Source organism: Taudactylus pleione, unplaced genomic scaffold, assembly GCF_031769625.1.
Source record: "Taudactylus pleione unplaced genomic scaffold, aTauple2 ptg000361l, whole genome shotgun sequence".
In the NCBI taxonomy this organism is placed as follows: Eukaryota; Metazoa; Chordata; class Amphibia; order Anura; family Myobatrachidae; genus Taudactylus; species Taudactylus pleione.
The window spans coordinates 1,258,173-1,330,261 of record NW_028284762.1 but is presented as its reverse complement, the minus strand read 5'-3'; the positions used below and the strand labels follow the sequence as shown (position 1 = coordinate 1,330,261).

At 47.7% G+C, this 72,089-nt stretch overlaps 1 protein-coding gene and 1 pseudogene across 1 annotated transcript; one reads left to right on the top strand and one right to left on the bottom strand.

Moving 5' to 3' along the window:
* Window positions 1–12,618: 12,618 nt before the first annotated feature.
* On the bottom strand, window positions 12,619–12,736 carry LOC148508533 (5S ribosomal RNA; annotated as a pseudogene).
* Window positions 12,737–34,327: 21,591 nt separating this feature from the next.
* GPA33 (glycoprotein A33) lies at window positions 34,328–71,226 on the top strand. Its single transcript, XM_088444405.1, has 7 exons — window positions 34,328–34,521; window positions 61,468–61,619; window positions 62,083–62,296; window positions 62,463–62,627; window positions 65,401–65,517; window positions 67,700–67,832; window positions 69,681–71,226. The coding sequence occupies exons 1-7, from the start codon at window positions 34,482–34,484 to the stop codon at window positions 69,853–69,855; spliced, it is 996 nt and encodes a 331-aa protein (XP_088300531.1). The 5' UTR covers window positions 34,328–34,481; the 3' UTR covers window positions 69,856–71,226.
* Window positions 71,227–72,089: the final 863 nt, after the last annotated feature.

The window sequence follows — 72,089 nt, the reverse complement described above, 5'->3', positions numbered from 1 at the left end:
TGTGGACGCTATGGACCTCGAAGAAAGAGTGTTAACAAAGGTAAGTTTTACCATAACTCTAATTTTTTGTGTCACATATCTTGGTCTTGTGCTTTAACTCTAAGGGCAGGATGTACTAAAAGGAAAATGTGTCCGCTTTCCCCGTATGTAACAAGCATCATAATGTGATACTTTCTGGTGCTCAGACCAATGGGCTTCTCTTCGCAATCTTCACTGAGAGTGATCCAATCGGCGCGTGCATCACCTGCCACACGAGCAGATGGGCTCCCAAGCTGTCCTTTTGCAATTCTAAGTGCATACCGGCGTTATTAACGACACTATGCACCCGTTATGTGGCAGGATATACTGTATCCATAATGTGATGCATAGTACATCCCGCCCCAAGTGAGTTGCTGCAGGCCCATGATAATTCTGTCATGTCTGGTCTCATGGTATACTATATAGCAGCCCAACTTCCATGTGAGTTGTGCTTAACTCTACTCAGTTGCCCTCAGAACTTATGCCCAAGTCAGGTGTTTACTGAGATACAGAAGCCCAACCTATTACACCATAGCTAAAAAACACCAGAGTCAAAGACAGAAGGCAAAGGTAGACCAGATATAGCGAGAACCAGACAGGTGGAGCAGCAATCAGCATGCGAGCAGAGGTCGGCCTCAGTATCCAGAACAGTCTGAATTCTAAGCCGCGGTTGGGACAGGCAGCTTTGGTGTTGCACAGATCTCAGTCGCATTTCTGCTTGCGGCTTACTGGGTGTTACTGGGCGGCAATGGGGTGTTCCCAGCACAGAAAGCAGGCCCTGCATGTGCATCCGGTGCACACGGAATACACCAGAGCTGTTACATACAACGGGGCTTATTCTAAGTTGGACGTATCTTTCTTCACGGACGCAAAGGGCAAATTTTTTTTCAAGGTAGCAACCGGGCAGTGACAATGCCAGCGATGTCATGTGGGAGTGTCATGGGTGGGTGTCTACAGTAAAGCTTCTTGCGGTTCTGAGTCTTGTATACGGGGAAGGGAAGACGGATTCTGATGTACAGTATCTCTAGCATCTATCATGGGTCTGGTGCATGCGCCGATACTAATGATGACAGTTAAGGCTTACAGACACAGCCAAAGTACAGGAAGGGCGCAGTGTGGGCGTGTAGTCCCAATTTGCTGCTACAATGACAAACGTAGCCTCCTGGAGAGGTCTGGGCTTCGGGTGCTATAACCCTGGTGTAAGTTACACACTGAGGGGGTGATTCAGAGGTGGGCGCCATTTGGTGCAGCCACTACTGCTTCTTTATGGTAATGCCATGGCCGATGGGTGTCCTATTGAGACACTGTAGCGCAATTCCGCCGATGTGTGTACAAACATACACTATCGGCACACCATTGGCCGGACCATCGGGGATTGCAACTGCCTTTGGCAGGAGCAGAATGTCCTACTGACCATAGCCGCCGGCGGAATTAGACACAGTCACTGACACCGACACGCGCCGCAACTGGTAGCGTAACCCCAGTGACCAGCTATCGAAATTGCATAGAGTGTTCCATCTAACTCTCAGAGCCTCTTGATCACCGTCCTGTGATGTTGCTGCGGCTCATCTTTGCCTTGATTGCCATCGTCTCTCTGCCTTGGTCTGTGACACGTTTTACATGGTCACCCGGGCCGCCATTGCCTTCCTGGTAATGTACATCCCTCTTGGCCTCCTTCCCTGTTGCAGCACTCTTCAGCTTTCAGGCCTGCAGTCCTCTCTCTCTCTCTCCCTCTCTCTCTCTCTCTTTCTCTCTCTGCTGCCACTGTGTGGTGGTTTGCTGAAATTACATCCTTACTACCTGCTTTTGAGAAAGTTATTTATTAACAGTTGTTTATTATTTAATATGATGACATTTTACTTATAGGGCGCCACAAGTGTTCCGCAGCACTGTACAGAGGGCAAAACAATAAGACAGTACAGGGTAAAATAGTACAGTACAAACAGCACTACAAATATCCACACAGCCCCTGATGCAATGTGTGCAATGTAAAAGTACAGTGTCAGCGTGGGCGCAAATGACGAGTCTAGTTCGTCTGAAAAAAACAAAAACTGATGATTGGGGTACAGGGAGCAGAGAGAGCCCAAGGAGGATGTGTGGCAGTTGTGCAAGAGAAGTAGGTGATGAGAACAGGAGGGACGAGGGCCCTGCTCACAGAGCTTACAGTCTAGGGAAGAGGGAGACAAATGGAAGACATAAGGAGTGAGCCAGTGTAAGTGGAGCTAAGGGCAGAAAGCAGGAGTGAGAGAATTGGAGAGTGAGGTAGACTATGTGGTGACATGGGTAAGTGGTGGACGGATAGGCTTTTATGAACAGGTGGGTTGAAGCACCAGGGCTGGAAAGGGATGCGCCAGCCTGCATTGCTTGAATCAGTCTCTGCCCCAATCTATACAATCTATATTCCCTATCACATGAACACACACACAGTAACCTACCAGTCTATTTTCTGGATTGTGGCAGGAAACCCACACAAGCATGGGGAGAATATACAAACACCTCACAGTTAGGATTGTGGTGGGAATCAAACCCAAGACCTCAGTGCTGTAAAGACAGTAATCCTGCTCCACTTCTCAACCACCCTCTCAACGTAAACACAAATCTGCTAAAGACTCCTAAAATTCTCTATAATGAAACTCATATTGTTACATCCTTGTACCACTCCCTGATGAAAACTTTACGGTATTAAGGAGGCTTTGGACTCAGTCCTCACTCAGCTAAACCAAAATTCACCCAGGATTGAGGAGGCGGAACAACGTATCTTGTGAATGACAAGATGAATATCCAGAGAGTGGCTGGCATTCTGAAGTCGGTTAAATGGTGTGAATTATTGGATCTCCTCTATACTTGGATCCCACAACAGCTGGCAATGGACACCGAAGGTGTAGTCATTGAGAGGGCACACAGAATTGGTTCTGCTAGGCAAAGAGACATTAATCATCCTAGTCCTTATCATGAGAATCCTCAACTATGTGGATAACCATTACCATTATAGATGAGCTGCCAGCTTTCACTATCATGAGGAAAGTCTACTTATTCTTCAATACTTTTCTTGTTGCCAGTGAGCGTAAAGAGTTTGCTTCTGTTTGTAAACAATTCTTCAAAAGAAAAATTCAATTCTGGTTACTGTATTCTGCTCATCTGAGAATTATTCTGGACCCAGATGATGACAAAGCCCATCTCCCCAGCTTTGGCACGACCTCATCAACGGGAGATCCTAGCTCTCTATCAGGAAGGGTTGCGGTGTGCGGAGGTCGCAAAGTGGACACGTCAAGGAGTTTTGTAAAATCTTGCATTAATACTACAGCGTGCATGGCGGCTTAATGGCAATGTATAGCACAATAGCACATAAACCATTCTTGAGAAAATCAGGTTTAAAACTGTGCATTAGGCATTATTTAAATTGGATATTGGTGAGGGCTATCCCGTTGGCTTAATGTTCTATGACTTTCTTTTTATTCTTGCTGAAAGTTGCCACACTTGGTAGCTCTCGACTGTCTCGAGTCTAAGGTTTCATGTAACACACAGATTATATTGAGTCACTGTTACCTCAGTTAGGAGATGCCAGTATTATGTATAACGAGTATCGCTTTCTATTTGCACAGGTTTATAGGTTCATACACTGGCCACTAGCAGGATGAGTGGGAAGAGAGAGTCTGAGTCATCGTTACTCACAGCAGAGAGACCATAAACACAACCGCCCCTCCCTCCTATCACCCATGCCTGAGGAGGGGCAATCATCTCTATAATAAGGGACACATATGAATTACACAGGTCCTGTGGCCAAATCAACTTCTGATAAAAATGATGTCATCACGTCGGCATGTAATGACAACTGGTCTGAGCTCTGACACCTCTCACCTGTGAAAGTGGCTGATTAATACCAGGTGAGGTCATGATGGAGACTAGAAGTCAGCTGTCCAGAGAACCTGTGTAATTCATATGTCTCGCTTATTAAAGGGACGATCTGGCAAAGGACCAGATGTGTGACTTATTCCAAACTAAAAATATCTCAAACTCTGGAAGTGAAGTGATAAAAATGTGAATTACTGTACCCCACATTACACTAGGTCACCAGGGGCGTATCTATAATGGGTGCAGGGTGAACAGGGAACACGGGCCTCTGGGTCCAGGGGGGCCCCGCACCGCACACGCTGCACCCATAATATTACTTACCTCTCCATGAGTCCCACGTCGGCGCGGGGGTCCTGCGCTGTAAAAATGACTGGAAAATGTCTGCCGCGGCCATTTCCCCATCGTTTGCGCATGCGCCACGGCCATTTTCCTGGTGACCTGCGCATACTGTATAGACTCTGGGCGCACTCTAGTGCCCAGAGTCTATAACTCCAACGCTGGCCGTGCACAGCTCAGTGCGCTGCCGGCCGCCGGACAGAGAGGAGGGGGCCCGTGTCGGTGACTGCACACGGGCCCCCTCCTCTCTAGAAACGCCCCTGTGGGTCACCATATGTCAGGGATGGATTTCTGACATGAAAGTGAATGAATTATTATCTATGAAACCTGACTTTTAATGGTGTTTACTGATGGAAGGAGTGTGCACCAGCGCTGCTGGGTTGTAGTTGACATCCCAGCAGTCAGAATACCAACCGCTGGCATCCCCACAGTAAGTATTAGGGTTAGGGGGAGGGTAAGGTACTAGGGGAGGGATTAGGGTTAGGCTGCGTGGGGGGGGGGTAGGGTCAGGCTGGGATGAGGGAGATTAGGGTTAGGCTGTGGGGGAGGTTAGGCTGTAGGAAAGGTGGGTGGGGTTAGGGGGTAGGTTAGGGGTTGGGGTACTTACCTTTGGGCTTCAGGATTCTGACTGTGGGAATGCCGATTGCCGGGATCTCGTACCCAACCCGCACTGCCTCCCTTGAGCATCAGGAAGGTAAGACCGAGCCGGCAATCGCTAGGACCTATCAGGGCTCAGGCAGGCAGGCCCGACCTCTAACTTGTGCTACAGCTCATGCACGGAGTCTCTGTGAGTCTTTATTCCCTGATGTTCCATGAGGACGGACCCTGGAGACTCTCACAGAACAGAGCCACATAGCTAGACCAGCACCGTTATAGTACAGGGCATTACCGCTACCATCTGCCGGTGTATTAGTCACTACCACGCCCGGTGCACTACATGGTCCAGCAACACCCCCTAAGCTCTAGGCGGCCTATATATACAATCTTCATACCCAGGGACGTATTTATAATGGTTGCAGTGTGCAGTGCTGCACCCATATGTTTTAATACTTACCCTTCTGTAGTCCTGTGGCCACCGTGGCCATTTTTCTGGCGTTTTGTTCACGCGCACTAGGGAAAGTGCAGTAGACTCTGGGCACAGACTAGTGCCTAGAGTTTACTGCTGCGGCGACGCGGCCTGGCCACTGGGGAGAGAGGACGGGGCCACAGACGGGGAATGCACACGGGCCCCTCTTCTCTTAAGATGCCTCTGTTCATATCACTGCTACATGTGATATCCCTGTGTCATTTGCTATCTGTTGTTCTACCTGATCCAATAACCTATTTACTGGGTAAGCACCGACAACTTAACACCAAATGCATCTTGGCCAAGTACATTATACCCTAGTTTAACTCCTTGGCGTAACTATAAATTTTGCTCCCCCTGCCAAAAAAGTTTCAGGGCCCCCCCCGCCCATAAAACAAACACACCCAAAGACGACGTTTAAGGTGTGTGGTTTCATGAAACAGTAATGTCCATTACACATTTTGATACACTAAATAATGCCCCTTATAACACATTATGCCACACAGCAATGCCCTTATAACAAATTATGTCACACCTTAATGCCCCTATAACACATTATACCACACCGTAATGCCCCGTACAACACATTATGCCTCAGTAATGCCCCTTACACATTATGCCCCTTATAACACATAATGCCACACTAAGTAATACCCCTAATAGCAGATTGTGCCACACAGTAATGCCCCTTACACATTATGCCACACAGTAATGCCCATTACATCCCACAATGAAAGATCTACTTCACCAAACCTTCTCTCCTGCGAATCTGTCACCTCAACTCATGACAGGTTACACAGTTTCTATGTCCGTGTAGAAACAGATTATTGGGAACATTGGGCCTGATTCAGAGACGGTCGCTCTCTGACAGAGTGCTCGCTCAGAATCAGGGAGTCTTTTTTTTTTTATGGAGCGGCCTTCTGGCCGCTCGCATAGCTGGAGGACTACTGCTCCCAGCACAATCTGCTTATCCATTATACTTAAAGTCTACACTGCTATCAGGTGATACCCAACTTGCTGTCACCCCGATACTAATATTTACAGCATTCACGTAAATTGGTAGCATGTGGTGACGGAGAGAAGGTTGTCTCCGTCTCTGAAAAAAATTTGGCCTGTCGGGGGTTTATGGGTACTCGGCAACCCCCCTTGTGTGTGCCACTGCTTAATCTCACAGTGGTGATGCAAATCACATCTTCATGCGATCTAATTAAGTGGAACCAAAAAAAAAAAAAGGGGGAGGGTACCGCACAGAACCACAATAATAAGTACCAACATTGATGCATATGTATATTATAACATATCCGTTGTCGTTGGTGGTGCTCCCAAAGCCCAAGGTAGAAAAACAAAAAGAAGAAAGAAGGGTGTGATGGTGAAAGCACTGCGATGAGATGAAGGGTTAACTTGCAAACAGGCTGTGATGGTAAAAGCTCTGCGATGAGATGAAGGGTTAACCTGCACACAGGCTGTGATGGTGAAAGCACTGTGATGAGATGAAGGGTTAACTTGCAAACAGGCTGTGATGGTAAAAGCTCTGCGATGAGATGAAGGGTTAACCTGCACACAGGCTGTGATGGTAAAAGCACTGTGGTGAGATGGAGGGTTAACTTGCACACAGGCTGTTGATTAGTAAAGGCACTGTGGTGAGATGGAGGTTAAACTTGCACACAGGCTGTTGATTAGTAAAGGCACTGTGGAGAGATGGAGGTTAGCTTTCACACAGGCTGTTGATAGTAAAGGCACTGTGGTGAGATAGCTCAGAAGCTCTGGAAGAAACACACTGGAAGCACGGGAACCTGGAACGAGACTCCTCTAGTTACACTAGCGGCGACAATGATTGTTCAGGCAACTACCTGGAGCACAGGAGCAGGATATATACCCCTGGAAGCCTGCTGATAGGCCCACAGCATCAGCTGACCAGCCGGGCAACTCAGGGAAGGAAATACTGACATAGGGAAAGTGTCATGGCGGCGCCCATGATGGAAACTGCGATCCCCGCTCACCGGGTCGCCTGACACCACAGCTACAGGGTGAATGCTCAGCTCCTCCCACGTCGCTGCGCCAGCCGCCCGACTGCCCGGGAAGTCAGAGGAAGCCGGCGGGACGGTAAGGGACGGCCGATCCCCAGCTGAACTCTGACAGTACCCCCCCTTTCAGGGTGGACACCGGACACCCATCAGGCTTACCAGGAAATTTGATGTGGAAGGCTCGAATTAATTGAGGTGCATGAACATCTGTGGCTCTGATCCAGGCCCTCTCCTCAGGACCATAATCCCTCCAATCAATGAGGTATTGGAGAATGTTGGATCTGAACCAAGAATCCAGAATCTTCCCAACTTCGAATTCTGTACCTTGAGAAGTTTGTACTTGAGGTAGTTTAGGAGAGGTGGTTTGGAACTGATTTAACACCAAAGGTCGCAATAGAGAAATATGAAAGGTATTAGATACCTTCAATTGAGGTGGGAGTTCCAATTTATATGCAACAGGGTTGATCACTCTGTGAATGCGGTACGGACCAATGAAGCGTGGGGCCAGCTTCATACTGGGAACTTTCAGTCAGATGTTCCTAGTAGATACCCAGACTTTTTATCTCCAACTCTCAGCAGAGGAACCGCGACCCGTCGTCTGTCAGTGAATCTTTTATAATTCTTGGATGATTGTTTCAACGAGGCATGTATCTTCTTCCAAATGGTTGAAAAAGATTCTACAACGTCGGTAACTGCAGGGACCTCCACCGAAGGTAAATGTTGGAAATCTGGAATCCGGGGATGTTTACCAAACACAGTATAAAAAGGTGTGGAATTGGAGGAAGTGTGGTACTTGAAGTTATGTGAAAACTCGGCCCAAGGTAGTAAGTCCACCCAATCATCCTGTGAAGAGGACACAAAAAGTCTTATAAAGGTCTCCAGTTCCTGATTAACCCTCTCGGTTTGCCCGTTAGTTTGTGGGTGGTAAGCTGATGAGAATTTTAATTTGGTTCCACAAGCGCTGCATAAGGCCCTCCAAAACTTGGCTACGAATTGGACTCCTCGGTCGGAAACAATCTCTCTAGGAAGACCATGTAACCTAAAAATCTCTTTAACAAAAATTTTTGCCAAATGGGGAGCAGATGGCAGGCCTACTAATGGTATAAAATGCGCCATTTTTGAAAAACGATCCACCACTACCCATATGGTGTTATGGCCCTCATTCAGAGCCGTACGCTCTGAGCAGAGCGCACGCTCTGAATGAGGGCCGGGCTCCATTTTCATGGAGCGTCCTCCTGGACACTCGTATAGCTGTGGGTCACCACCCACAGGCTATACGAGCGTGCATTGTGATGGTCGAGACCATCGCGACCATCGAATTTGCGAGCCGGAGCCTGCGTTTGAGGTTTTCAACCGCAAGCTCCGGAGTGATTTTGGCTCTATCAGAGCCAAAATCACTCCCACTGACATCACTAGTGATGTCAGTGGGCCGGCTTTTGACGGGAGGCGTTCCCGTGGGAACGCCCCCGTCAGGGAGGCACGCCCACCAAAGGGGGCGTGCTGTCAATCAACTGACAGCACGCCCCCTTTGATCGGACACAACGAGCGAAGGACTTTCCTTCGCTCGTCGCGTCTGGCGCATGCGCACGATGGAGCTCCCTCCGTCGTGCGCATGCTCAGTCCATAACATCGACCCACTTGCGAGCGGACAGCCGCTCACGAGTGGGTCTGAATCAGGCCCTATGTCCTTTGGAGCGTGGAAGCTCAGAGATAAAATCCATGGATATATGGGTCCAAGGAATAGTAGGAACGGGTAACGGGCGTAGAAGACCTGCACTTTTTTTGCGAGAAACTTTATGCTGTGAGCATTTTACACATGACAAAATAAATTCTTGAACATCTTTTCTCATCGAGGGCCACCAATAAGAACGCTGAAGAAACTTGTATGTTTTGAAAATACCAGAATGCCCAGCAAATAGAGAACTATGAGCCCAGGTTAACAACTTTTTCCATAATTCGGGAGTCACAAAAATTTTCCCCGGAGGCGGAGACAATATTTGAGTTGAAGCGAAGACCATAGGATCCAGGATTGGGCGAGATCTTAGATGATCTTCTTCCTGTGTGTCGAGTAGAAAAGACCGGGAGAGAGCATCTGCTTTTTTGTTCAAATTACCGGGGCGAAATTGAAGCTTTATGTTAAACCTTGAGAAGAACAAGGACCAGCGGGCCTGCTTGGCGTTTAAGCGATGAGCCGTCTGAAGATAAATTAAGTTTTTATGGTCAGTAATAATGGTAACTGGAAACTTGGCCCCTTCCAGAAGATGACGCCACTCCATTAACGCCAGACGCATAGCTAGGAGTTCTTGATCTCCAATCGCATAGTTTTTCTCTGCAGAGGAAAATTTACGAGAGAAGTATCCACATGGATGATTCTTCCCGTCACTGGAAATTTGGGATAATACCGCCCCTACACCCACCGAAGAGGCATCCACTTCCACAAAAAATGGTTTATCCAGTTGGGGTTGGCAAAGGATAGGGGCAGTAGAGAATGCCTCTTTCAATCTCTGGAAGGCCTGTATGGCTGAGTCCATCCACTGGGCTGGGTTAGCGCCCTTCCGTGTGAGACTAGTAATGGGAGACACCAGAGTGGAAAAATTCGGTATGAATCGCCTATAATAGTTTGAAAATCCCAAAAAACGTTGGGTAGCTTTTAAAGATTTTGGTAATGGCCATTCAGAGATTGCTTTCAGTTTCTCTGGATCTATCTGAATGGTTTCCCCAGAAATTATATGTCCTAGGAATGGAACTGTGGTTTGTTCAAAGAGGCACTTGGATAACTTTCCATAAAGGTGGTGTTTTCGAAGGCGAGCTAGAACTTCTTGAACATGTTGGCGGTGAGTTTGGAGATCCTTATAAAAGATTAGAATATCATCTAAATAGACGATGACAAAGCTGTAGAGAATGTCCCGAAAGATTTCATTTACATAGCCTTGGAATATAGCCGGCGCATTGCAGAGTCCAAAAGGCATCACCAGATATTCAAAATGACCATCTCTGGTATTGAAGGCTTTGAGTGCTTCTTCGTTCCATCTAAGTTCCGATGCAAGGGTCTGATACTACACAACGTACTGTCCCACCGAGCGAGTACCTTGGCGGACACGGAGTAAGTTGGAGGAAGCAGAAACCGATCTGCCGGGCTCATCATAATCCGTTTGAAGGCTGTCACAAAGTCTTCATATCTAGAAACTAACGGATCAGCCCGTTCCCAAAGAGGGGAAACCCAGTCCAATGCAGCCCCAGTCAGTAATGAAATTACATAGGCGACCTTGGACCGGGAGGTAGGGAAATTCTGGGGGAGGCACTCAAACTGGATTTCACATTGGTTTATGAAACCACGACAACATTGTGGAGTACCGTCAAACCTTTCAGGGGTGGCCAAGTGGAGACGAGACTTCTGTGGCGTAGCCCCTTGAGGTAACCCTGGAGAACCAGCAGGAACGACAGGTGGTGAGGCCGTGGACATAGATGCCAGTGTATTTTGTATGGTCATTAACTGTCCGGACAATTCTTGCAGGTACTGAGCCACATGCCGCTGTGCCATCTCTTGGTTATCCATACGGCTTGTTAACTCTTGAAGAGTCCCAGTACCTTGGGCACCTGCGGCTTCCATTTGGCCTGAACAAACTGTCACGCTGGGAGGTGGGTTTTTGAAAGCCGAGGTCTGAGGCTGCGGGAGGAGGCGAAGGCGAGGGGCCTGGACGTATGATCTTCCGTATCCACAAGTCTTGATCGTTGGCTAGACCTAGTCAATGGTGCGGAGTCTAACTCACAAGGAGGTGTTCGCCAGTGACCCCTCCAAGCGGGATATGGGCTTGTGCGGCTCCCTGTAAGCAGGTCACGGTCCTTTGACTGGGTGACCAAGGCCTGCAGGGAAAAGAGGATCAAAACACCCATGGCCCAAGGGTAATGCCCGGAATAGGCACGTGGGAGTGGGATAGAACTCCTGGCTGGAGAAAGGCACTTGAGGTGCTGGCTAGAGAGGTGTGGAGATTTATTGGTAGGCTGAGGTAACAGCTGGATATCCCACGAAGTATATACCGGATTGCCGGCCGGAGATCATGCACTAGGGTGCAATGAGATGAAGGGTTAACCTGCACACAGGCTGTGATGGTGAAAGCACTGCGATGAGATGAAGGGTTAACTTGCAAACAGGCTGTGATGGTAAAAGCTCTGCGATGAGATGAAGTGTTAACATGCACACAGGCTGTGATGGTGAAAGCACTGTGATGAGATGAAGGGTTAACTTGCAAACAAGCTGTGATGGTAAAAGCTCTGCGATGAGATGAAGGGTTAACCTGCACACAGGCAGTGATGGTAAAAGCACTGTGGTGAGATGGAGGGTTAACCTGCACACAGGCTGTGATGGTAAAAGCACTGTGGTGAGATGGAGGGTTAACTTGCACACAGGCTGTTGATTAGTAAAGGCACTGTGGTGAGATGGAGGTTAAACTTGCACACAGGCTGTTGATTAGTAAAGGCACTGTGGAGAGATGGAGGTTAGCTTTCACACAGGCTGTTGATAGTAAAGGCACTGTGGTGAGATAGCTCAGAAGCTCTGGAAGAAACACACTGGAAGCACGGGAACCTGGAACGAGACTCCTCTAGTTACACTAGCGGCGACAATGATTGTTCAGGCAACTACCTGGAGCACAGGAGCCGGATATATACCCCTGGAAGCCTGCTGATAGGCCCACAGCATCAGCTGACCAGCCGGGCCACTCAGGGAAGGAAGTACTGACATAGGGAAAGTGTCATGGCAGCGCCCATGATGGAAACTGCGATCCCCGCTCACCGGGTCGCCTGACACCACAGCTACAGGGTGAATGCTCAGCTCCTCCCACGTCGCCGCGCCAGCCGCCCGACTGCCCGGGAAGTCAGAGGAAGCCGGTGGGACGGTAAGGGACGGCCGATCCCCGGTTGAACTCTGACAAAGGGTTTGTTGCTGGGGCACTCTTATACAGAATATCAAATCAAATCACATGTATAAAATATAACTTTTAATTCATATAATTAAAATAGTATTGGCCCCCTAATAGCATGTAATAAGGTGACATATATTGAGAGCGATAATGAGAGTCCTCGATATATGGTGGTGAAGATATTATATATAAGGTGAGGGATCCCCTATATCATAGTATTGATAAATGGTCATAACGATATGCATATGTAGGGGGATACATACCTTATAAACCCTGATTCAATTTACAGAGAATGCAATATATTGACATATCTTTGCACTATCATTAGACATATTGCAATTATTGTGCAGCATCTAGCCTCTGCTGTGTTACCAAATAGTCCCACTTCACCTCCTGTGTATATAACCTACAGCACCTGGTATTCCCAGGTGGTCTCCCATCCAGGTACTAACCAGGCTCGTACCGTATAGCTTCCAAGATCACACGAGGTTGGGCACATCCGGTAGGGTATGATTGTAGGTGAATCTGCCCGAGATAGGGGAGTGTGAATGCCCAAGTAAACACAGTGGAGAGGTGTTTGTAGGACTGTCTTCATAAAGGAAGTCCACTTTATTAAATGATACACAGTTCAACAAAAAGTAGTGCATAAGCGTACTTTAATGTCAGAAAATATAATTGTTATTTACATACATTCATGTCCAAGGGGCGTATTCATCAACACTAAATTAACATTTTTGAGGACATTTTCCTTAAATAACATTATTTTAGTATTCATGAAGCCACTTAGCACAGGAGATATCACTGATATCTCCTTGCTAAGTCCCCCTGCGTTCATTTCCACACTCCCCATACATTAGTACATTAGTATGGGGATGTGGAAATTATGGTAGTCATCAAATTCCGAAAATTATCAATTTTCGGAATTTGATGGAGGTACTATCCGCCACTGTGAGGTGGCGAATAGCAGGTGACACTTACCTGCTTCCAGCTGGACAGGTCCCCTGGCGTCTCCCTCCGGTGCTCTGGTGTGTCCTCTGGCTCTGGAGGCTGGTCGGACACTGTTCTCCCCGCAGAACACAATAAAGATTAGAAAAAAAAAAAACTTTTTTTTTTCTTTTCTAATCTGTACTGTGATCAGCTGGGAGACCATGTGACAGACCAGCAGGACGGAGCCAGAGGCTGCTGCGCGGACAGGTAAGTGCTGAAGGGGGGGAGGGGTGAGGTGAGCAGGGGGGGAGGGGGGGCAGGTGAGCGGAGGGGGGGACACAAACTTACAGCCGCTGTAGGTAGTGCTGCTCATGCGCTGGGTTTACAGATGTAACAGCGCATGCGCAGCACTGTTTCCAGCTGCGGTAAGGTAGTGTAGACAGGGATAACTATCTATTTCCTGAAAAGCTGTCATCGCAAAAATGACAGCTTTTCGGAATAGATAGTTATGGGGAGGAGGAATGATGAATTCCTCCGGTAATTAGGTAGAACTCCATGCGAGTTCTAAACCTAATTAACCTCCAGGGAAAGTTTAGTAATGATGAATAGGCCCCCAAAATTGATCATATTGTAATAACTTATGACTGTTATAAATATAAATAACAGATTCTCTTATGTAGATGATAAATCTCAACTACTGCAGATCTATATACAGTATGTGGAACATACCACCATGGATCAGCTGACCAGTCAGTATAAAAATTTGTAATGTATTATCTCAATTATACATAAGAATTATATTAAACCAAACAAGCCTGCAAGACAGACATAAGCATGAAAGAAACCAGGGTTAGTGTTCCCTATGATAATTACAATTCAATCCAATTGGCGTAAAATTCAGAGGAAAAAAAGGGGGGGTTCACAGTGTAAAACACTTCTGGTATTCCTAACATGATTGCTAAAGTGATACAAGGAGACTAGAATACTAAAATTCTAAATGGGTATGCCTGCAGCATATCCTCCTATGTAAGCCAACCGACTCAGATGGAAAAAGTTGCAATACAAAAATACCAGCATAAACCTGATTGTAAATTAACACAAATATGTGATTCTGGTTAATACTTTGCATGGGGCAAGTCACCTTACAGCAGAAATGCAGCCAGCTTATTATAAAGAGGAAGCGTGCAAAATATCCCCTAATTCTGACTTCTGACACATTAGTCAGATGTGCTGTGACCTCAGTGCAGGGCAAAACCGCCCTACACCAGAGAAACAACCAGTTTGTTATGAGGAGGAAAGCATGTCATATACCCACTTATAATGGTTGGTCAGGGTGAGCTGATCACTGAAGAAAAGAGTAGTCAGTCAATTATATAAGCAGTAAGGTTATCCACAAATGTGGCAGGCAGCGTCTGCACTGACACAGCAGTCAGTCTGCAGACATACATACGATCTCAGGGTTAAGGTCTCTAGGAGTTCGGTCCGTGCACTGGCCGAACTTCCGGGGTCCGTGGACGCGCGTTTCGCCAGGAGGTGGCTTGAACACCTGTCCATCCACTACTATGATATAGGGGATCCCTCACCTTATATATATCTTCGCCACCATATATCGAGGACTCTCATTATCACTCTCGATATATGTCACCTTATTACATGCTATTAGGGGGCCAATACTATTTTAATGATATGAATTAAAGTTATATTTTATACATGTGATTTGATTGGATATTCTGTATAAGAGTGCCCCAGCAACAAGCCCTTCGATCTAATTGTGTGGGCAGTACATGATAATTTGCGCTGCCAGTAGGTTTTTCTCAGCAGGAATGAAGTTCTGGCAGCTGTCTTTCCTGAACCTGCTGGCCTTGGTGACGGAGGCGGCCAGAAACCTCCGTTATCTGCCGCGGTCCCTCCATGTACGACAACAGGAGCTTGGCCATGGCAGTTGGCGTTAGCCGCTGTAGCCTATAGGCTGCACTTTGCAGAAATTACCGGGAGCCCCTGTCCCCGAGTGCGATTCTTAATACATTTGGGAAGCACATAATTTCTTATTGCGAATAGCGAGTGTAAGACCTGATAACTGATAAATATGTCCCTATTAGAGCAGTAAACATCTCAAATCGACTACTATATAATTTTAGGGGTGTGCAGGGAGACTAGTCACAAAAATATCCACAACAGTCCAGAATTAAGGTGTTCCGGTAAGTTATTATTAGCATTGTGCATTTAGCAGGTTTCGTGCAGTGTTCTAGAACACCTCTAACTCGCTTTTATACTTGCCCGGCTCCTAATACTGACCTGACGAAGCCGCTGCTCATTTACAGCATAGGTGCATATTTATGCAAGTTCAGTTGTGGGAAATGCCCAGAAATAACCATCCTCCAGATGCCGTCATTCTGGCTGTCCCCTCCAGGCACAGCAGGGGGAGTTGGTGGGGGAGTGAGGGGGCAGTGGTGGGGTGTGCCAGCATGATCGCATCATGTACGATGACACGATTCAGCACGGATCACGTCGTAAGCCTTCCCAGACCAATTGGTGCTCGGTAAGTGGCCGGTTCCAGTGGGGTGTGGGTCGCTACGGGGGGTGCGGGGGAGTAGCGGCCGACTCCGGGAGATTTGCTCACTCTTCCGGATGGCCGGGGCGACACCTGATTTCTAGGAGCATCCTGGCTGTTTTACGGCAGAGTAGGCAAATATGCTCTGAATCAGACCCACTGCACAATGACACATGTCAGATAAAAGTGACGGACATAGGGCCTGATTCAGTAAGGATTGCTATTATGAACGTACGCACACAGCAGGCTTGCCTACCCTCCCGATTTGGCCGGGAGCCTCCCGATTTTCGGGTGCCGCTCCCGGCCCCCCGGAAAGGCAGGCAAGCCTCCCGGAAGTCTCACACCCTCCCCACCTCCCCCCTGAAAAAAAGAGAAATCCCGCAGTGGGGGGCCCGGTGACGCGATTCGCGCAGAATCGCGTCATCATGGCCCGCCCCCTGCTTCACAATGCCGAAAATCACGGCATTCTGAAGAGGGGGCGGAGTCACGGTGACGCAAATGTGCGGCTCCGCCCCCAGTGTGCCCGCCCCGCCCCCGGCTCCGCCCCCAATGACCGGCCCCGCCCCCGCTATTAGCCGACAATCAGCTCCCTCCCGGAAGGCTGGAGCTGATTGTCGGCAAGTATGGCACACAGTCTCACTGCGAAGATATGCTAATGATTGCAATCGCTATGCCGTGGCAGCACAACATAAGGACGCCCACTTTACCTTACACACATCCGTCATACTTAGTAAGTTTGCAAACCCATCGGTAACATGGAGTACCATCGCAGCCTCACGCACACTTGCACAAGGTCTGACCTTACTCATAAAATGCTAACCTCAGCGCACACAGTGAAAGCCCAAGTTGCGCATGGCATCGCAATGGCTAATTTATGCACGCGCCTTCAATGGCGTTCAAACGCACTGGCACGCCGGGATTTCGCTGACCACCCCCAACCGGTACTTCCTGTCAGTCACGCTGCAATGGGTCTGTGTAGTCTCTGTAATCGCAGTCCCGATCGCAGTGGAGTCTTCGCGCACGTGAACTGCGATGCATACGGATGCGCAAAACGCAACAATCGCACTATTGTGTGCGGAATCGCAGTTGCGATCGGTAATGAGTCAGGCCCATACAGGATTCTTTTGGGTGATAAATGTAGTAACCACTAATACAAATTAATTCACAAGCTGAAACCTCTACACTGGGAAAATGAAATAAAAGTGACTTAACAAGAAAATACTTTCACTTTGTGTATATGGGACAGGAGTCATAATTACCGGGCTATAAAATATAGGTGGCAGCTTCATGTACAAAAGAAACGGGAACACGACTTCTCCCCACCCTCCTCCTCCAACCTCCCAATGAACCTGTCACCATAAAATAAGATGGGACAATTTGCTGCATATATCCATAAAGACTGGTTTCACCACAGCAACAATACAGATGTGTCCTGAGTGACTGGGCATCTCTATGCCATACGGTGCGAGACGCAGCAGTCAGAAAGGACACATCTGTACTTAAAAGAACACTAAAGGAAGAATTGACAAATACGTGTACAGGACCTGTTATCCAGATAGGTCCAGAAAGGCTGAAAAATGCAACTGTTACTGTTTGGTGATAATATGACTGGCACAGTGGTTAGTATTGCTGCCCAGTAGAGCTGGGTCCATGGGTTAAATTCTAACCAGAACCCTATCTGTGTGGAGTTTGTATGTTCTCTCCGTGTTTGCTACAGGTGTTCCAGTTTGCTCCCAGACTTTAAAGACCTTCTAGTAGGAAACTTGGCGTCAGATAACATGAACCCTAGCATGTGTTTCCTGTAGAAGGGAATATAGATTGTAAGCTCCTATGGGGTAAAGGCTGATGTGAATGATTAAAATATTCTCTGTAGAACGCTGAGTAATGTGTATGCTCTCTATATATCTAAAATGTGCATTTTGACTTGAACAGTCAGTGGCAATGCAGAGCCACAAGTCGGCTGTAATTGCTCCTATAGTGCCTGAATTAAACTAAATGCACCAGGAGAGTCCCGAATTTTGGGAGTTGGCCAGTCTCCTGGTGCTGCCCACGTCTCAAGTGCGTGGCCGGGAGGTTGGATGATGCATTTGCATTGAAATGCGTCACCCACAAGGTTTTGAACACTGGGGGCGCGGCCATAATGACATGAAGCCCTGCCCTGATCGCTATGCCATTGCAGCACTACATAGAGACACCCACCTTAACAGGGGTGTATCTATAATGGGTGCAGGGTGAGTGGGGCACACAGGCCCCTGGGTCCAGGGGGGCCCTGCACACATAGCATTACTTACCTCTCCGGAAGCCCACATCGGGGCGAGGGTCCGACGCTCTATAAACAACTGGAAAATGGCCGCCGGGGCCATTTTCCCGTTGTTTGCTTATGCACAGTACAGGGAAAATGGCCGCCGCGGGCATTTTCCTGATGACCTGTGCATACTCTATAGACTCTGGGCGCTCTCTAGTGCCCAGAGTCTATAACTCCGGCGCTGGGCGCACACAGCTCAGTGTGCTGCCGGCCGTTGGACAGAGAGGAGGGTGCCCATGTCAGAGACGGCACACAGGCTCTCTCCTCTCTAAAATGCCCCTGCACCTTACCTTACACACATTCATAATGTTTAGCAAGACTGAGAAACCATCGGTAACATGGAGTACCATCGCAGCCTCACGCACACTTGCACAAGGTCTGACCTTACTCAGGAATTGCTAACTTCATCGCACACACTGAGCAATCGAGCTGCGTATGGCATCGCAATCGATAATTTATGCACGCCCCTGCAACGGCGTTCAAACTCCCTGGCACGCCTGCGTTTCGCCGACCACCCCCGTCACCTCCCACAAATGGCACTTCCTGTCAATCACTCTGCGATGGATCTGTGTAGTCTCTGTGATCGCAGTGGCTAGTTTGCGCACACTCACTGCAATATCACACGCATGCACAGAACGCAAAAATCTGCACATTGCGATCCTTGCTGAATCAGGCCCTAAGTATGGGGAGAATAAGTGCATATTTGTCTGTGTATACAACGCTGGAGCACATACAGTACAGTACACCCATTTTCTGTTCACAGGTGGAGCCGAAGCAGAACTCAAAGATTATGTCATGTGACCTTCTCACCTGTACGCGGCTATTTGTGCAGTTATTATTTACAGGGAGGAAGTAGGGAGGAAATAAGGAACAGTGCGGAATCTGGGGATGATAGGCTATAACCTTACTTCCCACGAGTCTCAATTTCCTGATGCAGTAACAATTTATGATGTACGGTACATAAGGGGTGAGATTTAGTAATTTATAGGTGTGGAATTAGGGTATTTTATCCGTGTTCAGGTGGATCAGTCGTGTTTGGATGAGTTGGGGGTATGGTCAAATTTTGTACCTAATTTTTGGATTTTCATGAGTTACTTTTGTGCAGAGCCTTATATATGTATATGGTTATAGCTGTGACCAGTTTTAGGGGCCTATTCATCGGTCTCCGATGATTAAGCATTGATCTCGCTGTGAGGGATACTTAAGTATCCAACTCGCAGCGGGGGATAGATTACACCGGAGCAATTCATCAATGCTCTGGTGCGGGGACAGCTGCTCTGAAAAGCATCTGTCCCCTCGGTTAGTATCGCAGCTACAAAAGTAGATGCGTTACTTAACTCCTCCCCGTCGGCCCGGCTACACATGCGTGACCCGTGGTCACACATGCGCAAAGCCGCCGGGGAGGTAGTGAGCAGGCACAAGAGGGATCGTATCCCTCTTCGCATCCCCAGAACTCCTTCCCATAGGGAGGAGCGGGGCTACGAGAGCAAGCGCCATCTGAAAATGGCGCTTGTTCTCGTGAGCAAAGGGCCTGATTCAGACCCACTCGCGAGCGGCTGTCCTCTCGCAAGTGGGTTGATGGTCTGCACTGCGCATGCGCACGACGGAGGGAGCTCCGTCGTGCGCATACGCGAGATGCAACGAGCGAAGGACTTTCCTTCGCTCGTAGTGTCTGATCAAAGGAGGCGTGCTGTCAATGTTGATTGACAGCACGCCCCCTTTGGTGGGCGGGCCGGGGGGGCGTGCCTCCCAGACGGAGGCGTTCCCAAGGGAACGCCTATCGTCAGAAGCCGGCCCCACTGACATCACTAGTGATGTCAGTGGGAGTGATTTTGGCTCTGATAGAGCCAAAATCACTCCGGGCCTTGCGCTTGAGAAACTCAACCGCAGGCTTCTGCTCGCAGTGGCGATGGTCAAGACCATCGCGACCATCATCCTGCACACTCGTATATGCTGTGGGTGGTGACCCACAGCTATACGAGCGTCCAGGAGGACGCTCCATATTTATGGAGGTGGGCCCTGATTCAGAGCGAGCGCTCTGGTCAGAGCGTCCGGCTCTGAATCAGGGCCAAAGTCTAAAAACTTTCAGTTTTCTGAGTTTGCTGAATATCTGGGGGTCCTATCGGGCCCCTGATGATGAATGGCCCGGTAAGCGGGCCATTTATCGATGATAAATAGGCCTCTGGGAAATAGATTTTGGGCCTGATTCAGACCCACTCGCGAGCGGCTGTCCGCTCGCAAGTGGGTCGATGTTATGGACTGAGCATGCGCACGACGGAGGGAGCTCCGTCGTGCGCATGCGCCAGACGCGACGAGCGAAGGAAAGTCCTTCGCTCGTTGTGTCCGATCAAAGGGGGCGTGCTGTCAATGTTGATTGACAGCACGCCCCCTTTGGTGGGCGTGCCTCCCTGACGGGGGCGTTCCCACGGGAACGCCTCCCGTCAGAAGGCGGCCCACTGACATCACTAGTGATGTCAGTGGGAGTGATTTTGGCTCTGATAGAGCCAAAATCACTCCGGAGCTTGCGGTTGAGAAACTCAACCGCAGGCTCCGGCTCGCAAATTCGATGGTCGCGATGGTCTCGACCATCGCGACCATCACAATGCACGCTCGTATAGCCTGTGGGTGGTGACCCACAGCTATACGAGCGTCCAGGAGGACGCTCCATGAAAATGGAGCCCGGCCCTCATTCAGAGCGTGCGCTCTGCTCAGAGCGTACGGCTCTGAATGAGGGCCTTTGTTCCAGTCATTACGGTGTAAACTTCCTCCAGGTATGAAAAGTGATTGGACACCCCCGCTCAAGTGAAACGGTCCCATGCATACCACTGCACGCGAGTTCCAAAGGGCCACTAATGTGTCTTTCGACAAGAACACTTCATAGGGAGGCCCAATGCACTTGCAGTTCTATGGAAAGAACAAATGTTTTTATTCCGGAAGACCATACCTCCTGTCTTGTTTCCAGGCTGGTATACAGAGAATTCGGTAACTCGGATGGACTGGCCAGCTCAGAGTCCAGATCTTAACCCCACTGAACCTCTGGGACAAATTGGAGCAACCGGTGTGTTCTAGGCCAACTCGACCTTCTTCAGTGTCACAGTTGGTCACTGTACATAAGATCACTGCTGTCCAGGAACTTGTGTACAGTTTGCCAAGAAGGGCGTCTGCAGTAGTCACTTCACATGATGGACCTACAAAGTACTGACATCACTAACATCTCACTGATCTATTTGCTGTCAGTGTCCAATCACTTTAGTCTATTTAGTGTATATATTGGCCTGTCAGATAAATGTGGCCATCGGCACAGGGCCTGGTATTGCTGAAGTCTGACTATTCCGCGCAGCGCAGGACTCCCACCCTGATCTCCTGATCCGTGTGATTATACACCGAGGCTGCCAAGAGTCTCATAAAACTGTTTAGAACTATTTTATTGTTCATTAACAAAGCGTTTATTGAGGCAAACATGTTTTACTGCAGATCCCAGGAGCATCTGGGCTGTTTACCTTTTATCCCTCGCGGGTTGTCATGTGACTCGCACCGGCGCTAATTACATCGTTTTCTAGGTACCACATATTTGCAGGAACTTTTTTTCGCAAATCACAGTTTTGATTCCTTTTCATGACACATTCGTATTTTTTTCACATGTAAATAAAGGTTTTCTAATTATTCATTAAATTAAGCTATTTTCTAACCTATAAAATGAAAAAATATTCTGCGCTATGAGAATAGAGCAGCTCAGTATAAAGTAGATTTCTAAGATATTTTTGCAATACGAGCGCTACAAGTGAGGAATATTGTGTATTAAATGACCATTTATGTGTATGAAACTGTATCAAGTAAAAAATATGTTAATAGGTATTAAGTATCAAAGTGTGTATGTCTAAAATGTATCAGTAAAAAGATAATGTAAACGAGTGTTGTGTGGCGAAATGTGTGCAAATAGAGCACTTTTAAAATAAAAATAAAAAATAAAATATAAAATAAAAGGATGTGCTTTTTTTTATAAAACAATATGGTGTTTATCGCTCTTAAATGTCTGTGGGTAGCCGCCGAAGCCTGGTTTACTAATTTATGCTAATGCAGACATCAATTAAAGGAATACGGTGGTTCGTGCCAGCGAAGCCCGTGCCGTCAATTCATATTACGCCAGCCGCCCAACCACCATCTTTAGTATCGGCACATGCACCAGCTCAAAGCTAGGTGCAAGAGATATGTCTGAAATAGGTTTCACTTCCCGGTACGCACTACTCAGAATCGCACAGAGCTTTTGGTACACGCCCCTGACACTCGCAAAAGTCAGGGAGTCCGTACGATCGCTTTGCCACCGCCCAGTTCCCGCCCCAAAACGCCCTATTTCATGGAAAGACAGATCTGACCAAGTTCCGTCTGACTCAGAAGAGGACATACGCAAAGATGTGTAACACTCACATCTGTGTGTACGCCGTAGGGAAAAACGCCGTTTCCGTGTGATTGAGAATCAGCCCCTTGGTATTAAGGTAAGATATAGTGATGCCAACCACAAAATGTGCAGGAAAATCATTCTCCCAGATTTTCTGGATGATGCTGACATTAAGGGGAGAGTTCCGGATCTCCCAAGAGAGGATAACACTCACACAAGGGTACTTACCTGCCTGCACGGTGGGCAAGGTTGTGCCGCAATGACGCATTATGGGGTCTATTTACTAAGCAGTGTTAGGAGACAAAGTGAAAAGTGATAAGATAGTGATAAGGTACCAGCCGATCAGCTCCCAACTGTCATGTCACAGGCTGTGTTTGAAAAATGACAGTTGGGAGCTGATCGGCTGGCACCTTATCACTATCTTATGGCTTTTCACTCTGTCTCCTAACACTGCTTAGTAAATAGACCCCTATGTGTTATAAGGGGTGGGCGTCATGAATGATGTCATCAAGCCACACCAAAGAAAGACTTATTTCCGATACTCTAAATATCAACCACTTAACTGACATTTTTTTTGTTTTAAATGACATAATTGTTTTTTAGATTTAATGAAGTAAAAAATCCCAGCTAGATCGGCATGGCAGGGGGGAGTGAGCGGCACAAGGGGGCGGGACCGGACAGCTTACTGTAATTTGTGGGCGTAGCGGAGGGGGGTACTCGATCGCGCCATTTTGGCCCTTCCCCCGCTTCACAATGACAATATTACTGGCATTGTGAAGCAGGGGGCAGGGCCTAAATGACACAATTCAAATCGCGTCACTGCCCACACCCCCGCTGCGGGGTTTCTGAGGTTACCGCGGAGGGGTCGGCGGCCCCTGAGAGGCTTGCCTGCCTTTTCGGGCCGAATCGGGAGGGTAGGCAAGTATGGTCCTTGTCCTGCATTGTATTGTACTGTAAGTCACTGGCTTCCTGTTCACTCATTTGTTTATGTACTTTGTAAGGCGCTGCGGAACACTTGTGGCCCCATATAAATAAAGGATAATAATAATAATAATAGATCCCTCAGCGCCTTTAACCTCCATCCTAATAGTGATAGATCCCCCAATGGTTTTGCCATCATCACCATAGTGCTGTAGGTCCCTATTGAAGTGTCCCGGAGTGCAGAGATTAGCTAATAGTGCTCAGAGGAACTTTACTTCTCCTCTTTGCACTGGATTTTAACGGTTACATTAGGGCACATGCACTTCGCCCGGCATCCTGGGGTGCACAATTGGCAGTGATGTTGGCAGTCACAGATAGCTCTATCACTGCCGGGGGCAGAGCCAGCAGAAGGAAATCCTGCACAGCTAAATTCCTGTTCTAAACCGCGGGGACACAGCGGGATGCACAGTCGCATGGGATGCGATCATGTCAGAGAAAGTTCTGCTGGCATCCCATTGGATCGCGCCAGTTTAGTGGGTCAGATGCATTCCATGGAGACACCTCTGACTCTGCATAGTTGCCTCATTTGTCATTTACAAATACCGCCTTCATAGACTGCAATGAAGGCCATGAGTGCAAGCAATTTATGGAGCAATGAAAAAGCTCTTCTTGTCTGGCAAACATGACATTATGCCACATTATGCGGTCACATGCAGGATGTCGTACTGCCAGGATATATGTAAGACTATCGTTTTTCGGAATGTTTTAATTTGGAGAGTTGCAGCTGAAAGCACAGGTATAACAGAACATGAGTGGCTTTATCGGCTTGTTCGGTATGAAATGCCGACGGCCAGGAAGCCGTCTGACTAAATCCTGACACCTCAAGGCCGAACGCTAAAAATCCCGACTGGGGCTGGTAAGTCCCCTAACCCTTCCCTCTCCCCCCCCCCTAACCCTTAGTGGTGCCTAACCCTAACCTCCCCCTGATTGTGCCTAACCCCCCTCCCCGCACCCTAAACCTAACCCTCCCAGGGTGGTGCCTAACCCTAAGTCCCCCTGAGGGTCCCTAAACCTAACCCTCACCCCCCGCAGCTAAGCGCTAACACTGCCCGGCTTACCTTCATTCGCATAGTCATCTGTCTAGATTTCGGCGTCAGGATTTAGACGGGCAGGATTTTGACGCCTATCTTTAGTCCCGCGTCGGTATTTAGACGCCGGGATTTAGACAGACGGCCTCAAGGCAATTGGCATTTTGACTGTGGCTCTGATTCAGAGGCACTCACAAAAAGCGAGCGCTCGCTCTGAATCAGGACGGACGCTTGTTTTTTTAGTTGCGGCCTCTTGGCCACTTGCATAGCTTCTATGAAATAGCTTTTGAGTTGATAGTACCATTACTTTTGGCCCCTTAAAAACTGGGAGGCACATATAGAAACTGTTGTAATTCCTACACCGTTCATCTGATTTGGATGTAATTACCCTCAAATTAAATCTGAAAGTCTGCAGTTAAAGCACATCTTGTTTGTTTCATTTCAAAGCCCTTGTGGTGGTGAATAGAGGCCAAAATATGAAAATTCTGTCAATGTCCCAATATTTATGTACCTGACTGTATGTCGGCATGTCTGGCTGTGTGTAAGGTTGAGCCACCATCCGCCCGTACGCTTTCTGTAGGGGGCCACCGACTCCCTGACATCACATCTGGGTGATCGGCAGATTGGTAAGTGTATATTGCCTTACCAGTCGGCCGCTCGGTCTGTGGATTCCTAGGTCGGCGGACAAGTTGCCCAGGTGTGTACCCAGCTTAAGAGTCCAACCATGTCCATGCTTGAGCACAGATGGTTAAATAACTTTGAGGTACTCTTTAATCCACCTGTGCTCAAGCATGGATATCCTTAAAACCTGGACTGTTAGGGTGCCTTGAGGTCTGACTTTGAGAAGCTCTGAGATAAATAACACATTACACCAACATGTTAGCCTTTAGATGGGGCTATATTTTTGTTTTCTTATCTTTCTCCCTCTTGTTAATCTATTCTTATATAATAAGAAGCATAGCGAAGTGAAAGTATTCTATTACAGGAGGTTGCCATACTTTACCGGCCCTGACTGTAATGTACACTGAAGGTGCTTTATTGTGCTGAGAAGTGATGGTTGCAGTAATATGATAAGACAGATACATGGTTGCGTTAGTTGGATTGATGACTCCTGTCCCAATCAATAGCGCTCAGGTTTTTTCCATAATATAGTAAATTGATTTATTTATGGTGTAAAGTGCTCTTAGTGGTCTCTGTGACCCCCTCTCACACCTGCTGTGTCCATCTGCTGACCACATATCCTGTTTCGGAGGTTAAATAATTTACTTGGATCCGACTTGACCCCACCTTAGTTGAAGAGCCAGTCACCAATAATACATTTTCATCCACAGCTGAAGTCTGACATCAACATGTTAAGAAGCCAGAATGATTATACCAGAGGCGGTGCGCAGCCTTATGTCACTAGTGTATGCACCCAGGGTGATATGGCCTCATCTTCCATGATTAATGCCATCATTAACCCCTTATCGTCCTACCTCCCAACATTTATGGCCAAATTCAATTATCCGCGAAAAGTGCCATCTGGCAAAAAGCGGATTGAACTCACCTCATTCGCCTGTTTTGCCGCAATGTTTTCTCCATGCGCGTCCCCGCTTTTCACCCTATTCAATTGTAAAACGTGAAGATGCGGATAGGCGAATGTTCTCTAAAGCGAAACTAGCGAAAAGGACCTCTTATTTGGGGGGGGAAAATTAGTCTGTATCCCATAAAAAGCTTCAATGACCCTGGGAATCAATATAAAATAGTATTAGTAGTCCTAATAAAAGTATTTAGTGAACTTATTATGTTGCAAAGGGCTGTTATATGCATATTTGTGAACAAATGATAAAAAGCAATGATGTTTTTTTCTGAAAAATAAGTACCGTAGTGAAATTTGGGGTACCTGAAAATGGGTACTAGTATATTTTGATGTCTCTAAAATGAAGATTTAAAAAAGTCTAAAAAATACACCTGCTGCAGCCTCGTGCAATCCCAAAAACACCTGTCCCAACCATATAGCCCCCCAAAGTACCGGGCCCCCCACTTTTTTTTTAAATTTCCCACACTTTTGTAATTTTCGCCCCAAAAATTACATGTCTTTTTGTGGGGTGAATTAAGATTTTTTTCCCCCCTATTAGTCATTAGGGGGGGGGGTGTCCAAAGGATTCTGAGCCAAGTCCCCACATCTGTACCCCAAAATATGGATTTTGCACTTCTTTTCTCCTGCCTTTTGCTGGAGAAACTTTTCCGTCTGTTTTTGCCGGGGAATTGAATACGGAGATACTTTGAAAACAGGCGAAAAGCGTAAATCGGAGAAAACTTCTCGTGGCTAATTGAATACGGCCCTTAATGTTGAGGAATCAGGTAAAGTGCTGGTAATGCCGCCGCGACGCAGTTGTGCATGCATGAAAAGGGGCCTGACCACACATCACGCTTCTGATGCACGGGGCTGCCTATTTCCTTCCCCTTTCCTGATAACACATTTACATGCAGCTCACACAGGACCTCATTCAGAGGTGGTCGCAAGAAGCAATCGCTCTCTCTGAATGAGGGCGGGCGCTTCTTGTGTTTTGGTGCGGCCTCCTGGTCGCTAGCTAAGATGTGGGTTACCACCCACAGCTTAGCTAGCGACCAGGGTGATGGTTGCGATGGTGATCACCATCACGACCGTTGGGGCTTGCAACCAGACCCTAAGGTTGGGTCTGGGTACTCGCAAGCCCCAGGGAGCTTCCTGCTCTGATGGAGCAGGAATATCCCCACTGACATCACTGATGATGTCAGTGCGGCCATCCACAAAACGGTAGGCGTTCGTAAAGGAAGGTCACTCCGGGGCTTGCGCACGCGCAGTGCGGCTGCTGCGCGTGCGCAGGACAAACCATCGAGTCGGTTACGCCTCCGTTTTGGAAACCACCCCCCCGGCCCACCTACAAAAAGTGGCGAGTTGTCGATCAACATGACAGCCGCCCCTTTTGTAGCGAGCTCCGGAGCAAGAGAGTTTCTCTCTCGCTCCGGGGCTTGTGCACGCGCAGTGCGGCCGCTGCGCATGCGCAGGGCTACCCATCGACCCGGTTGCAAGCACATCGGTCTGAATGACCCCCACTATGTCTATGCAGAGCAGCAGCGAGCGGGACTTCCCTCCCAGTGGCGTATCTATATTGGGCGCAGCATGTGCGGGGTTAGCACTTAGAATAAAGGGGGCGATTCAGACCCGCTCGCTAGGCTGCGTTCGCTCGCAGCAGGCCGATTCTCGCTAACTGCGCATGCGTATGCATCGCCGTGCCCGTGCGCCAACCAGTCACTGTGATCGAGAAGCGATCGCACGCCAGCCTTATTTTGCTCGTAAGTTTGAGTGACAGACAGTGTCATTTGTGGGTAGTGACAGGGGCTGGTCCATGAAAACGGGGGAGTGGATGATGTGCGAACGCAGGCGTGCCTGTGTGTTCTAATGGCGTTTCATGGGCGTTCATAATTAACATGGAGGCATCATTGTACATGTCACCTGGTTGTATTTCACATTGCAGCGATCGCAGTGCTTGCGGTGTGGTAGGGTCAACCACAACTGCTACGAGCGGCTCCGATGGCTCTCGATGTTACTGATATTGCATACATTTCCTGGAGATGACGTGTGCTGCGAGGGGAAGAGGGCGTCATTAGACTGGCTTGCGATCGCAGTGCCGTCGCGCACTAAGACATAGTGGGCGTACTAATGTCTTACCATGCGATAGAGGCCTATGCATATATTAGCAGCCGAGTGGCTGCGTGTGAACGCATCTAGTGAGCGGATCTGAATGAGCTCTAAAGTAGAGATGAGCGGGTTCGGATCTAAGAGATCTGAACCCACCCGAATTTGGGGGATCCGAGGCGATCCGAGAGCAGCTTGGATCTCCCTGCCTGCCCCAGATCCCTGACCTGAGGCAAAACCTTGCGACCCCTCTGTAGAGTCGCGAGGTTTTGTTTTCAGCCGGCTTAACGCTGATTGGTTGCAAGAGCCGTCTGTCACGGCTCTCAGCCAATCAGCATTAAGCCCATTGAAAACAGCACAAAAGAAGAAAAGAAGATGGCGCCCATCATACCCCGTCGCCTGGCACCCCCCGCTGCCGACACCGCCGGCACCCCCACTGGAAGCATCCTCCACTACCGACACTCCTGCACTGCTGCCCAATGTACTGAGGACACCGTCAGCGACCCCACACTGCCGACACTCCCACACTGAGGACACCACCAGCACCCCTGCACTGCCGACACAGTCAGCAAACCTGCACTGAGGACACCGCTGGCACCCCGCATTGAGAACACCCCTGCACTGCCGACACAGTCAGCAAAGGACACCGCTGGCACCCCCGCACTGCCGACACAGCCAGCAAACCTGCACTAAAGACACCGCTGGCACCCCCGCACTGCCGACACAGCCAGCAAACCTGCACTAAGACACCGCTGGCACCCCCGCACTGCCGACACAGCCAGCAAACCTACACTAAGACACCGCTGGCACCCCCGCACTACCGACACAGCCAGCAAACCCGCACTAAGATACCGCTGGCACCCCCGCACTACCGACACAGCCAGCAAACCTGCACTAAAGACACCGCTGGCACCCCCGCACTGCCGACATCACCGGTACCCTTCACTGAGGACACTGCCAGCACCACAGCACTGCCATTCCATGTACTGAAGACACCATCAGCAACCTCGCTCTGCCGACACTGCTGTCACAGTAAGTGCACTATTGGCGTATCCAACCCACACTGTATAACACACTGTATCCGTGTTGGAAATAAGAAACTGAACTGTTACATGTTAGTGCCGCCCACTGTGTCACTTAGCTTAGTCAGCCAGCTAGCTGGATGCAACCCTTTGTCCTTAACTAGATAAAGGAAATAATATTGTGAGGTGGTCAAAATTGATTGGAAATTACTGGAAATAAATGTTATTGAGGTTAATTATACTGTAGGAACACAAACAGGCCCATTTTATGTGATTTTAGCTGTTTTTATGATTTTTTAAGAGAAAATCCAGATCCAAAACCAAACCACGAAAACAAAACACGGAGGTGAGGTTTTGGCAAAACCAATCCAGATCCACAACCAAAACACGGGGGTCGGCGCACATCTCTACTGTAAAATTCAAACAAGTGGTTGCTGGTGCCATATATCAGGACGGCAGCCAGAACCATATATCCAGCGATTTCTTAGGAAATATGGAGCCAACACCATCATATTTTCAGGGGGGGGGCGGCCCAGGCAAAAAAAAACACAGCACACGGGCCCCCTCATTTTTTTTAAATGCCCCTGATGTCTCTGAATTACCCTCCTGATCAGGAAGATGGCACAGAGCCTGCGTTGTGGCGTTGTCATGACCCATTGGGGCGTGGACACATCACCTGGGGGTAAGCCTAGTGTTTCTGAACTCCTACCCCAAAAAGGCTTTGCGTTGCTCAGGGCCAGACTGACACTGAAGCAGATGAAGCTACAGTCTCCATATACAAATAGGCCTCAGCTGGCCACACGGTCGCCCATAAATCATACGTTTTAAAATTGTATTTCTAGTTTTCTCACAAAATGATAAAACTTTTCCATTATTACATATTTTGGGAGACAGTGGTGCTGATAGTGTAAGGGGCGTACACTCCATTGGCGTATCTATAATGGGAGCAGGGTATGCGGTGCACACAGGCCCCTGGATCCAAGGGGGCCCACACTGCACCCATATAAATTATACTTACCTCTCAGGAGTCCCGCCTCATTGACTGATGCTGCAGGCAGAAATCACCTGGAAAATTTTCCCAGAGATTCACGCATGCCTAGTAGAGAAGTCTCTGGGAACATAGTGTGGGCACCATGTTCCCGAAGACCTGAGCATGCGCAGTAGAGAAAGTCTGCGGGAATATTACACAGGCACCATGTTCCTGAAGACCTGCGAATATGCAAAAAGCGAAGAGTCCACTCCGCTGCCGGAGAGGCTGCACACGAGCCTCCTATTCTTTTAAACTACCCCTGGTACATGCCCACGTGGCACTGGCCATACCCACACAGCTTCATAATTTTCTGCCCATGTGACGATTAATTCAGCCCTTGATTTACTACAGGCACAAGTGGAAGGTGATCACAGCACCCACTCACCATGGGGATGTCCCAAGGGAAATATACAACTCGCAAATGTGCCAGGTGGCACGATGGGAGGATGGTCTACACGGCATTGGAATGATTTATGTGGTTGGAATCCCGACACCAGCATCCCGGAAGGAGTGGAAATCCCGATCGTCCTCAGGTAAGTATTAGCTAACCTAATTCTACCCCCTAACCCTCCCTTAGGGGTGCCTAACCCTAACCTTCCCCCCCAGTACATAACCCTAATCCCCCCTCTAAGTGCCTAAACCTAACCCCCCCTTCCCCGCTGCCTAAACCTAAGTCCCCCGGGGGGTGCCTAAACCTACCCTCCCCCCGGGGGTGCCTAACCCTAAACCCCTCTTCTCCTAGTCTAACCCTAACCTCCAGGGAGGGGGGCCTAACCCTGTCCTCCCCGGGAGCCCTAATCCTAACCCCCTCCAGCGGCTATCCGCGCTCGGCGCCCCTTCGATTGGGATGCCTGGTGTCAGTCTCCCGGCGTATGTCTAATAACAAGCGTCGGCATATCAACGCCTGTCTTAGACCCTTGCCGGGATATGACAGTCGGGAAGCCGGCTGTCGGGATCAGGTCCGCCTTCTTCCTGACTGCACACCGTCTACTCCAACTGAGACTGGCTGCCTAAATCAGGACAGTTGGTAGGTATGCACCTAGGTGCTGACCTCTACAATGTCTGTTATAGTGTAGTTTTCCTGGAGCAGATTGCTTGTGTCACTTGTACCCAGGGTTACCAGCCACCAGTAAATCGTTTGACAGTAACAAAAATAACAAAGAATCTGACAGTTTCCTGATACAAATATGTGTCCAATATAGTAGGTTTATCAATCTAATGATTATAAAGGAATGTTTTGTTTTTTTTATTATATGTAAAATAAAACTCAAAGTGTATGTCTTGGTAATATTGCCCCTGCATTTTATCTAATCATTTGCGTAGAGCAGTGGTTCCCAAACTGTGCGTCGTGGCACCCTGGGGTGCCTTGGGACACTTGCAGGGGTGCCTCAAATTGCTGGTGTAGCACAAATTAGTTATGGTCAATGTAATGTAAATATGTGGACAAACTGAAGCGCAAACCTGTTCTCCACCACATAACTGACCCTAAGGATGCCGGGTAGCACATTATACTTCACTTTACCATTTTACTAAAAAACAATAAATCTGAATTTCTTTTGGCTTAGGGGTGCCGTGAAAACAATGCTGATACTCCAGGGCGCTGTGGTTCCAAAAAGTTTGGGAACCTCTGGTGTAGAGTGTATCTAGCACTTACCTTCAGGGGAACAGGTGCATCCAGTCTTTTCTGGCAGTGGCCCTCACTGGAGCATCGTATAGCTAAGCCCATTGGGTTTGAAGTATCACAAATAACATTTTTGTGCTACCCATTTAAAACAACTGAGCTGAGTGTCCTGTGAGACCCTGCAAGCCTGTAATCCACCCTGAAGCTGGCCATGCACTGAGCGATAATTATCATTCGGATTAGTCGTTTAAACACCTGCTCTGAGCGATTATCATTCAGTGTATGGACATGAACGATTACTTTTTTACAGCCTGAAAACGCCTAAATAGCGGTCAGGGACGTTTGGTTATCAAACGATCGACTCTCATTCAGCCAATAATATGCTGTGAATGGAGGTAGTCTCGATTCATTGTGCAGTGTATGGAGGTGCTCCGATTATTGGGCCGTGGCTCCTCCCTTCATCCGTCTGCTGGGCTGTCTGCACTAACCGCGCAGTCTAGGACTGGCTTTAGTCTCCACTAAGGGCCTGATTCAGAGCCGCTCGTAAGCGGCCGCTCGTTCGCTCCGAGCGATGTTCGCACATCTGCGCATGCATATGGGTTGTAATGCGCATTCGCCAACCAGTCAGTGCGGTCGGAAATCATGTGCTCGCAAAATAGCGAATGCCTGCTAATTTGAGTAACAGAGTGAGGCGTTTGTGGGTGGTAACAGGGGAAGTTGCTTGATAACGGGGAGTGGAGATCCGAACGCAGGCGTGCCAAACGGTCAAAATGGGCGTTTTAAGGGTGTGCATAATTAACAAATCAGCGTCATCGACCACGTCACTTGGTTGTCTTTTAGTCTGAACTGCTCGCAAGATTGCGGTAGGAAAATGCTACCACAAGAATAGCGAGCAGTTCATACGCCTTTCGATGTACTCGATTAATCTAATAAATAGCGGAGATGACGTATGATGCGAGCGGGCAAGAGGCGTCTTTACAAAATAGCGAGCGCATCTTTCGGACGCTCGCTCAGACATAGAGGCGTCAACAGACCGCAAAGAGCGAACGGTCAATTTAAATAGCCAGCCCCTTTTTCTGAACGAGCGAGCGCAAATAGCGTCCGGCTCTGAATCAGGCCCTAAGTTTTTATTTATATTGGACAAGAATATATATATATATATTTGGAGGGCAGCTTCACGCAAATATTCTCATTGAAAAATCTTGACCTATTCACAATTTCATGCCACCAATCTACCAAAACTACGACCAATCCCCTTTCCAAATAATGTTTTAGATGACGAAAAATCGGTCTGTGAAAACATGGAGAGCTTAAAGGTACACAGCGTTTTTTTAGATGCATTTATTATTTGTGCTTGAGTCGCTCATAGTGATAAGTGCTAGCAATTGTGCTGTTCTTGACTTCTCTCCGGGCTGTGGCAACCTGTGGTCCTTCAACTAATGTGGAACTACAAGTCCCAGCCAAAGGCCGCAAACTGAGGTCCTGATTCAGAGACGGACGCTCTGAAAGAGCGATCGCACTGAACCTGGGCGTTTTTTTTTTTTTTTGGAGCGGCCTCCTGGCCGCTCGCATAGCTGTGGGTGACCCCCCCCCCCACAGCTATTGCGAGCGGCCAGGATGATGGTCGCGATGGTCAAGACCATCTCAACTATCCGGCTTGCGACGAGACTCTTGTAGTAGGGTCTCATGGCCGCAAGCCCCAGAGAGCTTCTGGCTCTAATAGAGCTGGAAGCTCTCCCACTGACATCACTGGTGATGTCAGTGGGGCCGCCCACAAACGGCAGGAGTTCGCATGGGTACGCCTCCGTTTGTGAAGCCACCCCCCCTGCCCGCCTACCAAACGGGGCGAGCTATCAATCACCATCGACAGCTCGCCCCCTTTGGTGCGAGGCCCGGAGCGACGGAGCGCCCGTCGCTAGCCGGGTCTTGCGCATGTGCACAACGGAGCCGGCTACGTCGTGCGCATGTGCAGTGGACAAACATCGACCCGGTTGCGAACTCTCAGCGCTTGCGGCCAGGTCTGAATCAGGCCCTGAGTCTTTAATGAATGATTGTAACAGCTCACTCTCAGGAATAAATAAAAAAATATAATATACCATAATCAGTGATGCCCCCTATAGACCTTAAATGGCAATTACATCCCTAAACTGAAAGGGTTAAGAATTGCAATAATGCAGAATTACGATACAAATGCTGACGTTTTCTGCATTCCTGGATGAGCTCTCCTGCCAGAAACAAGTGTATGCTCAATCAGTAAGACAGCACGTTCATATATAAACTAAAGATTTGTAAAACAATAAGAGCTTCTTCTTTTGTTATTATTTTGGTGGGATTATACGCAGTTTATTCAGTCATGTAATACAAATAAAGTCTGCTGTATATTTGTCTGCTATTACCCAGCCTTGTTTTATTACTGCTTTTGTCCTGTAAAGCTAAATGGAATATAATATATAAGTAAATGTTAGTAAATAAATGTATTAGCACTGCAAATATTGTGCTACTGCTGTGTACTGTATGTAGTGAAGGGTGTGTGGGAGGGGAGGGGGCTAGTGGGTGAGGACAGGTAGAGACTGGAAGCCCATTGCCAGCTGCCATTGGCTGATACCTGCAGGAAGAGAGAGGTTTGGGGAGGGACCATCCACCCGGGGCTCATTGTGAGCTGACTCTGAGACCGACTTGTGACTTTAGTCCTAGTGACTTACACCCCTGGGTGACTGGAGACCTGGGCACATAGACCCCCCACCATGAAGAGAAGAGCCCCAGTTGTCTTGTACCTGTGTACAGGTGAGTGTTCCCTCCAGGTGTGTGAGCTTCCACATCCCCCCTCCCCACCCTGCCCTCATACAGCTCAGGTTACACATCAGCTTCCAGATTCTCAGTGTTTGAATTACGATAACCCTGAGATATTTCCTTATCACAATGAGTTGTCTTTGGCCTAATAGATCTCCTGTTTGTAATAAGTGAAACCCTAGATATCATCACAGATTTATACTATTTAATGTTTAGAACCACTTATCTTTTTGTCTATTACTGAATTTGGACACAGGAAAGTGTTGGTATTTTATTTTTCCTGGATTATACACCGTTGTTTTAGTGGATCTTGTGTCTCTTATTGTTACATTTATGTGTTGGTGACTTTTCAGCCCTGCACAGGGGTGGTCGGGGGGGGGTGTATCATAGTACCCTGCCCACTGCGGCATGTTGATGCAAATTGCGCACTGCTTCCTGACTTAACATGTACCTGGGAGATTGCTGGCTTAACCAATGAGGAAATTCTTTGAATAATACCAGTTGAAATAACATGCAGTTAGTGTGTCCTGAGGAGTGGGTTTGAGAAGCACTGGTCTAATTATGGGATCCTAATAGGCAAATGGTACCTCCCATATATTTATCTCAGACTGAGATGATGAGATCTGCACAAAAGTAATGTATGGCTGGGTCAGAGTTCTCATCGTGGCTGCATTGGAAACCGTATAATGCAGCGGTATTGTTAATATATATCCCTGTTAAAATATTCCCCGTAAGACCAGCCTCCTGTACTTATGATACTATTTCTTCCAGCAAATACTGACTATGTTTTACAGGTGTAGTGCTCATTACTTTACCGACTGGTTCCTCCTGAGGGCGCCTGATTATGGAATTTCTGTGATTTCAGTTACGGGAAATTAATCCTGTTGGGAAATTGTCAGTGCAAAGGATTCTGGGCCTGATTCAGAGCTGCTCGCTCTGAATCAGGGCCGGGCTTTTTTTTTTTTTTCTTTGGAGCGGCCTCCTGGCCGCTCGCATAGCTGTGGGTAACCACCCACAGCTATAGCGAGCGGCCATGATGATTGTCGCGATGGTCAAGACCATCGTGACCATCGGGCTTGCGTCGAGACCCTTGTGGTAGGGTCTCGTTCATCGCAAGCCCCAGAGAGCTTTTGGCTCTAACAGAGCCGAAAGCTCTACACTGACATCACTCGTGATGTCAGTGGGGCCGTCCCCAAACGGCAAGCGTTCTCTCGGGAACGCTTCCGTTTGGGCAACCACCACCCTGGCCCGCCCACCAAAGGGGGCGAGCTGTCACTCAACATCGACAGCTCACCCCCTTTGGTGCGAGACCCGGAGCGACGGATTGCCCGTCGCTAGCCGGGTCTCGCGCATGCCTGAGCCGGCTCCGTCGTGCGCTGTGGGCCACCATCGACCCGGTTGCGAGCGCTCAGCGCTTACGACCGGGTCTGAATCAGGCCCTCCAGTTCTCTCCTCAAATCATCAAGTACTACTAACAGGACATGTTGTCTGGATTTCTTTAATCATGTGCAGGTGAGTTGATCTGTTTTGCTGGGTCAGTAATTATCCAAACTGTTTTCACAGACAGAAATCCAGAAAACATGACCTGTTGGGAGTACTTGAGGACTGGAGTTGAGAACCAATGGCCTAGAATGATGGATTCTATATAGATTAACTTTGCCTCAAGTTCAATAGATATATTTGTTAGGGGTCGGGGGAGGGGAGATTTAAGTCCACGCAACGGCCACAAGGTGTGCAGATACATTGGCACAGATTTCCTATCACCATAGACCATAACGTGGGCAGCCGGACTCTGTAAGTGATTGAATAGCTTTTTGGGTCAGCTGTTCATCTCACTGGCCTAACACCTTCCGTTCTGTGTTAATTCATGTCATACAAATGCTTTGTGCACCGTACAAGTTTAGTTTTCAGATCCGTGTTCTTTGGCTGCACAGAACAGGCAGGGTAAGCGTTGGTGTCACATGACCACCAGGTTCTTAAGACTGAGGGGCCTATTCATCATACGAAAAATGCCCCGTTGACCATGCGGAAATGCTAGTTTCCGCATTCTTAAGTTACCGAGCCATTCATCATCAGGGGTCCTAGAAGACCATCTGATATTCAGCAAACTCCAAAAAACTGAAAGTTTTCAGAGTTTTCCGGCGAGAACAAGCGCCATCCTATGGGAAGGAGTTCTGGGGATGCGAAGAGGGATTCGAGTGGATCCCTCTGTCACCTCCTCATTGACTCCCCAATGGCTTTGCGCATGTGTGACTTCAGAAGCCGGCCACGGGGACAGGTAAGTAACGCAGCTATTTCTGTAGCTGCGCTACTAATCGCGGGCACGGCTGCTTTTCTGAGCAGCTGTCCCCGCACCAAAGAAATTATGAATTCCTCTGGTGTTAAGTATCCCTACATGGCGAGGGAGATACTAAAGTGTCCCCCGCGTTGGGGTGAATACTTCATCATCGGGGGCTGTGATGAATAGGCCCCTTAATTACACAGGTGCCCAAACTACTTGTGTGGCACTAGCCTAAGCCAGCAGTTGTCAATCTCTATGGTGCTGGGGCTCATCTGCCATCACAGGTGTCACATTTATTTATTTTTCTTGATGCCTTTTAAAATTAGAACTGTAAATATGTGGTACTGTATGTTTGAATACCAAAGTGACTTACAGATCATCTATTCAAATACTAAGGGCCCCATTTAATAATGTAACTTATTACCAGGGGCATATTTAGTTCTGTATTGCAGTGATACTAACCAATATGCAGCTGGTATTCATCATTACCCCTCCAGCGAGGGCCGGCGACAATCTCCCTCCTCAGCAGGGTCTTCTCGTCTGTTGCTGACAGCCTATCGCTGCCGACTGGTTTGTGTCATACACATGACCCTTCACCCGGCAGAGACCGGGCAGTGCCTGGAAGGCTTCGCTGAACCCAGAAAGGCTGCGAGAACGATGCAGTGACACACAGCGGTAATCTTATACCCCTTTTACACCAGTTGGGAACTCTGGGCCTGATTCAGACCCGCTCGCGAGCGTAGGACGCTCGCAAGCGGGTCGATGGTGCCCTAATGCGCATGCGCACGACGGAGGGAGCTCCGTCGTGCGCATGCGCGTGACCCGCATAGCGACAGCCAAGCTGTCGCTCCGGGTCTCGCACCAAAGGGGGCGTGCTGTCGATGGTGACTGACAGCACGCCCCCTTTGGTGGGCGTGCCGGGGGCGTGGCTGCCAGACGGAGGCGTTCCCATGGGAACGCCTACCGTCTGGGTCCGGCCCCACTGACATCAGTAGTGATGTCAGTGGGAGTGATTTTGGCTCTGATAGAGCCAAAATCACTCCAGGGCTTGCGGCAGTGAGACCCTACCGCAGGGTCTCGTCGCAAGCCCGATGGTTGCGATGGTCTTGACCATCGCGACCATCATCATGGACGCTCGCTATAGCTGTGGGTGGTAACCCACAGCTATGCGAGCGTCCATGAGGCCGCTCCAAAATGAGGTAGGAGGGCCCTGATTCAGAGCAAGTGCTCTGGTCAGAGCGTCCGGCTCTGAATCAGGCCCTCTGGCCTATTGAAAATCCTATACCTAAATACGTTTAAAAAACAAAAAAACTGCGCCCTTGAGGCATTTGCTGTATTTAATGTATGCACTTAAGCCGGATACTTTACTGCCAAACGGGGAGACGGGACTGCGATGGGCCAAGCTAATAATCCCGAGAATGCACACTGTTAATGCACCGTGGACACATGACATTACTGAGGCATGAGGCACCAACCGTGCTGTGCCTCATTGATGTCACTAGACGCAGTTGAATCAATAAGATGATTATTGGACTACAAATCGGCTGCGTCCTCTCTGTGCGGGCAACTGCACCGTTTCATGCTGCGTCTGGGTGGAGAAATGTGTTTAGAAGCATCTTGCTGTAGAACACGCCAGACGCCATCTGTTTCCTCACTCTTGGGTGCTGCTACCACAGTAAGAGTTGGTGAATAAATGACAAAACCACATTTGTGTGCTCCTCGCCATGTTGTTAGGCTGTATTTTGCATTGTCACATGAGGGTGGGTAGTGAGTAATTGTTCATTCTGACCACTGTCTGTCGGTAATCACAGGACAGACAGGAAGTGTGTGTGTGTGTGTGTGTGTGTGTGTTCGTTCTAATGCAGTTATCCTCACTAACATACAAGATGAGTGTATTCTGCTGTTAAGGAACAAAAGTGCACCAGGGCAATGCAGCGCCATTAGAAACGCAAATGGGGTTTTGGCTCCTATGGAACTGATTTAGGGGCCCATTTATCAAAGTGTATTTGATGTATAATCCCCGGGAAAAAACAGTTTTTTCAGGGGTTTACCTCAAATACTAAGTATCCCCCGTATGTATTAAGGATGGACCACAGCAGGTATCTCCTATATCTGCTGTGATCCCCCTCTATTGCCGCTGGCAGCCGCATCCCCCATAGGTTTCTATGGGGGAAGCGATGCTGCCAAATTTACCAATATCCGGAATGCCATGCAATCCAGATATTGGCCCCAGCAGCTAGCGCCATCTGAAATGGACATTAGACGTTGTAGCCTATGGGCTACACTGTGCACTATTAGCACGCGGGGAGACGTCGTCCGGAACCCTCCCCGGCTATGGCGGATGTGCACGTGCAGTCCACTGGCCGGCAGCTCTCCAGAAACGTCCCATGTCCTGGATGGTACATCCGGCCGATCGGATCGCTTTTTGCAGTGGGATCATGGGCGTTACTGGCATGCCCTGATTGCGTTGCAAAAGCCATTGATAAATGGGCCCCATAGTGTCAGAACTGTTTACCACACACACTCCCAAAGGAAGACCCACAATGGGCACATAGCAAGTGTATGGAACTGGAATTTTTGTCCTTCGACAAAATAAATTCTTAAGCTTTTCTAAATAGTGGTTTTTTTTTGTTTTTTTTTGTAAATGCTACTAAAACCTTTTTATGGATTGCTAATCTGATATGCTAATTAGTGACAGTGTGCCAGCGTTCGCTTTCTCAGTACAAGTAGCCTGACTGTTACAATGAGAATGCCCTGCGCCTCTCTGCTACAGCTTGGGTGACTCACAGGATTCCTGACCTCAGGGTGCATCAGGAGGGGGAGGGCTTTCTGCGAAACCTGAAAAACCTGATTCTGCCGCCTAATTGTGTAGTGTTCAAATTTTACTTGAGAAATATACACCTATTTACATCCACAAGCACACGTCTCAGACTTTTGTGTGTGTGTGTGTATGTACTATGTGTGTTTCTATATTTAATATGAATATAATCTGCAACACTCTATAAGCATCCAAAAATAGTCCCCTGTTCCCTTATCGAGTTATTTTTTTTTGCAACAACAGAACTTCAGAAGCCCTGAGCCCAGTGCTTTGTGTGTTTTCACCTTCATATAACTTGGTGGCTTCTTTAGTCTTGCTGTGCTTTTCACCCATGCCTTTATATTATCACAGTCACTCTGGGATATGATACTGCTTAGCAGTGGATCCTGTTGCAATCAGGGAGCTGCTCTTTGTTTTCATACTAGAGCACAATAAATTATTTATGAAGAAATAAAGACTTGTCTAGAAGGAAAAATACGTCACTAGATCTAAGAAAATCTGCAAGAGGATGAGCACCAGCTAATGGGCGGGATGCAAGACTCATCACGTTCGGGATGTGAGGCATCCCGCCATCCTTCGCATGCATGCTGGCATTAGTTACGCCGGTATGCACAAAGGACGTCTCTGTCGTTAAGAGCGGTCCTTTGCGAATGAGGGACTTCCGGGTCTATGACTCAGAAGCCTCTCTGGTGCCCTTCTGCGCATGCGCAGAAGGACACGTGTGTCGCTTGGCGCATATGAGAATTGCGGTCAAACCTGCATTTTGGGGCTTTGACCGCATTACTCCTTCTTGCAACCCGTTGCTGTTGTCTGATGGTGACAACTTCAACTATACCCTGGTGTTTTCTTGTGGTTTGTGCTCTCTAGTACTTATATTTTAACAACTAGCGGGGGTGCTCGGCACAGCGGAGGGGCGTTTCAGAGCATAGAGGGTGTGGCCGGGGATATAACCCGTCATTGGAAGGTGAAGCAGGGGGCCCCCGCTACACAACTCACAAGATTGCCGGCCTTGTGAAGCAGGGGGTGGGGTAATGATTGCGCAAATCGTGCCATGGCAGGGGTGCAACTAGGGAGGGAGGGGGAGGAATTAAGGGGGCACGTGACCCTGGTGCCGGACTTGAGGGGGTGCCGGGAAGAGGCTGCTGCGATGCTAGGTTGATGCTCTTGTGGGTTTGGAGCCACATCCCGGCCTTAAGAGGCACAGAGACACCGCCAGTCTAATGTGGTGCCGGTTGCAAGCCAATCAGTGCTCGCGGACCGGCAGCCAATAAGCAGAGGCTGCCAGTCCGTGATCTCCAATTGGTTCGTGAGCGGCGCCACATTACAATGACGACAGTACTGACAGTTCCTCAGCGTGTGGCAGCCTCGTCCCGAGCTCACCCACCGCACGGCCCTGGCAGGTAAGAAAAGGGAGATGGAGCCTTACTGTGGCTTAATGTAAAAGGGGCCTTGCTGTGGCATAATGTTAATAAGGGTCACTATTGTGTGGCATAATGTGTTATAAGGGGCATTACTGTGTCACAAAACCACGGGAGGCAATCGGGAAGCCAGCTGACATTACACCGACAGTCGGCTTCCCGACTGTCATATCCCGGCGAGGGTGAAATGCCCGGCGTCTAGATGTAGACGCCGCTCATTTCACCGAAGTCGGGAGACCGGCGCCCGGCATCCCGATCGAACGGATGCCTGGGCGCCGCGAGCGGACAGCCGCGGGGGTGGGGGGTGTGTTAGAGAGGGTTAGGTTTAGCGCACCCGGATGGGGGGGGGGGACTTAGGGTTAGGCACCCCCTGGGAGGGTTAGTCTAGGGGGAGGGAAACTTAGGGTTAGGCACCCCCCGGGGGGACTTAGGGTTAGGCACCCCCCGGGGGGACTTAGGGTTAGGCAGCGGGGAAGGGGGGGTTAGGATTAAGCACTTACAGGGGTGAGGTTAGGGTTAGGCACCCCTAAGGAGGGTTTGTGTTAGGGGGGTTAGGTTAGTCATTACTTACCTTACGACGATCAGGATTTCCAGCGCTGTCTGGTATTTTATACCGATTCCCAAAACCACACACCCTTTTCGTCCTCTATGTTGTATTTTTTTTGGTAGGCGTCAAATTATGGGTTTACCCCGGGTGACAAAAATCCTAGTTTTGGCCCTGCACATGGGTTGTGTTGGTGTGCGTGTGTTTTTTTTTTTTTCTACTTCTGTCAGAAACCAATGGACCTCTCGGTATGTTTTCAGAATTTGTGAGGAAACCAGAATATGAACATACAAACTCCACACAGAGGCCCTGATTTGGAGGTGCACATGATTCAAACTCAGTGCTGATGTCCTCGTAGATGAGTGATTATAGGCAGCTGCGAATATGCAAACAGTTCTGAAAACCCCTATGGCGCATGCGTTACAGAGTGTACGCACAACAAAGCTGTTCTGATTGTGACAGGCGGTATCAGAAATAGGGCGGCAAAGTGATGGGCGTTCCTGAGTGGTGACTTGGCGGTGGCCTGAAGTGAGCGCAAAAAAAAAAAGTCTATCTCATGGGTGTGTAATAGGGGTGTCACAGGCGTGTCAGTGACAGCAGCTGTCTTTTCTCAGACGCACAGCCGCAGCCACAGAGACCGTGTTCGGAAACTGCACCTGCCATAGAGGTCGATGGTGTTCAGATGGTAGCGTGTCATGAATCACCGGTGGTGTTACAGCGCGCGGAGACGCAGAAAATGCCTTGCTCGTAGACACGCTGCCTACTATACCAGGGGAAGGTTATTACTAGCATTTGTACATTATCGCAGCTACGGCCACAGATGCAAAAGCGGACGCAGCAACCTCCACCTCTGAATCATGCTGATTAATTGACCCCTTGGCGGTATATTTACTAATGTGTGGGTTTTTAGAAGTGAAGATGTTGCCCATAGTGACCAATCCGATCCAACTTATCATTCTTCTAGCACCTTCTGGAAGATGAAGGCTAGAATCGGAGTCAGGCTTGCCGACATTCTGGTAGCCAGGTCTCACAAGCAGGGGGATGTGGACACTGAATCGCGTCATTTTGGCCCATTGAACAATGTCGAGATTTTCGGGAGTGTGAAGCAGGGGGCGGGGCCAAGATGACTATTCAGCGTGAATCGTGGGTAGCATTACTGTCTCAGCAGATCCATAATTAGGGGGGGGGTGAGCAGTACTGATGCACAGAACGCAGAGCCCTGTGGTCAGCACAGAACGCAGAGCCCTGTGGTCAGCACAGAACGCAGAGCCCTGTGGGCAGCACAGAACGCAGAGCCCTGGAATGGCACCCTGCAGCCTGTATTACTGCTGCTGCAGTCTAGTCCTTTTGGATGCTCCAGACATAGCGGGTACAGCCCCCTTGGAGAATCCTGTGAATGCTCCGGGCAGTGCTATTCTTTGCGGCAGTGGCGGCCTCACCGCTTCTGCATGATGTCATGAGCTCGGGGCGTGGCCAGCAGAGGGAGCTAGGCATCCCTGATGCGGTGAGGTCAGGAGTTTAAATTTTTGGTAATGGCCAGGCGTGGATTGGCACTTATGGCAAATTGGCTGAAGGGCTGATGGGCTGGTCCAGACACTTGTTCGACCAGCAGGCTGAGAGAGGGGAGTCCTGTAAGGGCACGACTCATGGCACGCCCCCGTGACGTCCATTTTCCCATGCGCGCCTGCACTAGATATTTCCCCCAGTCTGTCCCAGGTTATAGTTTATCTGCTATGGCCAATGAACGGCTTATAGCGCATCCTGCAGCGGTCGGGATTGGGAGGTCGCATCTTATAGGCTGTTTAATATTTGTCGGCCCGACCTCCCTATCCCATAAAAGCCTGTACACACTGGGCTATGTCTGCACTGGGCTATGTCTGCACTGGGCTATGTCTGCACTGGGCTATGTCTGCACTGGGCTATGTCAGCAGACAGTGTGCACGGTGCTCGCAGCCAACTGATGGGGTCACTGATCGGAAAGAAGTGTACCCAGCTTTAGGGTGGGATGTAATAAGCTTCCGGTACATAACGCGGTTCATTACCAAGAATTTCGCAAAGAACAGCTTTCCCGGCAAGAGCTGTCCATTTGCGATGCTGCCGGAGAGAGGGACTTCTGGGATTAACACCCAGAAATCCCCCTGGCGTCCGCATGCACAGAAGGACGTGAGCCCCGGGGGCTCATGGGAAGGAGTCGATCGGATCACTCCCAAGAGGGAGCATCACAATAAGAAGCCCATAGGCTTCTATTGGGTAATGTCACCTGAAGGTGGTACTTATCGGGATGAAGTACCTGAATGCATCGCATTCCAGGTGCTTCGTACATTCGGGGAATGTGGTAAAACCCCTGAAAACTGCAACTTCGGGGGTTTTACCACATTTTTACCTTTTAGTACATTCCGCCCTTAGACTGTAAGCACTAAATGGGCAGGGATTGATAGGAGAGAACTATACTATGTACAGCGCTGTGTAAATTGGTGGCGCTATATAAATGAGCAATAATAAAGAATAATTGGTTCTGGATTTTCACTTATGAGTAGTGGGAACTGGGAAGTCTACATTAATCGCCGGTGAACTGACAATCTGACCCAATGTAACCTCTGGTGATCACTATGCACAGACGCTGTCAGTTTATGCAGAGTTTTACAGAGTTTTTCTGGCCTGCAGGTATTAGTTCTGTTATATTGTGTGAGGTGTGTAATAAACATAACGCCAGTACACAACCTTTGTATGTCCTTTTTCATTTTTTTTATTTTTTTTTTCTGGCTTCCGTGCAAAATGTAACACTGTTCTGTGAAACTGCTACTTACAAGTTTGAACCTGCGTTTTACATTCCTCACTTGTTGGGCATCCCTTTCCCGGTTTTCAGTGGCAACTTACTACTGTGTTACTGAAGGGCACATTTATCACCGTCCGCAGGGGCTGGCTGGCAGAGGAGTAGCGTATAGCCAGGGTGACCGAAGAATATGCGTGCTACGGCGCCCCCTCAAGTGTTCCAGGGAGGAGGCGGGTCCATATGGGATTAATGTAAGGTAAAAATAAAGATTAGGGCAGCCCCCTATCGTAGTGCCCATATGCAGTGCCCCCGTGTGCCACAGGAGAGAACACCCTTATGCAGGCCTACAGTAGTGCCCCCAGTAGTAATCCCCCCCATTGTAGTGCCCCCAGTAGTAATCCCCCCCCATTGTAGTGCCCCCAGTAGTAGTCCCCCCCCCCCCTTTGTAGTGCCCCCAGTAGTAGTAGTCCCCCCCCTTTGTAGTGCCCCCAGTAGTAGTAGTGCCCCCATTAGTAGTAGTTCCCCCCTTGTAGTGCCCCCATTAGTAGTAGTTCCCCCCTTGTAGTGCCCCCAGTAGTAGTAGTCCCCCCCTTGTAGTGCTCCCAGTAGTATTCCCCCCCTTGTAGTGTCCCCAGTAGTAGTAGTCCCCTTATAGTGTCCCCAGTAGTAGTAGTCCCCCACCCCCCTTGTAGTGCCCCCAGCAGTAGTAGTAGTCCCCTTATAGTGCCCCCAGTAGTAGTAGTAGTAGTCCCCTCCCCCTTGTAGTGCCCCCAGTAGTAGTTGTAGTCCCCTTGTAGTGCCCCCAGTAGTAGTATAGTCCCCTTATAGTGCCCCCAGTATTAGTAGTAGTAGTCCCCTCCCCCTTGTAGTGCCCCAGTAGTAGTAGTCCCCTCCCCCTTGTAGTGTCCCCAGTAGTAGTAGTCCCCTTATAGTGCCCCCAGTAGTAGTAGTAGTCGTCCCCCCCCCCCTTTGTAGTGCCCCCAGTAGTGCCAGGGGGGCCCCAGTAGACACACATAATATAAAAAACTAAATAAAAAAAACACTTACCTGAATCCCCGCTCCCGCCGCCGCCATCTGCTCCTCCGTCTGTCCTCCCGGGCCGGGCCGCTCTGCATTATGGGAGAGACGTCATATGACATCTCTCCCATTGCCCACTGCGGGAGCCGGAAGATGGAGCGGCTCCCGCAGTGGGCGCAGCAGCAGCAGCTAATGAGAGTCTGACAGACTCTCATTGGCGGCTGCTTACAACAAACACACAGCTGCCGGAGCCGGCGGCTGTGTGTTTGTCAGTGTAGCGCTGACCGACACACGCGGTGCAGTCTGTGTCACAGTGACGCTGCGGCCCGGGGGGCACATGGCACCCTGCCCCCCGGCCCAGCCCGCCACTGACCGTCCGCATACAAAATGAGGTTGTGGCTTTAAAAATGTTGCCCCAACTTGCAATGCGTCCATGGTGGAAATGACCGCAGGCATTTATTAAAGTTGGTACACCAGTACAGAATTTTCTAAAAATCTCTGTCCTGACGAAGAGATGGAAGCAAAGTGACGGCTGTTAGACGGGATTCATGAATCATCGCACTCTTGATGCGATGCATTCCGCCTGTCCACGCATACATGCCGGGGTTAATAACGCCTGTATGCATGATGATCACTGCAAAGGACCAGTCTGTTGGTAAGAGCTGCAGAGGGGCTTCCGGGTCTTTGATAGAGAAGCCCCTCTGGCGTCCTTCTGCGCACATTGGATCCTTCTGTCAGCACTCTGCGGAGAGAAGCCCACAGGCTTATATGGGTGCCATCAGGAAGATAGCGTTACCCAACGCAGACAAGTCCCGGGGGGGCATGGCAAATGTATTAAACAGGAAGTCACTTTGTCTCCCTCTATCCCAGACATTAAATGTAGATTGTCGGCACAACTGGGCAGAGTTTGGGGCTGAAAACTATTATATAAACAATAAATAAAATGATGATAACTGGTCTTCACTTCTATGGTTTACAAACTTACAATTTTCTTCCTACAATAAAGGGCAGATTGGGACACACTGTGATGAGGGGAGAGATTTAACACAAACTGACTTCTCCGGGTTCCCATACACTGTACTGTATGCAGGGCTATGCTCAGTCATTCTAAGCCGCCTTCAGGTGCCAAATGCTGCAGAACTGTGTTATCTATTCCCACCATTCTGTTCATTTAATACATTATACTCCTGGATGTTGGTAAAACTGGAGCTCTTAGCAGCAGACAGGGAGCTGAGTCGATGGTCTTATAGGACCTGCCAGAGCTCAGCAAGACGTCCGACGCGCATCTTTCTCCCTGGCGGTCCCCATGGACAGACACAACCCTGAGACTCGCCATCTGTTTGCTGTGTGCAGAGCCTGAAAACTTTCTGTAAGCATACTACATCCCCACCGCTATAGTGAGGGGGCAGAGCCGTAACTGGACACATCAGCGCCCTGTGCTGGCCCCGCTCACTGAGTGTATGAAGTCATGACGTCGCGGAGAGGGGGAGTGCCCTGCAGCGATGACCGGGCGTCCTCAGGATGCCCGATCGGCTGCATATAGTGTACAGGACGCTCTGCGGGTGTTGCAGCAGCAATCCTGGCTGCAGGGTGCCTTTCCGGGCACCCTGCTAGCAAGGAGCCACGCAGGGGCGTTTTAAGAGAGGAGGGGGCCTGTATGCACTCCTCATGCAGGGCCCCCTCCTCTCTCCTAGGTGCCTGGCAGTCGACTGACGCGGCTGGCCAGCCACCAGAGCATTAGTAGACTCTGGGCACTAGAGTGTGCCCGGAGTCTACTGCGCATGCGCAGAACACCGGAAAATGTCCGGCGGCCATCTTTCCAGTGTTCTGGGCAGCAGTGACACCCGATGCGGGACCTTGGACAGGTAAGTTTAAAAAAACACACACTGCACCCATTATAGATACGCCACTGGAGCCACGGCCGTTGGGCGGCGATGGAGCCTCTGTGCAATGTCACTGGTCGCCCATAGCTAGTTACGGCCCTGTGAGGGTGCACAGTGCTAACATCCACTGGTGCTTCTACCACCGAGATGCCTGGCGCACTACAACGCCAGCAATACCTATAAGCTCCAGGCTGCTTTTACACTGCTGTTCTACCTGCTACTTGATCTACCTGGTTCAATAATCCAACAACTGGCTAAGCTGTACCACGTGTGGACTAACCGCCACCAGCAGCAAACAACCGCGCAAACACCTCTGACATCACTTATACTCTGCGCAGTTCAGGAGAGGCTGCTGGAGTGTCACTGGGGCGGAGCCAGCGCTGGGTGTCGGGCAGACGACAGGGAAGTAAGCAACTTCCCTGCCCACTTCGTGACGGTGTACTGACTATGCCATCCTTAGATGTCGAATCTGAACACACAGGAGAAGCGGAAAGTATAGTGACGCGATTCAGCCACGGAGCGGGGATGCCGCTGGAGAAGTAATGAACTTCTCCCAGGTAACCCGGTCTCTGAATAGCAACAAGCAGAGAAAAGCCCTGTTTACTGCAAAACAGGGCTTTCCTCTGCTGCATGAATAGACCCCTATGTCTGCAAACGTGTGGGCTTCATTTACTACGGGCTCTAGCACTGCCGGCGACAGGTTACTGACTATTGCGCGTAGGTTTCAGCCATCTTTGCGTTGTGCTCCAAACTGGCGGAGACTCAGAAAAGTCTGGAAGGCTACGTTGCCGGCAATGGGGACCGTGCTACTTACGCCACCTATAAATGGTGTAAGGATTTCTTCATAAACGGCTGTAAGATCATCTGACCGCTGTTTGAACTGATTTCATGAACCCCTTTTTAGCGTATTGAAATGACTGGTAAAGGGGTTATGATTCATTCTTAAATGGAGCCCAATCTGTGATCTAATGATCAATCAAAACTGGCCATGTGATGTACTCTGGACCGCAGACTTCTCCGTACTCTATATACTGTGGTCTTCAGAATCGCCAATATGTGATATACACCTAGGAGAAGTGCAGGTTCCGGACAATATGACTCCCAGAGTGAAGAGCTATAAAGTGCCCCCTGTGAAACCATTGTGAAGGGAGCAGGGAACACAGATCAGGACGGCTACTGTAGATGCTGCACCCAGCTCATTATAGGGCCAATTATGCATGAAGCGGCATTACTATGCCATCAATCAGCCATGCCCCCTTTATAAGAACCAGGGCTCGAAACTTTTTTTAAGTGGGCCGGCCCTGCATGTAACTAGCCAGTTACTAATGTCTGACCAACATGTCTATCTACATCAGCCATGTCATGTGATGCCTTATGCTGACGTAGAGATCACTAAACTTTCTTGACAAAAAAATGGCACAACAAGCTTGCTTCTATTTCTCAATGCTGAAGTGAAAAAGGAGTGATATCCCACATGTCTAGTGGCAACCGCAGATAATTCCCTTTTAGATAAAACCTAAACCTGTGTACATAAACCTCCTATGAAGCGAGAAATGACCAGCATCTCAGGAGGCACAAATTTAATGTTCTTACTTCGCCTTTTGGCATGTTCGGGGCATGTGGAATACAGAGATTGCCTCAGGCACCCATCAGTAAGAGTCTTCTTACTGATCACCTAGACCAGAACAACGGTCTCTTGACTCACGAACTCAGGACTGTTGTCACTCTCACAATTCTGGATGCCTTCCTCACTTGTGTCCTATATATCTTGTGACGTCCTGTTATCCTACCTTTTTTAAAGTTGGGTCTTGACTTTGGTTCTTGAATATCCAGAGGTTTACTAAATATTTGCAAATACCTCATCATACCTCTTGGGTGGTTTGCCGATATTTGATCTTGCATAAGATATTTTCTGTGGATGAACTTCCACGCTGGTAGCCTTTGTGTTCAGATACATCTCCAGCAGCTGGCATGTCCAGCGACACACATACTTTTCCTGAATATCAGCTTCCAGCTTTTCTATAACTTGCACTGTATCTTTTGAATATGACCTCTCTAGACTTGACAAGTTTTTTGGCACTTGGATTCCATAATCTGTAGCCTTTACTCTCATGGGTCATTCTCTCTGGTACATAAACCAAGCCTTGGATTTCTGTGACTTTGGTCAAACCTCTGGAAAATTGGCATTTTCATAGGTTTGACCACATTTTGGGCATAGTGCAACCCGCACACTGGGGGTCATTCAGACCCGCTCGCGAGCGCAGGACGCTCGCAAGCGGGTCAATGTTGCCCCACTGCACATGCGCACGACGGAGGGAGCTCCGTCGTGCGCATGCGCGAGACCCGGATAGCGACAGGCTCTCCGTCGCTCCGGGTCTCGCACCAAAGGGGGCGTGCTGTCGATGTTGTTTGACAGCACGCCCCCTTTGGTGGGCATGCCGGGGGCGTGGCTGCCAGACGGAGGCGTTCCCATGGGAACGCCTACCGTCTGAAGCTGGCCCCACTGACATCACTAGTGATGTCAGTGGGAGTGATTTTGGCTCTGATAGAGCCAAAATCACTCCAGGGCTTGCGGCAGCGAGACCCTACCGCAGGGTCTCCGTTGCAAGCCCGATGGTCTTGACCATCGCGACCATCATCATGGACGCTCGCATAAGCTGTGGGTGGTCAGCCACAGCTATGCGAGCGTCCAGGAGGACGCTCCATTTTCATGGAGGAGGGCCCTGATTCAGAGCGAGCGCTTTGGTCCGAGCGTTCGGCTCTGAATCAGGCCCACTGTGTGATATGCATGCCTAATATTGCTTTAAGGTTTGAGGTTTTTAATCTTATCTGTTATACATTGAGGGCCTGATTCCGAGGAAGCCACAGCTGCATCTTTTGGCTCAACCATGTCTTTTATGCTAATGTCGCGACCGATTCTCTTCTCTTCATACTTAGTTGGCCACTTGCAGAGGAGCTAATCCATCTTGGTGCATCTTTAGATGGTCCATCATTTGTACCATCGAAGCTTACACCAGTACTATGGCAGGCGCAATTTCGCCATCTGCATGTGGTGTCCTTTGTCAGCGCTAATAGTTATTTAGATCTAATTAGGGACATGGCCGCCTTTGCCTAACCACCGTGTTACACCCAACGCCCCCAGTAACACCCTCCTGAATTCCGCGGCCCTTACATCTAAATTCGTTATGCGTCTCTTGGTGTTAACCATTGGCACATGTGCGCAGTGCGACTCAGATGCAAGCACAGAATTAAAACATCGGGCAACTGCGTGCGGCATTGGCACTGTGTCCATCTATGAATCAGGCCCTTAATAACCATCTACTATACTATGAGGAACATCTATAATTGCCGAGGAAAAGAAGACTTTTATCCATTGGGAGACAGAGGAGGAATTATTTCAAATAGTTCTTTATAGCTTATGTGATCTCTTTATTTTTGGAAATAATTCCAAACCATTAACATACTATACTGTACTGTACTGTAAGTGCCTCCTCGTCTGTTGCGAAAGCTCGCCATGAACCCGGAGTCTGTCTCCTGAGTCCTGACCAGTAACTGACATGGTGGAACACTAGCGGCACTCACAATGCATCGAGTTTGGTTGTGGGATGTGATTTACTTCATAAACTTGGGCTGTGAATGACATTGAGGGATGTGGGCAAGGGGGCTTCCCACCAGTTCTCACTGCACAAGACTAATACTGACACGATAATGCAAACAATAACGTGTGACCGCATGTGCTGCCGGCTACCCCCTACATCCGCAACTTCTGATCAGTGCTATAAACTGAGATGCCGGCTGGGAGTTTTACAGCAGCTGACTGGGGGTCCCTGGAGTCGGACACTGATCCTTGAGTGCAGCAGCATGTAAGTAAGTGTTACCTTATTTTTGTTATTTTTACTTTTTATTTTCTACAGTAATCAGCCTGTGGTCTACTTAGACACACATGGCTGATTACAGTTGCCAGCTCTGTTCTGGCTATCAGAGTAGAGCTGAAGTAGGGGAAACAGGAGAAAAGCTGGCGTTATTATCACAGGGCTCCCTCCGCTATTTTTGCAATTTTATTGTAGTAAATTTTGAGCAGATCACATTTCTCATTGCATTTCCCATACTTGTAATCTGCTTACTAAAAATAAATGCAAATATGAGGGCTTGGAGAAGAATTTGGTAAAAATGTTTCCAAAGCCCTTTCATACATTTATGTGATATTAGAATAGTGTGAAAAGGGTGTGAAAATGCCCATTTTCACATTATTTTACTAAAAATATTGATCAATATGCCCCAAAGTGTACCCACAGTTCACATTATGAAATACAGTGTCCTCTGCTCTTATTATGCCACATTACAATGAGCAGGTCAGATTGTCACACTACAGTGCCCTGTTCAGAATATAATTTGTCACAACCAGCTGGCCGATTCTCCAGATACCTCCAGTCTGAGAATCGCCAACAAGTGACTTATGGTTACTTCAGCACGTGCGGTTAGTCTAACACGATACTGCCATTTCCAACGAAGTTCACGGGTTGTTAGGTTCTCCCCTCAAATCTCAATATTGCACACTCTCTTACATATAGGTACGTAGCTTTGACCTCACAGGCTCGTGAATTCGACACAGAGAATACACTGGATTAAGAATGTTTAATCCGAAAAATATTTCCAAGGTTATGGATTACAGAAAAAGGTAGTGCAAATATTTACAATACAAATATATCGCAAATAAGTTTCCGAAAATAAAAGGAATTAAAATGATAGAAAACCCAGAGTCTGTACACTCTGTTGTGAAGGAGACACAGGAGCATTGGGTCCAGGCCAGTCGTCAGGACTCTCCTTAGGCACAAGAACACTTATCATTGAGGGAGAAGCACAGTTATACCCTCACAGCTCCATTAGCCCCAACCCTTGGGGTTTTTAACTGTTTATTTGCTGTACACTGGGCATTAAGATATCGGACACACCTTTTCACATCATTGTCTGTAGGGGGTCTTGAAACGAGGTGGATGGGGATTTAGAAACCAGTCACATACCATACATCCCTGCCCTCACCCATCCTAAAATGATTTATACCCTGTGACCTGGCTTGACTGAGTCTGACCATTTGAAAATGAAGGATCCATCTCCTCCCCAAACTGTATGGCCTGTAGAGATCAGAGATGGTTATCTCATTCTGGTTTTAGAAAGACAGAATTGTTCCTTCCTCCCAAGTCTGTATTAGCACAGGTCAAATACAGGACACACAAACCAAATTACATTTGGGGGGAAAAAAAAATATATATATATAATATTTTACACACTTGCACAGAATAATTTCTAGTGATTATCCCTGAGATTAAACACCACAACCTCCTTACAGTACCATTCTAACATCTACTATACACACCTCTCACTGAAAATGGAATGACACCCTATTCAGGCTGGGCATTGGGTCGGACCCAATTGCTTTGTCAAATCCGGGAAAGTGGTATTGGTATGCAGTAAATAGTAAATAACTGGAGTCCAGGGACACCTAAGCCTCTGGTCCCTAGTGCCACCAATGTACAGGGACTATATGCCATCATCAGTCCTAGCCCCGGGGGAGCTTACAGTTTACATTGCACAACATACAAGTGCAGATATACACTACTGCTTGTTTTGTCAGCATTCAGTTAGCCTATCAGCGTGTTTTGGATGTGAGGGAGGAGACCCACGCAAACAAGGGGAGAACATACAAACTCTGTACAGTTAATCTGTGAATGGAACTCGTGACCTCAGTGCTGAGGCAGTAATGCTAACTACTATGCCACCATATCGCTGACATGGTAATTTGGTTGTAGTTCTACTGGATGGATACGATCTGATATTCAAATGAAGGCAATAATGTAGTTGCCAAATACTGCCTTACACAATCAATTTTGTAAAGCGACAACCTGGGTTAGATGGGGGGCTGGAGGGGGCCCCTGGAGCACTAGAAATGTGACATAGCCCCATAACCCTCAGGGCCACTACTCTCTGCTTATTCTCCTTGACCTCTCTGCTGCCTTCGACACTGACCACCCTCTCCTGCTGCAAATCCTTCACTCCCTTGGTTTACGTGACACTGCTCTCTCCTGGCTGTCGTCCTACATCTCAGACCGGTCCTTCTCTGTCTCTTCTCATGGCTCCTTTTCCCCCACCACAGCCTCTTACAGTATTTGTTCCCCAAGGTTCCGTTCTTGGACCTCTGCTATTCTCCCTCTATACGTCCTCTCTAGGTGAACTCATCAGCTCTTTCGACCTCCATTATCTCTATGCTGATGATACTCAGATCTACCTTTCCTCCCCCGACCTCTCCCCTCTCTCCTCACTCGTATCTCCAACTGTGTCTCTGCTATTTCTTCCTGGATGTCCCAGCGATTTCTTAAACTTAATATGTCTAAGACTGAGCTGATAATTTTCCCACCCTCCAACATAACCTCACTTCCCACTATTTCTTTAACAATTAATGGCACAACTATCCAAGATTAGACCCTTTCTCACCCAGGATGCCACCAAAACCCTCATACACTCACTGGTCATATCCAGATTGGACTACTGTAACCCTCTCCTATCTGGCCTCCCCAACTCTCATCTCTCTCCTCTCCAGTCTGTCCTCCATGCTGCTGCTCGACTCATCTTCCTCTCCAAACGCTCTACATCTGCCTCCCCTCTCCTACAAGCCCTCCACTGGCTCCCCTTCCCTTTTAGAACCCAATTCAAGGTTCTCACACTTGCTTACAAAGCCCTCACCCACTCCTCTCCCATTTACATCTCTGACCTAATCTCCCTCCACTCTCCTGGCTGCCCCCTTCGCTCAACTAATGCACGCCGCCTCTCATGCCAACTGATTACTTCCTCCCACTCCCGACCTCCAAGATTTTGCCCGTGCTGCTCCCGACCTTTGGAACTCTCTCCCTCTCCCCAACAGACTCTCCACCTCTCTACAATCCTTCAAACGGGCTCTCAAGACCCACTACTTCATCAAAGCCTTCCAGCTGTCATCTTAACTTGCTGCAACATGCTCCTTCTTCAGTTTACACCATCTGTGTCACACCTGTTTGTCTGCCCCTCCCCTTTACGAGCAGGGCCCTCTCCCCTCTTGTGCTTCTCCTTACTTTACTTTCACCTACTTCTTACCCCCCACCAGGGCACCTAACACTTGGTTGCATACGCTCTGTTGCATATCTAGGTGTTATGGTCACTTATGTATCAATGTATATTATCCATATCCTTGTCCTATTTTGTACTGTAAGTCAGTTGTCTAATTATTTGTTTATGTACTTAGTAAGGCGCTGCGGAACACTTGTGGCGCCATATAAATAAAGGATAATAATAATCCTCTTTAGTGACCTATTTATCAAGCTAATTCTGTCCCTGGGTTGGGTATGGGTTGCCGGCGGTCAGAATCCAGACGCCGGGATCCCAACAGGGTTAACATACCAACACTTGTTGGTCGGTATGCGAAATCTCCCTACCCTAACCCTCCCTTCTTGGTGCCTAACCCTCCCCCTAGTGCCTAATCCTAACCCTCCCCATAACCCCTGATACCTACCGTCAGGATTCCGGCACCGGTATGTAGACCGTCTGCATCCCGTCAGCCGAGATGCTGACTACATCCCCTGTCCCTAAAACATGAGGAAACTCAGAGGTATAATTAAATATCTCCCCTGTTAATATATCTTGAATCTCTCCTGCTTTCAGAGCAGCGCTCTTCCAGACATCTATTTAGTTTCTATTGGGATGGCGTTATGTGGCTACTTACTGTAAGAATTTATCTCCATTAGCGAATGCCCCGAAGATGGCGTTAGCCCACTTACCTCTTTAGTGGCAGCAAAGCCGAAGAGATTCTTTTGAGCCCTCGCTGGTGGACTGGAGCTCTTCCTGCTTTTGCTTATGCTCCTCTTGATAACCGTGCATGCGCCGTTGCGGGGCCAATGTCCGAACACGGAAGTGGTAGTCAGCTTTCACATTACACTTGTCACTCGGATGGGCTGTTATCAGAACCATGTCCCGGCTTTCTAAATAGCCCTGAAAAAAAAAAAAAACATTTGAAATCGCCACAATATGCAGCGAAAAGGAAATAGAATTTTTGGATCCAGACCAAAATTTTTGCTAAATAGGCTCAAGTGTCTTGATTCCAAATGTGTACTTTGGTGCGCTGTCTTCCCAATGAGCAAATTGCTGTTTCATTTTGCTCCTTACCTGTTGAGCAATGTTACTTTTATGGTAGGTCATGCAATTTTTGATCACTAGATATATATTTTATTCATTTTTTTTTTTTTTACATTCTATTTTAATGTTAGTCAGGAGATATTGGGATCACATGGGTTAGTCCTCTCAGCTTTCTTTAAAATTGTTCCTCTTGGCCTTGTTAAATATATCTAGAAGTAAACACTTGTCAAACTTCTCAGATGGCCACCCATATGGTCTACTTGGCACGTCGTAGATTTCACAAATGTATGCAACTTTTTTTTTTGTTGTTGTTATGCTTCAATCTTCGTTTGTGGTCATTTCCGCTGGATATGTACCAGTTGCCTACATACAGGACCTCATTTTTGTTTGGAAATGTTTTTGCTGTATGGCTGGCCCACTAGGTGATTAGAAATCGTATATGATGTATAAAGTAAACCTACAGCTGGTGGTCCAGTGAGTATCTGGGGTAGGCCTGGTGTGGCCCCCAGTCCAGGGTCCAGAAGGTGTTTGCTTAATCGGAGGCCTCCCAGTCGCTCCGAGGGGCTCCTAACACTGAAATGGAATTGTTTGGGAGATTCCTGGTGGTGTTAGGTGGCTGCTCCCAGAAGATTTCTTATGACCCCTGAAAGAGCGCTGCCTCCTGGGTTTCCCAGAAGGGAAGGCACTACAGTGCCGCGTAGGGAGTGAGGCCCTGGGTCTGCTACTCTCTCTCACTGCTAGCGCTCTGGCACTGCACGGAGTAGTATTGCAAGTCAGGACTTTCATGAGACCTGCTGTAATCCATTACACAAATAATTGATAGTTTTGTTTTGTTTTTTTCTGTTAAGACTGGATGCAACAAAGTCAACTGCATTCCTTTTTGTTTTATAGTAGAAATGCGTCCATTTTCCTTGCCTAGTTGCACTTAGTGTTATTTAGGATGCCTGGGACACAGCAAAAGTAGCCTGTCTATGGTCACTAACTGCTGATACTGGGACTTGAATCAGGGGCTGCATCAACTCTTCTAATCATTCCATATCATAAAGACAACTGCAACCTCCCCTTAAGAGTGCCGTGCAAGGTACATCCCAGGTTGTGGGCAATACCTGAGAAGTGGGTCCCTGTATAGTAGTACATTATGAAAACAGGGATACTCAGTGCAGCCTTATCACTAGAAAAGTAATTGCAGATGCACTATGCGATCATTACAGTTTATATGTATTTTGTAATTACACATAATGTCAGTGGTAGTTGGCATATCGGTGGCCAATGATACGGGTCTGCCCACCAGCGTCCAGGTCACCTCGTCGAGCAGGTCCCTTAGCCACCTTCACACACTTGATACTTTTAATAACACTCCGCTGACACTACACCCCCCCCCCCCTCTCCCCCATACTCGGTGAGGCAACAGTTTCTGCTGAAATTATATGGGTGGAATCGGTATGTTACGCCAGCGAACTAAATACTGATGTTGGAAGCCCGAACCGTCAGGATCCCAACTAGGGCTGGTAAGTACCCTAACTAACCCCTCTTCCCCCAACTCTCCCTTAGTGGTGCCTAACCCTAACCCTCCCTGGGGGGTGCCTAACCTATGTCCCCCCGGAGGTGCCTAAACCCCCCCCCCCCCCCCACGACTAACAATCCCTGCTTACCTTCGTTTGGGATGCCGTGCCTCAGGATTTCCGCATCTGGCTAAAGATAGGCGTCTGCATTTAGACGCCTATCTCTAGTACAGAGTTGGGCTTCCGTGGTCGGGATTCCAACGTCCGGCATTTCGGATGCCGGTAAATAAACTGCATCCCATTTGGGCTATAGACCTTCTCTTGTACAAATATATACCTCCTTTATTTCTCTCTTCCTGCACATGACCAAAGGACATGAATATGGTTACAAAATCTTCTCTCCGTCTAGCACAAACACTTGGCATGTCAGATAGTACTGTGTATATGACAATCTCATGGATATGGTCAAACCTCCCAAGGGACTGGGAGCCGATGTCCATCTCTTTTCTGAATAGATGCTGTGTGCGCATGTGCATGTCATCTATTCACCACGGCTCTTCTAAGCAGAGCAGCGTGTGAGAGGGGACCCGTCGCCCGTATCACTTCGGCCAGTGGGTGGGACAGGATCCAAATACTGGGTCTGTCCTGCCTAAACTCAGTACTGTTTGGAGGTACAGTATGTATGGGTACATTACCCCACACTCTACTTCACCAGCACAGTTACAAAAACAGTTTGCACCTTACACACACATACAGGTCCACCTGTCCCTTCGCTGGGCATTGCCTGTAGTTCCATAGCTTCACACAGATCTCTACAGCAGCTCTCGCATCTTTACTGGAGGACACACCCTATGCAAGCGCATTATTCCTCATCTGTGGGTTACTACACTGTCTCTTTCCCTCTCAGCAGACAATGTACAGAATGCAACACACCTAGAGTAGGCCCTGATTCAGAGTTGTCCCCTATTGCTGCGTCTGAGTACGAAGCTGCTGTACACAAATATGCACGTATCGCAGCCGCCGGGAGATGTATTGAGATGCGGCTTAGCAAATACAAGCGTCTGCGCAGGATCAGTCACAGATCAGTCCATAATGGCGGTTGTGAGTAACCCTATGGTTGCTCAGAATGGCTGCAGGAACCGAGACGCTGGAGCCATTTTCCCTGCGTACAGGATCGCAGACGCAGGTTGGAACATGCCTGCTTTCATTGCCGTCACTCCCCGCTACCTCCCGCAAAAGCTCCCTGTCAATCGCGCTGTGTTCTTTAATACAGCTATGACGCTCTCAGCTGCAGCCCACCTCTCCCCTACAGAGATGGCTCCTATAGTCACACTGTGTTCTCTAATGCAGCTATGACACACTCAGCTGCAGCCCACCTCTCCCCTTCAGAGATGGCTCCTATAGTCACACTGCTCCAGCAGTGACCCTCCCTTTAATGGCTGCTGGGGGCTTTCATGCATAGGGGGTCTTCTCTTCCTCCTTAACAGTAATGCTGGGTACACAACTGAGCGATGCTATGTAACCTCTCCTATTCACCCACCTCTCACACCAATGTCACTGTGTGCCCTGTGCACAGACTGCTATGTAACCTCTCCTATTCACCCACACCAATGTCACTGTGTGCCCTGTGCACAGACTGCTATGTAACCTCTCCTATTCACCCACACCAATGTCACTGTGTGCCCTGTGCACAGACTGCTATGTAACCTCTCCTATGCACACACCACTCACACCAATGTCACTGTATGCCCTGTGCACAGACTGCTATGTAACCTCTCCTATTCACCCACCACTCACACCTATGTCACTGTGTGCCCTGTGCACAGACTGCTATGTAACCTCTCCTATTCACCCACCTCTCACACCAATGTCACTGTGTTCCCTGTGCACAGACTGCTATGTAACCTATCGTATTCAAGTGAATGCTCGCACAAAGCACCTCCCCACCCATGACCAGCCTCGCGCATGGTACCACACCTATCTCCTGCATTGATGAGGTCAATACATTTTGATTTTGTTATTGCTCCCCATTACCTTGATAGATGGAGCTGAAACAAAGTGCAGGTTATTCCTAATAAAATGATGCAGTTTTCATGAAAATAGTTTCAGTAGTTTCTTATGATGTTAGTACAGATTACAATGCAGTAGGGGCACCGGAACAGCCACACCTTTTTGAGAAAGTCACGTGAGCGTGATCAGAGCCGTAACTAGACTTTTTGGTGCCCTGTGCCAGAAAGAGCATTAGCGCGCCCCCCCCCCCCCCTCACACTATTTTTCAAATGGGGATAAAACGCACACGAAAAAGGGCCATGGCCTCATGGGCAAGGGAAAAGATGGGGAGGCCAGGAGATGCTGGGGATAAAATAAGAGGAAGCTACAAGTGAGAGTGATTATAAACAGAAAATTTAAAGGCTCGAACAGCGCCCCCTGCCCTGCGGTGTCCTGTGCGGTGGCACAGGTCGCGCTACCCTAGTTATGGCACTGAGCGTGACTAAACGCATTAAGGGCTCCACTACCTAATTACCCCACACGCCGGGGAAACCAGATTCTTTTTTTTTTTTCCTGACTTGCCAAGTACTTTGCAGTGGGACAACTGCTCAGCACAGATTCCGAGGACGCTCGGACTGGTTACTCACCTGTGCTTACCTCTCAGGCCCTTCTTGCTGCAGAAAGTGCCGGTCTGCTCGCTGCTATTAGCGAGACTCCGGGATCATACGGAGGAACTGTGAGTTATCACCTACCCGCCGCTACTTGTTATTTACGGGGCTTAGATCTCCCCATTGCTACAGACCAACGATTAAGCACCTCCTAATCTAAGTATGGAATTATGGCCCTCATTCAGAGCCGTACGCTCTGAGCAGAGCGCACGCTCTGAATGAGGGCCGGGCTCCATGAAAATGGAGCGTCCTCCTGGACGCTCGTATAGCTGTGGGTCACCACCCACAGGCTATACGAGCGTGCATTGTGATGGCCGCGATGGTCGTGACCATCGCGACCATCGAAATTGCGAGCCGGAGCCTGCGGTTGAGGTTTTCAACCGCAAGCTCCGGAGTGATTTTGGCTCTATCAGAGCCCAAATCACTGCCACTGACATCACTAGTGATGTCAGTGGGCCGGCTCCTGACGGGAGGCGTTCCCGTGGGAACGCCCCCGTCAGGGAGGCACGCCCCCGGCACGCCCACCAAAGGGGGCGTGCTGTCAATCAACATTGACAGCACGCCCCCTTTGATCGGACACAACGAGCGAAGGACTTTCCTTCGCTCGTAGCGGCTGGCGCATGCGCACGACGGAGCTCCCTCCGTCGTGCACATGCTCAGTCCAGAACATCGACCCACTTGCGAGCGGACAGCCGCTCGCGAGTGGGTCTGAATCAGGCCCTATATATCTATAACATATTGTCTTGGATGGTGTCATGATATTTCATTAACAATTGGTTCATGACTGTTAGCTAAAACAGGGATATCCCTTATTCCAGTGTTCAGATTGCTGCATTTTTTTGGAACTTTGTTTTTGATTCCTCTATGGTGGATTATCTAGTTAAAAACTCATACTGGACATTTCCCTTCATTTCTCAAAGGCCAATGGAATAGACTATTCCTGATCTAAATGTGCATTACCGTTATGACTATTCATAATTGGATACTTTTTGAAAATAGTGTGGTAAGTGTATATTATTTTTAGAGCTGTTAAGGTGCGTACACATTGTACGATTAAAATGAACGATCGCTTATCATATCGTTAATATCGTGCATTTTTCTGTGCCTCCAACCCACCAACTACTATAGGGACCCGCAATCGTTGATCATGGCCTGTTAGCCATCTTTGGTCGTGTGCTGGATGATCGATATTGATCATCCAGCACACCCGGGAGATCGTTCAAATATATCGTTATCGTTCGTCCACCCCCCGTGTATATGCACCATTATTTATTAAATGCCTATGGGGCCTATTCATCAAAACTAAATTAACGTTTTTAAGGACTTTTTCCTTAAATAACGTTATTTTAGTATTCATGAAGCCACTTAGCACAAGATATATCACTGCTATCTCCTTGCTAAGTCCCCCTGCGTTAATTTCCACACTCCCCATACATTAGTACATTAGTATGGGGATGTGTAAATTATGGTATTCATCAAATTCCGAAAATTATGAATTTTCGGAATTTGATGGGAGGTACTATCCGCCACTGTGAGGTAGCGTTTAGCAGGTGAAACTTACCTGCTTCCAGCTGGACAGGTCCCCCGGCGTCTTCCTCCGGTGCTCTGGTGCGTCCTCTGGCTCCGGAGGCTGGTCGGACACTGTGTTCTCCCAGCAGAACATAATAAAGATTAGAAAAAAAAAAAAAACTTTTTTTTTTTTTTTACCTAATCTGTACTGTGGTGTGCTGGGAGACCATGTGACAGACCAGCAGGACGGAGCCGGAGGCTGCTGCGCGGACAGGTAAGTGCAGGACGGGGGGGAGGTGAGGGGGCGCAGGTTACATTTTTACCTTCCATTTTTTTTTTTTTTTTCGTAATGTGTTTTTTTTTTCTGTCTTCCCTCAGTGTTTGTGGCAATTTCTGCCATCACTCTGCAGACTCCGAAAAAAGTAGCTGAAGCTCAACGAGGGAAAAGTATAACGTTACCATGTACCTACCAGACCGCTGAGCCAGACAGAATCGGCGCCAGCGTGGAGTGGCAGAAGTTGCCTGAAGAGGTATATTTGGCCTTTCATGGCACTGACTTTGTGTACTGTGTGTGTTTTGACACCGTATATTATAGTAATAATATTAACCCAGTTATGTTGTGATGGGAAAAAATATATACCGCAATGGCTCGAAAGTACTGTAGCTCTGTAGACCATCTAGGTCAGGTTCAAGAAACCTGTGGATCTAAAGTTATGGAACTAGAAGTCCCAGGAAATGCCTCCACCAATTTTATAACTACAGTTGCCTCCATTCAGTTTCCATTGCACAAAGTAATTTTTATTTGATCCATCGTTGGCTGAGCCACAGCTTAATGTAGTTTTGTCGTTGTTAATGGTGGCATATTCTGTATTTCCCACTACAAAGAGGACACTTGTCAGAAGATAGGCGAGGCGTCTGGGTACCTGCAAATTCATGATAACCTGTAACAAAATCTTTGTATTTTTAATAATTCTTTACTTTCCGCCTTTCTAGGTTGAAGTATTAGCCGCCTTTTATGGAAGCATCAACAACAGCGATCCCGCTTATAAAGGGCGAGTGTCGTTCACCGGCAATATGTTTGCTAATGATGCCACAATCCTTATTGATAAACTGACGATGGAAGATAATGGCACTTACCAGTGTGAAGTAAAAATTCCCAGAGATCGATCCGGCACCCGTCAGGCTAAAATGGAGCTTGTTGTCTTAGGTAAGCTAAAATACATTACGTGTTTGGTAAGTGGGTATGATCGAGGACTTCTGCCCCTGGCTGTTATTTTGCAACTTTTAGGCTATTGGAAATTTAAAGTACTATTGAGACAATCCTAAAGGCGTACGTACGCTTTTACTCACAATAATAAAATATTGTCTTCTAGTGGCTCCATCCAAACCGGACTGCGGCATTGAGGGAACCGCAGAATATGGCCAGGTCATCGCGCTGACTTGTTCCTCCAAGGAGGGGTCCCCTGTCCCCCAGTACACATGGAAGAGTTACACCCCACAAGACGTACAGCGAGCAATACCGCAGACTGCAGTCATAGGTACCGTATAAATCTATCCTACCATCAAAAAATTTATCTCACCAAACAGTGTTATACATGGGACACAATTATCATCTTCTCCTAAATTTGATAAAACTAATATCTCGTAACAAATGACCTAGAACAGACTTTAATGTCCTTGTTTAATCAATAAAAATACACATTCACGCTCCGAATGGGGATGCGCAAAGCATTTTAGGGTGCAAATCCCAATCAAGCCCATAGTATGTGTAATTGTCACCCAGCTACAATCGCCAGATACTCGTTCAATCCTTTTCTGATGATACAGTGCCATACCTACAATCATGCCACAAGGGGGCAATAGTGTATTTGTATATGCTGGTTCTTAAGATATTACAGGAGTTTATGGCACAGGAAGAAAACCTTTTTGATTCTGTAGTAGAACTACAAATCGGTCATGCTGGGGCATGTAGTTCCACAACACCTATGACATAACTGTATCTACTGGGCTGCTAGATCTAAAATTATTTTACAAATATATTTAAAACTTTATAGTTTTTATACCTTGATTGGACTGAAAAAGTGTGACGTTTGCAGTGCAGGCGAGTACAAGCCAGGGCCAGATTAACAATGGGGTGGATGGGACTACAGCTCCAGGTCTCCACATAAAAATAGGCCCGTCATCTGGAGAGTGTGATGGGCAGCACAGACGGTGTAATGGTAGCATTGCTGCCTCACAGCACTGAGGTCATGGGTTCAATTCCTACCATGGCCCTAACTGTGTGGAGTTTGTATATTCTCCCTGTGCTTGCGTGGGTTTCCTCCCACATTCCAAAAATATACTGGTAGGTTAATTGGCTCACAACAAAAATTAACCCTAGTGTGTGTGTGTGTGTGTGTGTGTACATGTGATAGGGAATATAGAGTGTAAGCTCCACTGGGGCAGGGACTGATGTGAATGGACAAATATTCTCTGTAGAGCGCTGCAGAATATGTGTGCGCTATATATAAATAACTGGTAATAAATAAATAAATGATCAGTTGGCCTTAAATCATATTAAAATTAAATTTCTATTTTCGTAACATACTCAAGCAATTTTTCTACTTGTGCATATTCACTGAGGCCCACAGCGATATTCTTTTTATCACTCGTTACTAAACTTGAATGGTGCTCCATCCAATAAGCCATACTTGCCTTCTTTTTGAAACAAGCATTGCCATACACCTAACTTGCATCCAAATGTAAATGAGCCCCAAAGCAGTTAGTAAGATCTACATGTTGATGAAAACACACTGATCCTTTTCAGAAAATGCATGTAGCCATAGGGATCATTGTGCCTTATATAACCAATAAACCGCAAAGGGTATCCCCCAGCACTCTATCAGCAATACATGGTGGTAGTGAGATCTCCAGTCCACGTCACAGCTTCTCTGATTACTGGAGGGCCCTAATACTTAGCCAAAGTCTGGGGCGCGGAACCCCAAAAAGCTGGCAAAGGCCAACCAACTCAGGGCAGCACACCTGTCAGAGGCTAAGGTGTTAGCTTTTGATATATTATTATTAACACTTACCCGCCTTTCCGGGGGTCGGGAACGGCACCCGATTTTCGGAAGGGTAGGCAAATCTGGATTAATAACTAGCACTGGTGGCTGGAGAGGTTCGGGCTGCAGCGCAGTTGAAAAATTAAATAGGGGAGAAGCCGCACCAACTGCCAGTGCGCTCCGGACAGCGATGTTCGGCAGAGTTTGGGGTGGCAGTTGGTGTGGCTCCCTTATTTGAATATTCAACTGCGCTGCAGCCGCAACTCTGGTGCTGACACTGGTAACGAGTGATAACAAGAATATCACTCATTGATCAGTCTGGGCCTTAATGAGACATCCACATGGCACTGGTCACTCCCACACAGCCCCCTAAATCCTTTCTCACTAGAGGCCTGATTCAGAGCCGCTCGTAAGCGGCTGCTCGTTCGCTCCGAGCGATGTTTGCCCAACTGCGCATGCGTACGGATCGTTATACGCATGCGCGAACCAGTCAGTTCGGCCGAAAATCGTTTGTTCGCTAAATAGCGAATGCCTGCTAATATGAGTGACAGGAGGAAGCGTATGGGTGGTAACAGGGGAAGGTGCTTAAAAACGGGGAGTGGAAATCAGAACGCAGGCGTGCTTAAAGGTCAAAACGGGTGTTTTATGGGTGTGCATAATTAATACTGGAGCGTCATTGACCACGTCACTGGGTTATTTTATAGCCAGAACTGCTCGCAATTTTGTGGTAGCAAACACCAGCCCCAAGAATAGCGAGCAGTTCATACGCTGTTCGATGTACTCGATTAATCTAATAAATAGCGGACATGACGTATGGTGCGAGCGGCCAGGGGGCGTCTTTTTCAAAATTACAACCGCAAGTTTTGTTCGCTCGTTCAGACATAGAGGCGTCAACAGACCGCAAAGAGCGAACGGTTCATTTGAATAGCCACCCCTTTTTGTTGAACGAACGACCGCAAATAGCGACCGGCTCTGAATCAGGCCCTAGGTCCTTGATCATTTTAAGCCCCAGCCCCATTTGGCCCTAAGTTCTGCCTTAATACAAGCTATTGTTCTCTACTATCTGACTGTGGATAAAAGGGAATCCGGTGGATAAAAGGAAATTATGGGCAGGAAATCTGCATTTTGCAAGAAAATGTTTCCTCTGAATAATCTGCTATCTCCAATTTCTTCATTCCTGGAAATCAATCTTTCTTTCCTTTTCTTTAAGTAATCTGGTTATTATATAACTGTTTTAGATAATCATGTGTATGTTTCCGGCTTTCTTTAGACGGAGGACGGCTGACGTTGAAAAATATTTCCATGGAGTCGTCCGGATTTTTTATTTGCACGTCCACCAATAAAATTGGAGAGGAGTTCTGCAATCTGACCCTAGCTGTGATGCCGCGTAAGACACCAGTCACGTCTATGTTGTAGCAGATTACGCCTACAAGAGCAAACCAATACAGACCACTGAATTACCGCTATACTGTAAGCTGTAAATTTGCACCATAGAGCTGCTGATAACATTCAGTTATGTTATTATCAGTGGCAGATTTCACCCACCAGTCAAAGCCACCAAACCCCCAATAAGCCTCCCTCATAGCAGTAAGCCGTCCCCAGTGTGTAGGTGATGTTAAGTGCACTCAGTGGCTTCACGTTGGGGGGTGGCGTAAAGTCCTCCACCTGGGACTGCCTGTCCAGTGTGGTATTAACAGGCAATCCCCATAATTATTAACGGTTACTTATATGGTGCCAGCATATTCTGTTGAGCCTTTACTATTTGGGAACTTTTCAGGAGCTTATCAGAAAGGGAGACAGTACTGCTAATGTCATAATTTAATGTAATTTGTAAGGTGCCAGAAAATTTTGCAGAGCAAGGCAGTCAGTTACAAGTTTTAGATCACGCAATTACACTTAAGGCAGCTATCAGTGGTTTAAAGAGGGTGGGGCACGTGCCCTGGTGATGGCATGGTTTCGCAGGCAGATGGTAGCTGGCGCATATTATACTCACCTGGAGCAGGCACTTCTGAAGTTGCCGGTGTCCCTCCTCTTGTTTAAAGTTCAGTTGATTGTTTGTTATTCTTTCTTCAACTAGATCTTTAAATTAGCTGAAGAGCAAACTGCCATTGGCAGGAAGACTGTATGCTGCGCCACTTATGGCCTCTACATCCATTTGCTTTTGGTGCGGCGGTTCCCCATCCAGCCACCATTGTCTGCTCCCCACCTGTTAAAATGGCCGGGTGGAGGTGGCTGGAGTTGTGGCAGGAACTGGACAACCGCCCCCTGTGTGCCAGAGTGTATTATAAGCATTATTCAATTTTTATTGCTTAAATGTGCCACAGTCCCGCATTGAGACGGGCAGTAGCGACACTCAGTGCGGCCCTGAATAGGTCAGGTCAATAGGCAAGTCCCAGTGCTAGGAAAGCTTTAGAATTGTGTCCGGACTAAGACCAGGGAATGTAGAATGGCATTATGCAAAGTGTTGTTATTCCTGTGGAGTCTTGGACAAGCTGTGTCCTGAGCTACCGGGGCTATAGAATGGGGATCCTGGGACATACGTGTGCTACAGAGTGCTGGGGACCAGCTTTGCAATGGTGGTTTAGTGTAAAATATTTGTGTATAACGGTTGTGTTAATCTGCAGCAGTGGTAGAGCCAACTCCCAGACACTGTATTCCTTGGGACTAGCTGCCTGTCTCTGAAGCCTATTTTTGGGCAGAGAGCAGCATGCCCCTGGGAGAAAGAGTTCTGGGAGTACTGGGTGGAGATAATGCCCCCTCCCCAGACATTCAGGGCATCAGAGGAACGGCCAATTTCCCAGGTGCTCTCATGCACTTAACCGCGACCACTCCCCACTGTCCATTAGGGACAGACTTTAAATGTCCAAGCTATGTGCACTTGCTCAGCTCATGCACCTAGTTTGATTGTCTAAAGAAACCAGGACAGGCTTACCCCCTGCGGCATTGCGTATTCGAAGCGGATAGAAGGGGGGGGGCATTTGAGATCTAACTGTGTATATCCTCTGAGCATCTATAGTGTACTTCTGTACCACGCTGAGTGCTGTGGAGTGACTGTCTTTGTAAAGACGCATCCTTTGAGCAATAAATGTCTACTTGCCTCGAGCCGCCTGCATCTGCTTGTATCCTGTGACCACCAGAATATCGCAAAATGCTATTCTATTCTGTAGTTGTTCTGGATTGAGCCCGGTGTCTCCAAGCTCTAGTCTTCTGCTAGTTAGCTACCTAGTGCTGACTGGTCCATAGTGAGGGACTAGTGAGAATCAGCTGACATCAACCAGGAGGTGTTGCAGCAGTGCGACCACACATACTCAGAAGCGGTTTAAGGTACCAGTGATAGGAGCCTGGGGGGAAGTGGCTCCAGCTGCCAGTGTAGGAGTCTGGTGGTGGCAGCCAGTTACCTGCCCACGATACTCTGGGAGGAGTCAATAACAAGTGGTTACTGCCAGTGAGGGAATACCTAGGAGTGATATATATATATATATATATATATATATATATATATATATATATATATATATATATATATATATATAAAATTATATAATTTTTTTTTTTTCCTTTTCCAAAAGCTTCCATGAACATTGCGTTATATGCTGGAGCTATTGGCGGGAGTGTGGCCGGGATCATAGTCATTGGAATAATTGTCTATTGCTGCTGTTGCCGGGATAAGAATGATGATGAGCAGGATGATTATGAGATGGCGTAAGTTTTTCACTTTGCAAGTTTCTCTTAAATGTGACTCTAGAATGGGGAGGGCAATAAGCCCCCCCCCCCCCCCTCCCAGCTGTTGTAGAACTACACATCTCAACATACTCTGCCAGTTTTGCTATTTGGCCATGCTAAAACTGTTGCAAAGCATGTTGGTTTTTGTAGTTCAACAGCTGGAAGGCCGCACATTGGGGGTCATTCAGACCCGCTCGTGAGCGTCAGGACGCTCGCAAGCGGGTCGATGTTCCCCACTGCGCATGCGCACGACGGGGGGAGCTCCATCGTGCGCATGCGCGAGACTCGGCGAGCGACGGGCTCACCATCGCTCCGGGTCTCGCACCAAAGGGGGCGTGCTGTCGATGTTGACCCGGGCGAGACCCGGGCTCACCATCGCTACGGGTCTCGCCCTTTGGTGGGCGTGCCTGCCAGACTGAGGCGTTCCCTACCGTCTGAAGCCGGCCCCAGTGGGAGTGATTTTGGCTCTGACAGAGCCAAAATCACTCCAGGGCTTGCGGCAGGGAGACCCTACCGCAAGGTCTCCGTCGCAAGTCCGATGGTCGCGATGGTCAAGACCATCGCGACCATCATCATGGACGCTCGCATATGCGAGGACGCTCCATTTTCATGGAGGGCCCTGATTCAGAGCGTTCAGCTCTGAATCAGGCCCATTGCCCACCCCTGCTTTAGTACATACAGAATCTCCTACTACAGTATATAGCTGACCGCTTCTCCTTTGTCTAGTGCTCGTGAATCTGATAAAATATGTTGGCACCTCTGCTGGAAACCTAATTTACACGGCTAGCCCTTTGAGGCAATCCTTTTGGGATATTTTTTTTTTTTTCTTTGGGGGTAGTTTAAAGTCTGACCTGGACAAGGGTTAAGATAGTGTCCCAACCACAAACTGGTTTTTTTGCCCTGTTTGGTGTTGTCATGTGCTCTGCTTGTAAAACGGTGTAGACACAACCTCACTGCGAATGGGATGTTATACGGAGCATGATCTGTGCTGGGCCAGGCTCTGACAGATGAACCTACAGACATGCAGCTTAAGCTTCTTTTGGAATCCTCCTTAAAGGATAAAATCAGTTGTTACTTAAAATCTACCTTACTATTCCATTGTATTGGCAAAGCAAGTGTCTGGATAATCCCAGCTTTACTGTAGTCAGAAATATTTCCCACATTGATCCACTCTACTTCAGTAGGACCCTTTCTGTTTTCATCACTCGAGATTTAGTTTCAGACATCCCCATCTTCCAGTGAAGCTTTATATTCTTCCAACAGCAGAGCGGGACCGGCCATGAAGTTAGCAGGCAAGCTGATAGCAACATGCAGTTATTTGTGTATATTCTATCTTATAGCTTCTAAAAATAGAAGTTCCTATACAGTCAATATGGCATATTTTTGGCTTACTTACATATGCACTCAGCAAATCCTTTCTGTGACCTTCAGCTTGTTTACTCAAGTAAAAGTAGAAAACCTAAAAATAGAGTACTAAAAAATATATTCTATCCAATATCAATTTAGAAATTTAATTGTATGGTTTATGTCTACAATATTTACAGCAAACTTAGCATCTTCTAATCACCATGTCTTGTGTATTTTCCACACTTTTTGCAGCCGTTATATTTATAGGGCCACACCTATGAATATTAAAGATATGCATGTACCAAGATCTGCACCACTAATGCAAATGTATCTTGATTTTTTTTATTTTTTCAAATTAAATTATATCTGAGGGTAGGTGGCCCATTTTATGGAATCAAATCATACTTGATTTTTAAAATATTCAGGTCTATCAAAGTTACAAGTTGTGTTTTGTAATTAATACTGTTCATTCATTATTAGGGAGAGGGAAGAAGACCCAGACGAGCCCCCACAGAAAAGTCAAACAAAGCAGCAACAGCAGCAGTATTACCAGGATGATGAAGGCGACGATGACTTAGAGGAGAGAAATGAGTCCAGGCCACCTATGCCTCCAGCAAACAAACCACGTTTGGTTATTGATCCAGTAAATGCCTAAATATAAAACGTTTTTTACATTTTGAAACAAACGTCAACTATTTTTATGCATTTTTAACTACTTGAGTAGTGACAAAAGTGAGAAAACAAACCGTGTAACGCAAAGATGCGTCTGACCCGTGGACTCCAATTTTCTCCTTTTTTGGTATTTCTTGCTACAACACTTTTACACCGTATGTCAAAGGAAAACCAGACATTATTTTTTTTCTATAACACTATCAAGTTATCTTGACCGTGGAATAAAACTGTGCTTTTTATTTTCAGAAATATAATGGGCTTGTTCCACTTCTGGTATTACTGCCAAACCCAATGCACTAGTTACAAGACAGCAGATGCCAAAATAATTTTTCTTTTGAAATATTTTGTTTAAAATGTAGATTTTTTTTTTTTTGGTAATGTGCTTTTTACAAATTGGAACTCCAAAAATTAAATCTATAGTGACATCTGCAGGCAGGTACTACACAACCTAATATTGCTAAAGACTATAATATTGAATAACCTATTAAAACTATGAATTTGGTTACCTTTGTTATCCATAGATTACATTTAAGTGGTGGTTTCAAGACTACCAAGGGTGGCCTCATCTTTTTAAAAAAAAAACCTAATGGGTTGTCATTTTTTTTTTTCCCATACATTAAATATATAAGGATTTGCTTTGTTTAGATTGATACATGGAGAGGGAACTTTAAGATGTACATTTTAAGGTGATTCCTGGTACAAACATCTGCTCTTAAAGGAGGTATATGATAAAGGATTGATCATGGATTAGATATCTTACAAAACATGGGACCCCATACAGCTAATGAAAACTAATTCCCCCATACACTATGCAATTATCTGTCCAATCTGGCTGGTTGGAATGAAAATCTGGTAATGTATGTGAGCAAATAACAGAAATTTGCTCCCAAACACTTGAAAATGGACCAGCTTTTCCTTTCCACCAGACAGATTTGACAGATAATTGTAGAGTGTATGCCCAGCATTAATAATGCAACTACAGACCTACCTCGCTGATAGACTGCCCCAGTAAGTGAGGAGTCTGATTTCCTATTTCTGCAGCCAATGTGTTTTACTTTCAAGCTTCTACTTCTAGTGTCCGAAAATGCGACCGTGACCGTGATGAACAAAAATAGTGTAACGTTGGTACAAACAGATTTTTGCTTAATACAGCAAAGTAGAAATAAGATGGAAATGTCCTCCAGTCTCAAGCCTAGGTCTCAATCAATGTCCGCATTATACTGTTTTTAGAAGATATTTAACTAGAAAGTTTTTTTTTTTTTAAATTAAAACAAAACGTGTATATATCAGAACATTGTTTTAAAGCAGTCTGTTTTTAACTTGTGTAAAGAAAATAAAATGTTACATTCTCATATGTTGTGTAGATGTGTGTGTATATATAGATTTTTTTTTTCATTACTACACAGAAAATAATATATTCGTTCTAATAACTCTGTGTTTGAGTAACACTTTGACATAGAAAAAGTAGGGCAGGAAATCTTGCCCTCTAGAAAATCTCAGCATATTGCTGCAAATGCACCGTATAACTGAGATGAATTTGGTGGTGCCAGTTCCGATTTAGTTTCACCCTACATTTCCTGTGTCAGCACTGTACTCCATCACTCCCTAAGCTGCAGAATGTATACAATCAAGAAAACGAATGATATACTGTGTATTTGCAATATATAATGCACATAATAGTCAGAGAAAATATATATATTTTTTTAACTATTTGAAAGCAGCTCAAACCTTGTTAGATTAACACACCCATCAGAGAATTAGTACAGAAAAATCTTAACATAAGAAACATGGAAGCGGTAATGGTACTCCATATCATTCAGGCATATAAATAGCTGAATAAATAAAGTGGTGCTTTGTATACATTCTGCAGTACAATTTTTCTAAAAAAGTGTGTGTGTGTCATATATATATATATATATATATATATGTGTATATATATATATATTAGTAGAGCAATGGATGGCTCTTACAGCTAGCAACTGAAATAAAGCACGCTCACCACAGCATTATAATGTCAACGTTTCAGAGACTTGACTCCTTTTATCATGACATTTCGCCGGGCAACGGCGGGTACTTCATCTAGTGTGTGTATGTGTTATATATCTGCCCCTTGCTCCATCCCCCAGCTAACAGTTTTTCTGTTTAAAACTAATTTTTTTCCAAAATCATCCCCTCAATTTTTTTCGTCACATTATGTAATTAATAGCTATTTAAATG

Coding starts and splice junctions, on each gene's coding strand:
- GPA33 (XM_088444405.1), top strand. CDS start 34,482: ATGAAGAGAAGAGCCCCAGTTGTCTTGTACCTGTGTACAG. Junction 61,620..62,082: donor GGCAGAAGTTGCCTGAAGAG/GTATATTTGGCC, acceptor CCGCCTTTCTAG/GTTGAAGTATTAGCCGCCTT. Junction 67,833..69,680: donor CAGGATGATTATGAGATGGC/GTAAGTTTTTCA, acceptor ATTCATTATTAG/GGAGAGGGAAGAAGACCCAG.